General features: G+C 39.3%; 1 protein-coding gene across 6 annotated transcripts; it reads right to left on the bottom strand.

Annotated features, from left to right (window-relative positions):
- Positions 1-16,139: 16,139 nt before the first annotated feature.
- Positions 16,140-60,581, bottom strand: ELAVL2 (ELAV like RNA binding protein 2). Of its 6 annotated transcripts, none has more exons than XM_075019571.1 (7): positions 60,495-60,581; positions 57,802-58,039; positions 38,148-38,251; positions 23,321-23,474; positions 20,515-20,740; positions 16,905-16,943; positions 16,140-16,470 (listed from the first exon to the last, which is right to left on the bottom strand). In XM_075019571.1, the coding sequence occupies exons 1-7, from the start codon at positions 60,564-60,566 to the stop codon at positions 16,140-16,142; spliced, it is 1,164 nt and encodes a 387-aa protein (XP_074875672.1). In that variant the 5' UTR covers positions 60,567-60,581. The 6 variants fall into 6 exon arrangements, with proteins under 6 accessions (XP_074875672.1, XP_074875673.1, XP_074875677.1 ...); XM_075019572.1 differs by having other exon boundaries at positions 16,140-16,467; XM_075019576.1 differs by having other exon boundaries at positions 57,802-58,042; positions 60,495-60,578.
- Between the last annotated feature and the right edge of the window lie 11,508 nt (positions 60,582-72,089).

The raw sequence follows: 72,089 nt of genomic DNA, 5'->3' as shown, positions 1-72,089 counted from the left end.
TGTGGCTCATCAGGAGAGGACTTTTTGGCATTTATTCTCCTTTGCTCATTAGTTCCTACACACACACTCTGGTTAAGTGATTGGGAATGCAAACTGCTGTGATCAGAAGAGAAACAAAAGCTCTCGAATTATGCTCCTTTCAAGTGTTACTGATCATCAGTTTGTCTGATCAGTACATATCTTGAAAGAAAAGATCATAGCAGCCAAAATTAAAATGCAGTAAATTTTGAAGTAATTAGCTGTAGTACCTTTTTCTAGTGTATTGTGAAATGCTTGTACAGACCTCAAACAAGTGATATTGCTTTCCTCACCTTGATGAGAAAAGGTCACTCCTTCCAAAAACTGGAACCTGTATAAAATGCTCTATTTTACAGCACAATAAAGTTTGCTTTGTATTTTACAGAATATAATATACTCAAGTATGGTAATATCACTTTCAAGGAAAATCCATACTTTCATTTACAACATACTTTCTGTAGATATTTCTGTTATGTACAGCAAGCAGACATGTATAAACAATTATAGACTGAGCAGATAGTTTCTGCTCTTTATGCATCATCTTCCAAATGTTTCTTTAATGAAGACAAACCACTTCTTGCTGAGATTGCAGACCTTTTTAAAGTATACATTAATATTTCCAGAGCTTATTAAAACTATACCTTCTAAATTTTTAAACATTTAGCTATTACAACTGTCACAATTTCAAGGCAGAAAGGAAAGATGAATTACAACACATTACTGTGCATGTAATGATTGAGCATAGCCATGGTTTTGTAACCAACAGACTTTTAAAAAGCCAGAAGAAAATCACTCACTAGCTTCCAATTTCTGTATAAATTATTATGCATTTTAATCCAGGACATAGGAAGTTAATAATTTTGTGAACTTGTCCGCACTTTCTCCTCAATATTTTTCAGTCTCAAACCCCCAAAGGTTAATATTTTCTCCAAGATCATTCCACATACATTGTCTGTCTTCCCTTTTGAAATTATTTTAAGTATTATGTCAACAGAAATGCAAATGAGAGCTTTTCTGGGAAAACCCATCTCCCACAGAATTTAAAATATTATGCTTTAAAGAACTTTCATACTGATAAGATTTAACACATTGTCTCCATCAAGACAAATATTTTAGAATTTTAAGTTCTTTGACCAGATATCAGGATAGGAAAGCTACTGTAACTGCCCTATTTAAGAAACCAAGGGAAACCAGCCATGTTTCAACCAAATGTTTAAATTTTGCTGGTTTGCTAGTGAGTTAATGAGGTTCCTTTCCCAGACAGGGGTAAAAATGAAAGTATTAAAAGAATCAAAGGTATAACACCACCAGTTCTTTTCAAATACTTGAAGAGCATGAAGATTTTTCAACTTTGGTGTTCTTCCACTTTAGTTTACATTAAATCAGAAGAGCTAAAGAAGATACTATGGATTCACATAATATATTTCTTCAAATATAACTCAATATGAAGCAAACTATAGAACTTCAAGTATAACTTGCATGTTGCCTATGTGAATAACCTGCAAGGGAACTCAGTTTCCTATATGATATCTTGTTGCAGTTAGCTGCTGCAAAGCATAGGGTCATGAACAGTAAATAAGTTCACCTGTTTTCTGAATCACACATATGCACATTGATACCAGAGCTCAGGAGACTAAAACTAAACTATGGCTTTCTATTCTCTCTGTTTTCCAATGCTGCAGGAAGGAAAAAAACCCACCAGCTGATACTCATGTTTGTCTCATTCCAGGTGAGAAATAGCCACATCTATCAATGCAGAAAACAGTTTTCTATACAAACGTCTTTCTATACACACAAGGGAAAAAGGAGTTGCTGTGATACAACTGTTCACCTGGCCTGGTGGGCATTTAGGTTTTTTTCTGTCAAAACCGTACATCCTCCAGATGTATAGACAATAAAACCTAGGAAATTCACACAGGTCAATCTGTATTTCCCCCGATCTCCCACCCCATTTACTGAATTGGATTACGCAGTAAGACCCCAGCTGCTCAAATGAAAATTAAAAGCATAAGTTTATCTCATTTCTTTCAGTGGACCCACCAACTGCCAAAAGCACTCCCTGATGTAAACTACTCTGGAGACTCAGTGGTTTCCAAACAGAACCTAAATGCACACAACGCCTTGATGATCTCCACTGGAGCTCAGAGTATCTAACAGCTGCAAGTGACTGCTCTAGCCAATTACTCCCAGCAACAAAAAGAATAAACAATCACTACAGGAAAAAGGCTCTCTGCCAGTGAAATATTAATGCATTTTTAGGCAGCTGCTGTTTGCCGTGAATCTTGGTTCAAGTCTTCTCAAAGGTAAATCTCCTTCTGTAAGTTGCTGTTCCTCTACCTGTTTTTACAGATTAGCAAAAAGGGTAGCATGATGGAGAAAATATTTCAGAAAATCTTCAGCACTTACTTTTTCAGTCAAAGTTCATTACAGAAAACAGCTTTATGTTTTTCCTGTTTCAGGAGTATTGCTTATCTAAGACTATTTACTCTTGTAGAACACCACCTGTTCATAGAAATATTTTACAGCATACCCTAAACATGGTTAAACTTTGCATTCTCTTGTTTCCTGTAGAAGTCTTTTTGTAACTGTAACTTCTTAGGAATTGTTCTTCACTGAGCTTGTAAGCACATTTTCCATGAAATCATGGTGTGCCTCATCCCAGATGAATGCAGCTGCTTTAGTGATTCTTCAGCACAGATCAGCTCTTCAGCAGTCACTGATTAGGCATTTCAAAGCAGAGGCATCTAGCATCATGCAAACTGGTACAGCAAAGTGAAGGCACTAGCAAAGATGCTCCCTGCAGTTTTAGCAGCATAAGCCATGAAGAATAGCACACAATTATGGGCAAAATCATATATCATTGGATGTCTCCAGCTAAGTGAATACAGTGGTGTAGCCCAGCATTGAAGCAAACATGAAATCACTGTAGCCAGGCCCTTGTTCATAGACTGGACAAAGTATCTGAAGAAAGTTTAAGGTACTATGTTTAGATTTTTCATGCCACTACAATGAATCAGTTCTAATGTTAAGAGCTTTTTAAGTAGGAATTATTCCCACCAATGGAAGCAAATTCTTCAAAAGCATTTTCCTTTTGACCAACATTTACTATAGTACTGCTCAAGTTCAAATTGAACCAAATACTCTTAAGTACTGTTTCAAAGCAGCCTTTCAAAGCAGCGGCACTTACAGCTAAATCAATGATAAAATGCGATGGACCTAGCCACAGTCATGGTATAGCAGGTGTACTAAAAATAATGGTTGTAATAAGATCCTCCAGTGACTAAAACACATGAAGGTCAGGGGAAATCAGCTCTACTGCTGGAGAGGAGTCATTACAAGTCTCAGCATTTCATGTGCTCATTCCTGTTCTGTGCATATGCAAGGACTTTCATGACCCCCTTGCCCACTCCCCCCCCCAAAAAAAAAAAAGAAAAAAAGAAGCAGGAATCCACTTTCACATGCATGGAGCCTTTGTTTGTGTTTGTGGCCATGGCCATGCAATGCCACTGGGGTCAGTGCTGTGCTGTGGCATTATCTGAACTATCACGGCTGATCAGTACTACACTTTGAAGCCTGCAGGTCTTCTTGGTCTTGATCAGGAAATGGAGACAGACAGCTTTCTGAGAACAAAGTTTTCCAAAAAAACTGGAAAATCCATTTGTTTTCAAGCATAATTTCCACTAATGGCTAGGCCTCCAGTTGCTTTTACCAATCTGCCCCTGTTTCATGCAATAGGTCCATTTTCCAGTGAATCCCAGAAAGAACAAATCTGTTTGGAATAGCATATACCTGGATAAAGATTTCATTTTCTTAACCTGTTTCTTTTCATCTCCGTCCTGTTGGTTTTACACAGAATATTTGCTGCAGTGTTCCCACACTACAGAATTTAGCATCAAACTCAAATGAATGTCTCAGCTGATCACCCAGCTCATCATATAACATCTCTTGCTATGCACAAAACTACTGTTTTGACAGCATAGAACTGGAAGGCTCATTTTGCCTTTGATCTTGCAATTTCAACAAAACTGCATATAGATTCATCTGCCAGTGGTACAGCGGAAATCGGTGTGAAGTCTGGTTTTCCTCTGTGCACTGTGCACAGTGACAATGTGCAATGAAGAAATCATTGGCAGTGGAATTTACATAACAGAGTTCAAATTAAATGGTGGTTTGGTTTTCCAGAGTTTATTTTCCTTCAGTAGATAGGGTCAAAATATTTTTTCCCTTGACTATGCTGGGGAAAAGGCAATCCTTCTACCTCTAGCGAACAGAACAATAGGTAACCATTCTTACTGAAGGGCAATGAATTACTAGTATTTCCAAATACATAATACTAAACAAATTCAGCTCTACTTGATTGATGGTCTTGGGGAAAGAGAAAGCATTTTCATAGATACGGGCCTTTAAAGGCTAGTTTAACCTTAAGCATTTTTCTATATACATTTTTTCGTGAAAATCAGCTTCTTGATTTCACAATGGGCTCTATGTTTCATTAACCTCTTAGAGAAATCTTGAATACCAAGACAACACACCACCACACAGGCTAGTAGTTTCATTAATCAGAGATTTGACCTTAACCCTTCAGATACAATTTCTAACATCTTGACGGAAACACAGTAAGTGGCCTACTTTGAGGAAAAATAATCACCTAGCAGTTTCCAAAAAATTTCAATACATTTACAAACTCAATTTGAAGAGTAGAGAGGAGTACAAATAGCTACAGATCACAGTGAAAAATGACCAATATTAGAATTAGTTCTGTTCTAGAAGAAATAACGCAATTCTATCTCAGTGCCATTTTTCTCTTTTGAACTTATCAATATCACATAATTTCCTACTTTTCACAGTGAACTTCTGAAATTACCTAGGACAAAGGCACCTAAAAAAAAAAAAAAAAAAGGCTATCACAGTAAGTCGTATTAACATTTAAACATCAGTTTCCCAAAAAGCCTTTAACAGATTTCTGATGTAGCTGTCCATAAACATTTAAGGCTAGGCCTGTCTTATTGCCAAGATATGCACCAGATAGCAAATTACCACAAATGCAATAGCCCTGTGGCCAAAGAGAAGCTGTACGAGGACACACTGTGTCCTTCAACACCAGCTTGACCCTGTATATGCAGTCCTTGCACTGAAGAGACCAAGCAAACTCTGGACCATCAGCTAGAGATGCCCATGCTCCCACACTACATATGAGGTGGGGTTTTGTCTTGCCTCTACTTTGGCTCTGAGGAAATGCAGCGACGTGACAGGTTCCTTGAACAAGCCTGCCAGACCTGGCACAGGAGATACCTAACACAACATCCTACCTCTTGTACGCAAAGAACAAGAGCCCTGTTTCACTCTTCCCATATAGCTATTCTTGTATATCTTTAGCACTGTATGACAGTTTATGATTTCCTGACATGTGCTTTTAGGGAGCTGTTATAGCTGTGAACAATTTAGCATGTTTGAAACCTACTCCTGTTAAAAATTTACTGTTATTTACAAGAGCACACGTGCCAGAAGTACATCATGGGGGAAAAGCAGCATGAAGAATGCCATGCTTACATGGGAATATAAGTGCTGTTCACAAACACAGAAGTCCATGGCGGACTTGCCTACCTTATGAGGGACCCTGCCTCTCTAAGCCAAACATGTAGAAGCATCAGTGCTATCTTTGATATTTAAAACCACTTGGGTTGTTGGTCCTACACTCCTCCCAAATCTTCCTTTCAACTCTGGAGTAACAAAAAAATTGTGCTTAAATGCATAGAAAGAAAAAGATTACACTGAAGTTGTGAACAATGGAATCTTGTCTTATCTGTAAAGACCTCTGCTGGCAGGGGAATCCAGATGACCTTCCAATTCTTAAGAAAGTATCTTTCCACCCTCCCCAGCCAACGAGGTGGCTGGATCTTCTTTCTTTGGGTCTTCTCCCTACCAGCATCTTTGAACTGATGCATCTTGTCAACTGCACCTCTACATCTTGCAACAGGAGAAAAAGCATGTGCAGTCTAAAGTAAAGAAAAGAAACAATGTTAGTGTTTACACATCAAGGTAACTCACATTACCTCCTAAACCTCCCCCCTGCCATGAATTGCTCCCTCAAGTTTGGGGAGATTTATTTTTATTTTGCATATCTTCTGAGGCTGCGGTAGCTCCAGAGCACCCTATTTCTTTCAAAACTTAATTTGTAGTAGTGGGAATTTATGATTTTCTGACTGCATCAGTAATACATGCAGTAGGGTGGCACTGTAATTTTAGGACAAAAATGAATTAAGAATACAGATTTGTTTGAGCTGAATGCTGCATTTCAGTCCACACAGTAGGAAAGAGCACAGCCTCAGTGAAAAATGCTTAGCTTGCAAGCTCACATTAGCAGCCAAAAAGGGGAGAAAAACGTATCAGTGTTTAAAGTAAAATGACACCGACATATCATTCTGCTCTCGTTTTCTCCAGTCTGCAAACATCATACTGGCAATATTGATATACTAATATTAATAAATCTGAATGTGAAGCAATGCTCCTTCCATAAAGCATTATGCACAAAATATCAGGTTGAAGCTGGAAGCGACAATACATGGGCAGCTAAGGCTGAGAGATGAAAAAACCCCAAACCCCCTCCCAAACCATCTTTGCTTCATTTACTAAGAAAATCAGATTCTTAAGAGGGTTGTGTGGCTCAGCTGGTGAGCAGCTGTCTGGATTTAGAAACAACAGTTCAGAATCTGTAAGGTTTGCCAATATCTGAAGACATTTAAGGGGACTTAACAAGAAACAAGAACTTCAAGACCTTCAAAGTGAAGCACCATTCACTGTGAACATGACACACCTGCTCATCTGTAGGCAAAGGAGCCTGAACAGACAGCAAGAATTAAGCTAGGTAGATCCCAGATGATATTTCTATGGTGGCCTGGAGTTATTCAAGGTGGAGAGATGACAGTACCAACATGAAGAAAAATGTAGCTATCTTCCCAAAGCTCTGGTGTGCAAGTAGGTTCATTTAGGTAAAGAACAGCATGTCAGCAAGTCTGATGGAAGATTCACATTGGATGCCTCCAACAGGGTCCATCTCCTCTCCTCCACAGCCAGGCTGAGTTGTTTAATAAGCTGAAGTGTATCTCTTCTGGCTAAATAGGCTCCTATAAACAAACACAGAGCTGTCCACTTATCCCACTTGTTACTGTCACTTTGGTGACTTCCACTGCATAGTGTATGCGTTCCTGGAGAAACACTAAAGAAGTTCAAAGCAACTTCCTGAACCCAAAGTCTCAACTCTCAAGTTTCCACCTGTTTTGGTGGCTAAGTGAAACCAGTTTATGATAGGAACATGGCCTCTCCCAGAGCCTGACACTGCTTTCTCCCAATGTATGGACACTTGAAAAAGACTGCTTTGCCTAAAAGCAAACAAAACACCAAATGAGCTTCCTGTCCAAAACCCTGAGGGTACCTGTTACCATGATTACTGCTGGATTCTGCCGAATAGCTTTGAATTTGCAAGCTTACCCAACTCTTCAAAGCCCCTTCTGCTGAAGGAATACTTGACACATGGCAGACTCACCAGATTACAGGGTTGTTTTCTAAACAGGGTATTTGGAAAAAGCTAAAGATCAGAATTTGAGAAGGAATATTTTGTGACATCTGTCACAATACTGCCATACTATCAAAGGACCTTTCATGTTGAGGAATCATTTAAGGAGAAAACGCTGTCAAATAGTGGCAAAGATGGTCACATAATGCCTTGACAAGGTTCCCCGAAATCATATACCATGTATTCCCTGGATTAGACCTTGTAAGGCTTGTTTACAGTTCAAAGTTTATAAAAGTAAAAGATTCAGCACTAGACAATGCTGTAAGATGATCTCAGCCTTAGTACCCTGAAGTAAAACACAAACATTCTTACCTGGAATATTTTACAAAATTGATCTTCATCAGTGGAAGAAAGTACCTTCTATTTCTCAGAGACGAGCAGCAAAAAAAAGGCTTTGCAGCAGTGTCTTCAGGACCTTTATTTACATAGTTGGACAAGTATCAACTTGTGGTGGGTTGACCCTGGCTGGGTGCCAGGTGCCCACCAAAGCTGCTCCATCACTCCCCTGCTCAGATGGACAGGGGAGGGAAAATATAACAAAAGGGTCATGGGTCAAGATAAGGACAGTTTAATAAAGCAAAAGCAAAGGTCGCGTGTGCCAAAGTGAAGGAAAGCAAAAGATTTTATTCTCCACTTCCCACCCACAGGCGATGTCTGGCCACTTCCTGGGAAGCAGGGCTTCTGTATGCATAGGGCTTGCTCTGGAAGCCAAACATAAATAATGAATGCCCCCACTTCCTCCCTTTACCTAGCTTTTCTTGCTGAGCAGATGTCATATGGTGTGGAATATCCCTTTGGTCAGTTTGGGTCAGCTGTCCTGGCTGTGTCCCCTCCCAAGATCTTGCCCAGCCCCAGCCTGCCGGTGAGGGGCAAGGCAGATGTTGGAGAGACAGCCTTGATGCGGTGGGAGCTCTGCTCAGCAGCAGCCAAAGCACTGGTGTGTTATCAACACCTCTCTAGCTACCAGTACAGAGCACAGCACTATGAGGGCTGCTATGGGGAGAACTAACTCCATCTCGGTCAGACCCAATACAAAACTTTTTCCAAGAAAACGGAGTTTGCCTTTAAGTGCCTGGTATGGACCAATTCCTTCATTGTCCTGTAGAAATACTCACCTAGAGCTGCCGCTAAAGAAAAATGTCTGTGTGGGACAGAGAACAAAGTAAGTTATTTTGATACATCTAATAATTACTTAAAACTCCATCATGAGGAAGGAAATTTGGTCATCACTTCCTTGCAATTCTTCATTTCCTTTTCTAGGTAATAGCTACAGAATTTTATTGTGAACAGACGCCTAAATCAGGGGCTCTCAAAGTCTCTTCAAAGTTTTACCACGACCTGATGAAGTCCTCAAGAAATATACAACAATTCACAGGTGGCAATTCAGTCAACCAAAGAGGAAGTTAACTTCTAATTTATTTTATTAGAATTTTATTTTATTAGAAGTTAATTTCTAATTTTTTAGTTTACTTTTATTTTTTCTCCTCTCCATGCTTGGCATAGATTTCAAAGAAGCCCACTATCAACTGACAGAACTGCTGAAATTTGGTATAACAATCTGAAAGCTCCTTTTCAGGCTTCTGCTGCCTTTATTGTTTTCACATCCTTTTTTGCTTTACTTCTGCTTTTCTGGAGAAGCTATCTTAGTAGCGGGAAATTAAATACCCATTTTCCCAGAGAAAACAAGAACAAGCCAAAGGGCTAAAGAGAGTAGTCTTTGAAACAAGAGAAGTCTCGATGAGCTTCAGACATAACCTGGATTTTCAACAACTTTGTTAACTTTCTGTTTTGATGCAAACTTGACCCTTTTGGGGTTCCCTCCTCTCTTCCCCTAGTTGTTCTGAGGGATGGCCATATAAACTCCTAAGGCATCAGCTTCAGGGTTATGGCAAATATTGTTGAACTATTTAGAATGTGGAAGACCCTGTTTTCGAACAGGAAAGAAACCATAGCATCCAGGAACAAGTTCTCACTTGAAAGTAAGTTGTTAAACAGCTGTGGATCAGTTTATGTAAGTCCTGGATAGGCAAGCTAATGGAACTAATTTGAAGATTAATTTTGCCCTTTCTGGTCCTCCCTGAAGTCTGTAAAAACAGATAGCCATCTACGTTCTTGTTCTTAAGCTTTTCCTCTGTTCCTTGCACAAAGCTATTTGCATGGCTTGGATACATAATGAATGGGTTGGTTAATAAGGGATCAGAGAGGTGGGATGGGGCACAACACACATCATGTGCTGCTGTTGGGTGTTAGCACAACAAACAGGAATCTGAGGAAGCCTAAACTCACTTTACTAAATATTTCGCCTGTACAAAAAAATCCAACATCAATGGGCATCATTTATGGCAAGCATCACAGTTACTTTCAAAATTCAGATTTATAACATATCTGAGTTTGTGGCAATAAAAATGGATACTGCTGCTGTTTGCAATGAATATGCAACACACCACTTCAAGAAAGAAGCAATTCAACCAGAAAGTCTCTGGAGTCACAAATTCTCAGAAAACATGAACTGCTAAACCGGGAAGACAGGCAGCTTGAAGTGAAGGTTATAACTGAACTCTTTTGGATCCATCAGAACAGTGGCAATGTTAATCAAAAACAGAAAAAATGAAGTCTGCCACCACGCTTTTGCTTGTTGTATTTTGTATGATGGCACAAAGCACAGATAGTAGTAGGAAAGAAGTGTTTCACTTTGACCTATCTCCATCTTCCAACAGAACAGGCTGCTACTTAATACCTTTTATTTCAAAAAGTTAATGCCAAACTTTTGAGACAGGTAGACATCAAGAAGCAGTGGACTAGCTTTCAAGGTTATTTAATTTTTTATTAGAAAATAATTGTCTTTTAAAACTGGTGGCAAATAGCCCTGTATCAGCAGCCGAGTGACCTTCAGAAGATTTTATCAGCAGAACATTCAAGTAAACACTTGAAACTAAGAACATCTTTGCACTCAAAGCAACAGAAATACATGTGCTCTACTAAGCAAGGGTCCTACTGCATACATGAGAATAATTTAGTAAGAGTTGCTTCAAATTAAAGTTCAGCTCTTATGTTTTTTTAAAGTATGCAGTGTTTATAATCAATACTCTGCCAGCAGTTGTAGCAACTTTCCTTACAGTATTACAGGGTCACTAAAAATGTCATGTTGACTTAAACTCACTTATGTATAGGAATCATATGATATAGTATATAAAATAAGAAATCAGATGTTTTATTAACATTCTGCAGTTACACTTGGTTTTTAGAGTGGCCTTACAAGTATAAAAAAATTAATGTTTTCCTTGTTCCCATTTATGTCTTAGAGCAGAATGTTGTCAAAACAGAAAATAGAGTAATTACAAGGTAAGACAGTAAGGCATCAGACTTGATAGCATGAAGTTAGACAACTCTTAACCCACTGAAGTCATTCATGTTGTTCTGAAGGTACTTGATAGTTTACATTGCTTCCTCAGTTTTTGTCATCATTACTGAAAGTGTGGGCAGCACGTCAAGCTTTTCAGATTAAAACTGCTCTTTACCCCAACAGCAGACTTCCCACATTATCACAGTGAACCAGTTCCATCTCCTCCCACCAAAAGACCCAATATCTCCCCCAGCTTTGTTTTAAGCTGCTTGGTCCATATGACCTCTGATGTGCTAGCACATCGACTTGCCTAAGGCATTAGTCATCACAGCAGTAGTTTTGTAGACTGGTGCCTCTACAGTGAAGTTTAACTAGGAAAATTTCAGTGTAAAAATAGGTGCATTCTTCTTGGTTTTGAGATGCACAAATTGAAATGTTGAAGTCCAAATGCCACTGAAAATGCATACAGAAGCCCTGCTTCCCAGGAAGTGGCCAGACATCGCCTGCGGATGGGAAGTGGAGAATAAAATCTTTTGCTTTCCTTCACTTTGGCACACGTGACCTTTGCTTTTGCTTTATTAAACTGTCCTTATCTTGACCCATGACCCTTTTGTTATATTTTTCCTCCCCTGTCCATCTGAGCAGGGGAGTGATGGAGCAGCTTTGGTGGGCACCTGGCACCCAGCCAGGGTCAGCTCACCACAGCCACAACTGGGCAAAGTCCAGTGTTAAAGAAGGTGCAAGCATAGTTGGATCAACAGTGTTGACAGGGTTGAAATAGCACAATCCCAGGCTATTATTTTACTTGTGATGGAGCATCTTTCAAATTACGTTCATTTTTCAAACTGTTGTAAGTAAAAAAACCCCCGAGATCCTCACTGCTAGCCATAAAGCTATAAATTTTTTGATAGTAAGTCCTAACTAGTTGCTGCTTTTCAAGATTTAACTTAAGTCACCTATACATTTAGTCACCTTCATACAGTATGTTTGAAGTGACACTCCAAAGGGAAATAGATTTTAAACATCAGTCAGGCCTGCTCAGTAGTACGACTATCCCAGACTTACTAGTACTTGATGACCCCTGGGAGTTATGCAATATACACCACACACAACCCCAACAGACAGCTGTCCACTTGAAAAAAAGGCACCCTTTTCATTCACACTGCAAAAATGCTCTCTTGCCAAAGGAAGGCTTTTCTAGGCACAGGTGGGAAGCTCACCTGTCACAGTTGATTTAACTGCATACATCTTTTGCAGAAGAGGCCAAACAAGCCTCGAGCATGTTTCTGCAGTAACAAAGCCCTTCCACAAGGGCCCCAGCTAATGCTTATGTACCTCAATTACAGCTCACCCTCTGTCAGGGTCATGCTCCCAGCTTGTTTTATCTACCACTTAGTCCCACACAAATGTTTACAGGCACTCCTGGAACTCTAATTATTTAGGTACAAAAGGAACTAGTCCTTCTCCACCTTATTGCATGAAGCAGTTTCACATTTTCTTCCTTAGCTTTATCATAAAACTTTAATATAGTAGAAGTACTACCTCTGTATAAATTTGCATCAGGTTCCCTTACTTAGAAGCTCTAACTACCCAGAGGTGCTCAGCTATATATAATCAAATTTTTATCTTTTAGCACTGACACCTGATAATTTTTAGTGGTGTTCCTCGACTGCCTGCTTATCTGCAGCTAAACCTCAAAACATAAGCAGTTTTGATCTTAAGCTGAAGGTAATAACATAAACACATTTCCTCATTTCCATATAACATAGTTCAACCATGTCTAATTACACCGTACTCAAACTGGTGTCAGTTGAGAACTAAAACTATCCTTCCATGAAAGAGTGCAAGCTGAACACACAGGTGTCCCTGCTGGAATATATACTCCGAGTATAGTTCCTCATTTGCTGCCAAGCACTGTGTCTTGCATCCTTTCATTACTCCAGCCACCAAAGAACATAACCACATAGGAATTCATAAGTACCCACTATTTCTGTAAGTAAATATAAAGAGTCAGTTTGTTAACACTGGTTATGACTGAAATCTTGTACTATTATCTACATGTTGTTCACAGACTTACGATCTCATCATCCAAGCAAACTCAACTCCATCACCCTATAGTGATGGGAGATGCTCCACATGCTACAAGGCTTCTTATCAAAAAATCTCACAATAAGGATGTAAAAGAGAAGGTGAAAGAAAACAGTTAAAAATAAAAGCTATAATGCATAATCCACTTTTGGAATTGTGTTCTCACTGGTGGAAATTCACTCGCATTCAATTGAGCGAAGCAAATGAATTTAGGAGTATATGTACTTTAAAAGGGCAAGAGACAGTTGACTAATTTTTAAAGAATTTCTTCAAGAGTTGGGAAGGGACAAGAACAGCAAACTAAGATTAACTGAATACCCACTCAATTAATGGAGCCCAGAAATTAATGCAGTAATTAAACAGCAAATGGACATTGCAATAAAGAGTAAATCCTCCCCTCCCCTCTGTATTTACCCTAATGCACTAAGGCATTAACTTAGCTATACTGAATAGCAGTCTGCTAGAAAGACAGCAAATTAATTTTTACTGAATGTGTTTAATGACCCTCATTTATTACACCAGCCTAAGTATTGAGTGGTTCATATAAAACCAAAGTGAAAACATTCAAAACCAATTCTAACATAACAGAACCAGTACAGAGCTCCACTGCCTTACCCCCTTTTTAGCAGCTAGGATGCTAAGCTAAGTTAAAAGGAGCTCAAGAGCTCTGCAGAAACCTTTCACTCAGATTGCTTACCCATTAAAGCAGAGGACAATATGGTAAAAGAACTGCTCATGTACTGTTTTCCCTTCAACTTTGTTTATTGATGTACTGAACATGAAAAAGTACAAAGGATCCAAACACAAAAGAAAACATGTACAACCTCTTAAATACTCAACAGAATATATCTTCTATTCCAACAGATGTGAATTAAGTCATACTATACAGCTTCAAATAAATACCAGCCTTATATTTTACTAAGTGCTCTGATAAACACTGTAAAGTGAAGCCCAATTTACATGCCTTCTCATCAATGCCGTTAGTTGCTACAGTAATATAGGAAAGAAGCATGTAGCTACTGTTTTCCCCACATTGGAAAGTTTGTGACTTCTATAGTATATACAATTTTTAATGCAGAGGATTAGCTTTAACAATCTAAATGCACCTAAGAATGAGGAAGTGCTCAGGAAGCCAATTGATTTTTGAATAGCATTGAGTGGGTCAGCATGAAAACTCGCTTATTCACTTTAGCACGCGCTTCACAGGATATGTACTGTACTATACTGAAAAATTTATAACTACAATTCAAAAGAATAAGAACCAAAAGCAACTGCAAAGATAGTGTACAACTATGTTATGCATAGAACATTGCTTTTTCTAAGGGGAAGCATATGAGCATCTCAGTTTATACAAAAAGCAGGATGTAACTACATAGTTGTCAGTGCATCCTGGTGAAGGTATCAGACCCTCAGCTTTTTTTTTAAAAATTTAATTATAAGCTAGATGCTAATCAGAAAATATTCTGTATTTTTTTTCTTAAATTTCTTCAATACATGGTAAAGACTTTTTCTATTTCCCCAAATAGTGATTTAAGCATCATACAAAGTTAAATTTCAATAGCATACAGGTATTTATGGGTTTTGTATGAAAAATGTAAGGAAATTTGTTCAAAACCTATGATTATATTCTTTTTTTACCACAAACATATTTATAAACAAAAATGTAGCATCACCATAAACAGCTGAAGCTAGACTATCTACAGACAAAAATAGCAACAGATCAGATGCACTGTAAATTCAAGTCCTCAGGACAACAAAAATGAATAAGCAGACCTCAAGTAACAATGTTAATGCCATTTACAAAGAAAAAACTCATACAAAAACATTCAAAATTGAACATCACTTGGCATGTGACTTAATAAACTAAAGTCAAAATCGGCTGAAAGGTTCATAACTCGTCTTATTTACATTACACAAAGCTCAGGTGTTAGCCTTGAACATAACTTTCAAAATACCTCCAAATATACCCAACTCGGGCCTCTTCTGCTGATTTGCTGCTGTGCAAACCATGCTCAATGTCTTTTAAGACAAAACAATTCTTCAAACAATAGCAAGTACATCACTAAACACCATGAGCTCTATCTGAAGGGAATTCTTTAGGAAGAACAGATTTTTTTCCCCCATCTCTCAGTATTTTAAGTTTCCTGCTTGCTCTTATATTCTTTTTTAAAATTTTCATTTGTTTCAAAATCACAAATTACTGTGAGCCACCTATCACTTAATAACCAGGATGTTCAAAGACTCCACTGATGATTACAAAAATGAAATCAACAGCGCATCCCATTGACTCTACTTCTTAATACAAAGATCTCAAAAGTATTTCTACATCATAAATCTTTCTAAATTTTCCCCAACAATTGCAAATTTCCTGGTAAGTTTTAAAAGCTCACTAGGTGTCATATGAAGAGATTTCTCAAAGTATTCAAGTCAAAATATTTGTTCCAGGACCAGTAAAAAGTTTCTCCAAATTTTTTTTTTTTTTTTATAAAAATAGATGCTTTTTTAAACCCACATCAAAGAGGCTCTTATCTCTTTGGCAAGGTACTGCTTTACGAAAAGTTCTCCAGAATTCTTACAATAAGCTTTTAGAATGTGTTCCCATTCCCCAACGCAAATGATAGTTACAAAATAAATACTGCTTATAACTTCATAAATTAAACTTCAAATATTTTTCTTGAACAACAAAACAGCAATGCATTAATACGTAAATTAAACATAAGGCAAATCAAGAAAGAACACAAAAAAACCCAACTTAAGTATAACACAAAGCCTCAATATTTACTCATAGGCCAAAGGCAGTCATGTAAAAGGAAAAAATCTTCTTCCCTTAGCTGAAACATCTTAAAAGGTCTACCTTCTTCAAAGAAGGCAATAGAATATGCATCGTGACAGGTAAAAACCCTGTACCTCTTGTCAATATTCAAACAAAAGATATTTAAGAAGTTTTAATTCAAATATTAGCAATAAAAAATCTCACATATTCTTAGGATGCTAAGTAGACATTTTATCCCCATTTCCACACTGGCATACAACAAAGGCATTTACTAATGCATAAAGCTTCTTGTAAATTGCCTTTGTTGTATAGATTTCATGTATTAATGCACTGAGAATAACTTGTTAGGCTTTGTGCGTTTTGTTTGTTTTGAAGGAGACCTGCAATACTCTGTCCCCAAGGCGGTATCCATTCAGGCTGGCTATTGCCATAGCTGCCTCATCATAGTTTGTCATAGTCACAAATCCAAAACCTTTGCACTTGTTGGTGTTGAAATCACGGATGACCTTCACATTGGTTACTGCTCCGAAGGGTCCAAACATTTGCCAGAGGATACTCTCATCAGCATCAGGGGCCAAGTTGTAGACAAAAATGCACCATCCAGTTCCTGCATGCCCAGGGATGTTAATTCCGGCCAAACTGGTCATTCCATCAATGGTCATTGGAGGAAACCTACTGAAGAATGGGGGAAAACAAAACAGAAACAAAGTAGCTGTTCACAGAAAATCCCAGCAAAGGAATTTCAGAACAAAAAAGAAAATGACACAGGGCTTTTCACAGCATGAACATGTTGGCCAGACTAAGAAGGTAACATTGCAAGTATTCCGCCCCCCGCCCCCAACAGTACATACATTACTACACACAAGTAGGGGAAACCGTGCTAGGTCAAAAGAAGAGCATGCTATAGAACCAGTAAGGATTAGTGAGTCACTTGAAACAGGAATCTGATAAAACTACAATCAGCTTGTCTCTTTCATGCACAGTGCAACAAAATGAACAATCTCAGCTGAAGTCTCATCATGCAAAAATCCAACATAATGTCCATTTAAAAAGTAAGAGTATATAAACCACTTGATTTGGTTGTTATGAACCCAATAGTCCTTTATTACCTCTTTACTCCATAAGCCATGTTGAGCAGATTGTCCAACCTGCAAAACATTTAGCAAAGTGTTCAGTCTTCAGGCTTTCCCACCCTTTAATCTTAAGGAAACTTGGTATATTACACCCACGTCCCTTACACTGTACAGAGCCTCATGCAAAGTTAAAGCACCATCACCAGAAGAGTGGTGGCACCTTATTACACCTGATACAGTTAGCAAATACAAAATAGTTATTATTGTGTAGCATCCACAACCATAACAGTTTAGAAAATGCACCAGTACAAGTTTAGCCTAAGTCAAATACTGTTAGCATAAAGTTACAGTCAGTGACCACCTCAGTGAAGTTTTCCAGATCAACTCATTTCAGATGAAAACTTTAATGAGGCTTCTGACAGTATGCTGATGTGAATACCCAGACAGATGCAGGGTTTTGGAGCAGTAATGCATGGTAGAACATGAACTGCAAAAAAAGATTTTGCAAAAAAAGATTTTTCACTTTCCTACTCTTTTCCAGAATAAAGTGTTTTTAGAATATATATACACACATACATATTAGACTATAAGCTTTCCCCATGTGTTTCTTCCTTCACCTTCCCCCAAGCTGCTGAACTGCAGTATGTCACCACAACTCTAAACCCTTTGGAATTACCTAGCCAATACCCAGAACACACAGTGCCTACCAATCCTATTAATCTTATTCCTGAAGTCCCTTGAAGTGCTTCTCTAAGAATATTTCTACCCTAAAGAAGCCCTGGTTTCTTCCTGGCAAAGCCCAGAGATGTGAAAGGAAAGTCTTGTTAAAGGTTGACTTCAGGACTCCACAAAATATGAGCTTAGGTAAAAAAGGTACACTTGATGTAGTTATTAGCTTACAGCTACCTTACAGATCTGTACCTTATTGTGATTTCTCTCCAGTAATGAGCTATAGGATTTAAGAACCATTACTGGTATGCAGAATCCAAACTCAAGTGCCACAGTAGTGTAATCACACTTGTGCACAAAAAAAAACGAAGAAAAAATACTTGGTCTTGTTTGCAGCCAAGTAAAGGTATCAAACTACACCGCATTAAGATTCTAGAGTGAGCAGGGTTTGCAGGATGCACTGACAAGAAAGCAAGCCACCGAACCCCTAAAAGAGCAGAAAAGAGGAAACTAAAAAATGCCTGACTACTATCTATAGACTCAGTGTGGATGACAGAGGCCTACTGTCATTAACATTTGGGGGTGGAGAGGAAGGTGAAGATTTCCAGGAACACCACTGCTTACAGGTCTTTGCTGTAGAGCATTTGGCTGAGGACATCATATGGTAATGGTATCACCGTAACAGTTTTCAGTTACCTGGATGACTTAAAAGTATTGTGGAAAAATTCTCAGGGGCACTCACTGGACAATTTTTAAAGATGCTTTAAGTTATACATCCTACAGAAACTGAGGAACAATTATATATAGCTGCTTTTGAAAGTCCAGCTCAAGATTTTTCTTAACAAGAAGAAAAGCAGCATTGTAGTGATCCTATTGTTCCTTACTACTGAAGTTTACTGTTTTCAGGCCTCTGTCAACCACTAAGGGCAACTGTATCAAGTAATCCTGTCTGAAATGTCAAAAGCAAAGATTTCTTGCATGTAAAAGACACAAAAGATCTGAAGCATCGGTGCAATCTGAACTATGTAGTCAGCAATAGAGTTGGAATTCTGCGACAACAGCAAAGACCTAAAGAACCAGAAAAGATGATTTCCCTTTTCAGTTATAAAAATTTAAAATGTGGCAAGGCCGTCTCTTTTAGAGAGGAAACAGAAGCCTGAAGGCCTTCACCAAAAAATTATGAAAAGAAAAAAAAAAAAGAAAAAAAAATATCTAATTTTGTCTGCAACCCCAGTTTACCTTTTGAATAGTCAGTTCAACCTTATTCTTCCTTCCACATCGATAAAAGCAGGAAAGATTTTACTCTCCCTCCTATTCACTACAGACTTGGTACCTACTCAGTGCTTTTTGTTACCATTACACTTTTATGTGGAGCAAATCACAGTATCACTTATGGTTGTTTCAGGCACCACTTTACACTTAGTATCTCAGAAAAAAAACTTTCCAGTGAAATTTATATTTATAAAAATACAATTCCTTTTTAAACAAAAATAAATTGCAATCAAATAAAATTTGTAAGGTTGAAAGCCTAATGTTGCATGACAAGGGTAGTCTATTGAAATTACTTAACTGCAAAGAACTTCTTAGGTCCTATCCAAAGGAAAAACTCCAGAAATTGGAGAATTTTTACAAATCATGATAGATCTACCTGGAGTATCAGTTAAATACAGATGCTATCCTAGCCAGTATCAGAGCAATACCTAACACAGGCATGTATCTGTGAACAAGTGCACTCAGCAGGACTCAAGGAGTCAGCAGGCCAGACTTGCCAGAATATGCTGAATGCTCTAACACACAGGCTGTACAACAGCTCCCTCATGACCTTATTTCAAATAATGCACTTGGGTCCATCCTGCCAGCGCAACTTCTGCCTCTATGCTCTGCCTATGGAACAATGGCAAGCCTACTTTTATTCAATACTCAGCACACCATTTAGATTAATCCTTCTATTCTGTAAGACATGTTAAGAAAATCCACAAAGTAATGAATAAAATTGATTATCCCCTCCCTTAGGGCAGAAAGCCTACTCTAGTGCTGACCTTCACACCTCTCAGACACTTGCAGCACATAAGGCTGAAAAGCTGAAGAAAAGAAGAGTTCAGAAGTTCTGGCAGAATTGCAGTCAATGAACTCCGAATATTCAGCCTAAAAGCAACCTAAGGCAATGCAGAGCTTTTGAAGTTTGGTATACTCTCTTTGAAGCAAACTGCCAGCTGATATTATTTCTTGAAAATAAAATAGAAACTGTTTGCATATATTGCTGTTTAACACGTTCCAGTCACATAGCCCAGGGGCAGAGGGTGGGAAGAAACGATCAAAATCTCTGAAAAAATTCCAAGGTACTCATGAATGTAGATAATACAGTATTTGTTTCACTTTGTTCTCACCATCTGTCCTTTTCAATACACTATATACCACAGGAAACTGTATGGCTGTAGTTTCAACATGATGGGAACATACATCCACAAAAAAACACATGCAGAAAGTATTTGAATAACCTTCATTACAAAAGTTTGTAGTAAGGGAAGACAAGGATTTAGACAACTGCCTAGGAAAAAAACTGAAAGCCAGAATGGGGAGGAAAGAGAGGGTGGAGAAGAAGAGGCTGGCTGTGGCATGCCATATGGCCAAGAAGAAAACTGAATTGCCCGGGTCAGTCTTAACTGAATCAACTTGCACATTAACTGAGAATAATCTAGGAAATCAAAAATAGGCTTAAAAAGGGATTTTTTTAGTGACTGTGTAGAAGAAAAAGATGTCATCTCGGTTTAACAATAATTAAATAGGTTTATTCGATACTGAAATGCTATCAATAGGATGGAATGCATTTTTGCTTTTAGCTGTTTTGTAGGAGCATAGCTGCAGTTCAACACAGAAATCAGACAAGCAGGGAAGGGAAAGAGTGGAGGGAAACAAACAGGCCCATGGGAACATGTGGCTTCCAGCACAGCTGCACACAAGCATGCGTTTGACTTACCTGAAACGTTGAGCCTGCTGAGCTAGAGGCGCTGGATATCTTCTGTTTGGAGAATGGTACAGCTGGGAAAGGATGGCCTGATTGTTTTTTTGGCTTGGATTGTTAGCAAACTTTACAGTGATGGGCTCTGTGGCACCTGGAGGTTTCTGGCCATTCAAGCCCTTGATAGCTTCTTCTGCTTCAATTCGCTTGTCAAACCGGATAAACCCCACACCCCTTGATACTCCTGCACAGGGTGAAGGAAGCGTATAATAATTAATTCATAGACTCTGGAATATTAGATGTTAACATTTGATACAGTCAATTGCTGTGTTAATGGCCAGTTGCTGTGAACACATGATAATTTTGAGCTTATTAGAACTGAGCTTTTACTCAAAGTAGTAAGACTTCTACTGTAATTTTTTTTAATTTAATTTTATTTTTTTTAATTTAATTGGCGTAAGATACATTGTGCAGAAAGCTTAGAGGGTTGAGGGAAAACACAGTGGAGACAACAAAAACATAGTGAGCCAAAGGGTAATTCTGAAATGAAGGGGGGTGAGGGGGTGGGGTAGGGGGTGTTGTGTGTGTGCCGGATAGAGGTGAACCCAGAACACCAGCTGCACTGTAACCTCTGTTCAGTTCATACTACCCTGCAGTATCTAAATTCACAGAAATTCTGTAAATAGCTTAGTCATCTGCTCCCTAGCAGCAAGAAATGGCTTATGCTCTCCTGCACCACCCCCTGACGTTCCCCTTGGAGCAAATATATGAGACAACAAAGAACAGAGTGCAGGTTCTAGATTGCAGTAATGGGAATTATGGCCCTGTTTTAACAGTCCATGGTTACCTCTAAGTAAGATTCAGTTTCAGCACACCACCATACTTTCGTAGGTGTTACATTTGAAGGAAATTTTTCTTGAGACATAGTTTCTTCCTTGGTACAGAAAAGTCAAAGACAACATGCAAAGGGATCAGCAAGCGTTTATGGAAGGTCTTAGGAACACTGCACCTCAAAAATTTATGCTGTGGCTTAAATATAAACACACTAAGGTGTCAATACTTGAACCAATTAACATTAACGCTACTACAGCCAACAGTAGTTGCACACTTTGTTCTAATATTCCTAAATCCATTTAGAGGCCCCTTATATTTTGGTTCATGAATAAACAGACATATTCATGAATAAACAGACATATTAGATGCTTGTCCTCACTTGTGAAAGACACTAACAACAAGAAATTTATTCTGTTTATAAACAATGACGATTTAAACCATCAAAGTGACAATGAACGGGCAAAAGAAAGCTTTAAAGGGGTAAATGTCACAGCTTCAACCTTACACTTTTCACCTGCTAGTTCGTGTCACAACCTTATTATTCATACCATTTTGAGTCTACCTATTCCAAATTACTAAGAAGGAGGAGGGAAGAAACCTTAAACCTGAACAACAGCCTATGCCAGGGAACTAATGTGCACATACTAGGATTTATGAGTACTTAGAATTACTGTACACATTTAAAAATTTAATTACATTTACTTATTGCGCTAATTTGTCAAATCCCACCATTTCTATGCATGAAAACACAGGAACGTACTGAAAACAGCGATTTATTCCACAAAGACCGGAAAACTGACCTGCAAATCTGCTGCTTCTACAAGTCGCTGTTTGGCCTTTAGCTTTCGTTTCCCTGCCTCTCTGCACTCTCACCAACTCACACTATTAAAACACTCTAAGTATTATGTGTCAATATTGAGATTTCTGTTAACATAATGGAATTGCAAAGGAGTACATATGAGGTCCTCTACAGGTCAGCCAAGTGTCAAACACTAGCATGCACAATCCTTTCAAAGTAAGACCATTTGAAAACTTTATGACCTCCTACAGCTGAAAGCTGTTTGTCACCTACAATGACATGCAACTTTGAAAAGGTACAACTATAAAAAAAAATCCAAGCCAGCTTATTATTTAGGGAATGATTATGTGAGTAAATGAATTCTTCCACCCCACACCCCTAGTTTTCTGGGAAGATGAGAATTGAGAGCCCTGCTCCTTTGTATTTTGCTTTGCACACTCAGTACTTCTGTCATGTACTTGGCATTTCATTTGGTTGCTTATTTTTGGAACAGGCCTGCTGGAAGCAGGTGAGACAGCAAATTATCAAGCTCCTCAAGATCAGCCATTTGAGCCAACAAAGACACATGCATTACTGTCCAGGTCTGAAGAATAACCAGAGTGTCACTGACACCCCCTCATTGGTTAAGGTGCATACTGTAACTGCAACTAACCTGCTAGAGCTTAGTTCTTTAAGGTACTGCTAGGCACAGACCTTATCTGCTCCCAAGGAACTCAAAGTTCACATTCTTCAGTGTGCCCAAAGTTAATGAGGCAACCCTGAAAACAGTCTTAACAGCAATTACCAGCCTAGGTCTTTTGTAATCCTAGCCTCAGAGAACCAGCTGTGCATTTCTGCGTTAAGATTTTATTTTTACAAAAAAAGTGTTTAATAGCATTTCATAAGGTGCATAGGGACTATTTTCACACAGCAACTTGGAAAGGAAGATTATAGCAGCTGTAAATTTATTACAAGCCATGAAACAGGCTTCAAACCTGCACCTTCAGGGTGGAAATTACTCAAGCTGGCTCAGTACACTCCACAATCTATTTTTGTCCATGCATATTTATGAACAATTCCAGCAGAAAATTGCATTTTCTAGCCTATATACACCTTTCATACATTCTAGAAATGAGACTATTTTACAGAAAGCTAAAATATTTCTTAAACTGCCGGTCCAAAAATGAGAGGAGGTGCAAACAGGCTACTCACCAGTGACTTGGTCAACCAGAATACGAGAAGTAATTATGCGTCCATATTGGGAAAAGAGCTGTTCGAGTTCTTTCTGGGTCATTGGTTTTGGAAGTCCACTAACATATAAATTTGCATCTCTGATAGAAGCCGAGCTTGGTCGCGCATAGGAAACCTTAGGAAAAAGAAAGTAAAAAAATTAGAAATCAAACACTTTAAAAACAGTTGAAACAGGACAGTGGCACTTGTTCTGAGACATTGCAAAGTTTCTAAGGGCAGCCAGAAAAGTTAACTTGCAAAGCCAGTTAACTGTTTTTTTCGGTGCTGGCTTCTCTGAAAACACTGAAAGAATGTAACACAGACCAGGCAGGAGCAGCTGACTATATGAACTCATATATAATTTAAGTAGTACTTTCAAATAAATTCAAATAAAGGAGAAAAGTTAGGTACACACTCCAGCAAGCCTTGGTGGAGAAAAAGTGTTCTCAGTTAACTTACTATAAGATTAAAAAGACAAATTTAAGAAGACGTAAGAATGTTTTCCTTTAATTATCATTAAAAAGCATTAAAAAATACAAGGAATAAATATTTCAGTTTGATATCTAGGTCAAAAACACAGGAAGACAGTCCAAAGCACTTGGAGGTTTGCACATGTTTTTCAAGTCAATGTAGTTTTTTGTACATGCATTCAGCTTGCTATCAAATGACACACAATCATTCATGAGGTCAAGATAAACTCTACTACATCACTTTTATAAGCCTAAGAATGAATGGCAGAAGTAGGATTGCATTTCAGCTGTTCAGCAGCTCACCAATTTCTGCAACACAGAGTTCTTACAACAAAATGCCAAGTAACAGTGAGCTTCTCAGGTCCTTTTGCACAGAAGTTTTTACCTGCTGCCTGAAAGCGTCAGTCAGAAATATTTTATTAAGATTATCAGTTAGATTCTTCAGCCCTTATACTCATGCTACAAAACCAGCATCTTGAAGATTTCAGTACCTCCCACTGAAGTCTGTACAAGTGGTTTATCCTTATTACAGGGAAGATTAGAACAGTACATCCATGCTTGTGTTACAGAACACGACAAATTATATTATTTGGGGTTTTCACTGTACAAAACATAAAGGTAAAAAGAAACCTCAAGATGTGGTCAGATTTAGCTCCTTTTCTTCCCTCCCTGCAATGCAGAATCAGCCAGCTCTGGGCAGCTGGAACTTAACTCCGTAAATTTATCTTTTGCCTAATCATTTGACATTTCTTTTCCAATGCTCCCTGTCCCATTTCCATGCAGATCAGCTGACTCTTAAGACTCCTGTGGAAGCAAAACCAAAAAGGCGATTGAGATGGAGCACCCTGGAGACTAAGCAAGCAGTACCCTGAACACTGCTGTGATCATTCCAACTTCCTCCTCAGAGGCCTTGTGCAAGGTATCTTCCAAAGGTGGCTGAACAGGGCTGACCTACAAAACTTGTAGCTGTCCAAGATAACACACTATCCAACACAGAGCCCTGTGAGCCATAGTGCCTTGCTCTTCTAATGTGAGAGCCACAAAAGAGCTAAAGACCTGTGTTCAAAGTGCTTGTCTTCTGATCTCCCACACAGGCAGCTGGGAATACCCTCAGCCTTTTCTCCTAATTCACTTTTTTTTGTGAAGATGCACAAATCTAATTTTAATAGAAAAGCTGCCAGTCTCAGTTCTACAGTAGGAATGATAGAATTTCCCGGTTTCCATACAGTTTGTTTCAACTCCAGTAAAGCCACACTGAAATGCACTATATGGATAAATTACTTATGATGCTACATAATGGCCATAATCACTTTTTACTACTACAACTATGATAAAGAGGCTTCCTATGGCAGGTTACAGGAACTTAAGTCCTGAATACTCCTGGTAGACACCAAGCTGATCATGAACCAGCAGAAAGTACCCTTGTGACAAAGATGGCCAACAGCCACCTGGGCTGTGTTAGTAGAAGCATTACCAGCAGGTCAAGGGAGGTGATCCTTCCCCTCTACTCAGCCCTGATGAGATCCTTCTGGGAGGCTGCCTCCAGCTCTGGGCTGTCCAATAAAATACAGATATTTGCAACTAGAGTCAGTCCAGTTGAGGGCCACAAAAGTGGTTAAGGGACTGGAGCATCTCTAATGAAAGGAAAGGCTGAGAGAGCAGGGATTGCTCAGTCTAGAGAAAAGACAGCTCAGCAGGATCTCAGCCATAAAAATCTGATGAAGAGAGTAAAGATGGAGCCAGACTCTTCTCTGTAGTATCAAGTGACAGGATAAGAGGCTATAGGCACAAACTGAAATACAGAAAAGTTCATTTGGAAATTCCATATAGATTTTATTCTGTAAAAACACACCTTTTAATGGTAAAGGATAGTCAAGCATTAGAAGAAGTTACTCAGATTGTAGAATCTAACCCTGGTGATGTTCAAAACCCAACTGCACACAGTCCTGAGCAACCTGCTTATGAACCTGGTCTGAGCAGGGCATTGGACTAGAGGCCTCCAGAGGTGCCTCCAACCTCAGCCGTTCTGCAATCCTGCAACAAGACATAACAATTCTTAAGGAAAGTCTTTGAAATAGACTTCTACTCAAAGTCTTGAAGTAACTTGATTCAAGTGAAGGAACAAAGCCAGGACAGAGGATTCCCACTCAGCCTTTTGTATAAAACCAGTGATAGTCATTTTTCCCCTATTCCTTCAAAGAGGAATTAAAAATAGCAACCCTGTCTTCCAAAGGGGAACTCGCACTGCTTAACACATGCTGTCACAGATCAAGGATATAAACTCACTCTGAGCCCCTCAGAAGACAGAAAATCCACAAGAAATGTTTGCTAACTTAACTCCAAGTTTACTTTACACTACAGAACTGGTATCTGCCAAGATATAAAACATTATCTGAGAACCTCACTTTTCTTCTGTCAAATGAGTATGAATTCTTTCATGGTGACAGTTGATCCAGTAATGTCTATTGCCCATGCCCTAGCTGGTAAATGCTATTTGGAATAGAGTTTGACATAGCACTTAAGGCCTATACCAAATGCAATTTAAAGAAAGCTAAAGCAATAAGCTCTAACCAGTAAATACAACCATTACAAGTTCAGTTTCAGTGTCATTCCCTTTAAATTCTTGAAGTGTGTTTAAAAGGTATTTTTCACATCTAAGAACATACACCGATCACAGATTACCCTACGTGGAAAGTATCCCAGTGACTGCTCCTGTTCCTTAAATGATGTATACTGGAACCTGGGCAGATTAGTCACAGGAATAACATACATCAAACTGAAGTCAGTACTTCATTACAAATATCGAAACACTATCCCTAGCCATCTTGTTAAGCACCAGAAGTTCTGGCCAGGCAAGCAACCTGAAAGAAACACAGAACTTCAGAAACCCAATGTCATTAAGTTTGACTTTCTTTGGCAACACATTTCTAGTGATCTGTGATTACTGCAAGTCAGCATCACTGGAGAAAAACAAGGACACCACAAAATGTTACTGGTAAAAGTAAACTAATTCCCATGCAAAAGAAGCTTGCCTGGAGTATGGGATATAGAGTTTCTATTCATTATTGATGTCAAAGTCCAGCTATTTCACTTGTGATAGAGATTTAAAGCAGAGACTCTCCAGATTCATCTCCCTACCTGTATCCTGTCAAGTTTCCTCATTCAGTAATTACTTGCTGACAGTCTCTTCAAACAATATACGTATGTACTGAATTAATAGCTATGTGTCCTGGTTTCAGCTGGGATAGAGTTAACTGTCTTCCTAGTAGCTGGTGCAGTGCTGTGTTTTGAGTTCAGTATGAGAAGAATGTTGGTAATGCTGCTGTTTTCAGTTGTTGCTCAGTAGTGTTTAGACTAAAGTCAAGGATTTTTCAGCTCCTCATACCCAGCCAGCGAGAAAGCTGTAGGGGCAACAAGAAGTTGGCATGGGACACAGCCAGGACAGCTGACCCAAACTGGCCAACGGTGTATTCCATACCATGGGACGTCCCATCTAGTATAGGAACTGGGGAGTGGGGGTGGGGAATCGCGGCTCGGGGACTAACTGGGTGTCGATCGGCGGGTGGTGAGCAATTGCACTGCGCATCATTTGTACATTCCAATCCTTTTATTATTGCTGTTGTCATTTTATTAGTTTCTTCTTTTCTGTTTTATTAAACTGTTCTTATCTCAACCCACGAGTTTTACTTCTTTTCCCGTTTTTTTCCCCATCCCACTGGGTGTGGGGGGAGTGAGTGAGCGGCTGCCTGGTGCTTAGTTGCTGGCTGGGGTTAAACCATGACACTATGCTAAAATATTACTTCCACAGCTACTTCAACAGGTGAATATTTAATAGATAAACATTAAGGTTATGCAATGTCAAAGCCATTGAACACAACACAAGTCAAGAAGCAGCCAGAAAGCCTACAGTTTTAAATATTTAATGATGACACACTGTACCACACTGAACACAGCTACTCTGGAGACACCAATTTAAAAACAGTTTTACTGGAATTTTCCACTGTAGTTAGTAGGAAAGACACTTGTTTCTAGAAATGCAAACACTACACCACCAAATCCAAGTATTTTCACTGCTTTAATATTTTATTTCTTAACATCAAGATGAACTGATTTACAATTTTCAAGTCAAAGCTGTGAAAGTTAACAAGTTAAAGAAGTTGCCAAAAAGAATAAAGCGACCCAATCCCTGCAAATGAATGTTTCAGTTTCTTACTATCTGCTACTACCTTTAGACATCTCAGCACCATACTTCCATCTTTTTTATCTTATAGCTTCTTAGTATACAGGGCAAACAGTGTTTGTATTACCTGCAAGAATTTCAGGAAAAAGTGATTAAATTCTAACTACCTCTACCCAAGGTATTCTTGCAAGTCTTTAGATCTGAAATATTTAAATGTTAAAATCAGGATTTCAATAATGTTTACATTCAATAACTTCCAGTGTAAACTTTCAGCTTAGAACAGTGTCTGCCTTATGTGCAGATGAAAATGGCTTAAACCTTCCTGCAAACTAGACAGATTTATATTGGGAAGAGGAATACATTAGGGATATATAAGCCCCCTTGGCAAGCACAATAAAAGCAATGTTCTCAGAGACCATTGAGCCAGGCAAGTGTTAACTTGCACTTAAATTAGTATATGAGACAACATGAGTCAAGAACTCAATTTGATTTCTAGCAACAAGATGCTGCAGCACACAGCAGAGACCAGGTTTCAGCTGTCACTATCCAGTGATAGGTGGTTGTCTGAAACAGGAGAGTACATTGCTGTATATTTATCAAGTTTACTTTCTGTCTCCCCTCAAATGAAAGATAGTTCATTCCAAACAAAGCTTAAAGGCCACCTTTCCCAGTATACACAAGACTGTCTTGTTAAACACGTACATGCTGTGCTGAGTTTAAGTTCATGGTGCAAGCTTGCAGCAGCATTTGTTTCTGTGGGCAAAGCAAATTGGAAACACTGTAGGCTTCCCTCTGTAAAGGCAATTTAGACTTAACTCTGTGGAACTACAGAAACATACTACTCAACACCGCTTCAGTTACGTGTGTAGATTAAGCTAATAAATATAACCATATCCCATACAGACTTTACTTTTACAGCCTGCCCTGCAATAGGTAACACATTCAAAAATGGACACAGAAGTAACAGCCTTTCAGCACTACTGTTAGAAGAGGTTTTGCTATTTTAGTCCACATCTCATGAAGAGTACAGGCTCTGACAGCTACAACCAGTGACAGTCGCAGGCCTGAGGTCAGCCATGGGATCCATGTCTGTTCTGTGCCCGTGCAGCTGAGGGCATGAAGAGACCAACCTGACAGTTTGTTCCTCCACAAAACAGACACGCAATTAGAACCCGATCTGGCCATGAAGTACTAACTGGTGGTGGACCATGATGAGCTACACTTCAGAGACAAATGACTCATCAATATACTGCCCTGATATCAGAGCTTTCTCTTCAAGGACTGCACAGAACAGGCTATACTTATAAGGGACCTGTAGGGACAATAACGGTCTCATGATATTGCAGCGCAGAGTAATTATGTCAGTTGCTACATGCACTCTTAACAAAGAATCCCCTACAACCCTGGCACACAAAGAAAGCTACACTGACCAGCACAGCCTTCTCCATGTCCAAATCAACAGCCCAGCTGGAACAGTGTTGAAGCTCCAGCTCTTTTCCAAGCTTCTTAAACAAGCAGATCTATAACATGATGTTCAAAGTGATTACTGATGGGCACAGTAGTTCACATGAACGTGACTAGCCAACATAGGAGTGCCTGTATTTTAATTAGCTCTTCCTTTGAACTAGAATAATTTTATCTAGATAATATGAACTTGCCAAACAGTGGTAGGCCAAATATACCACACCACACCTACTAAGACTCACAAATATGAACTCAAGATGTTTTTTGAATTGGGGGAAAAAGTAACACAGTGAGTGATGTGTTTTTCAAAACTAAGAAATGACTGCTCTGCAGTTAACTTCCACTGAAATAAAGTGAAGTCTCCTTACAGATGTAGTCTCTTGAAGCTTTTGGTAATTGCTTATGGGAAAGTCTTACACCTTTACATATTTATCACATTCACTCCTGAGCATGTTAGTGCACCGTATGAACACAGGGTATAAAGTCTCCAGCAGCGGAAGCTTCTGCCAATTTTCAGATTAGTTACTGGACAAGAGAAGAGCAGCGCTGGTACAGTTGAGTACTGGAGCTCAGAAAGATTTTTTTACGTTCCTTCTTCTTTGACCATGTTTCTGTATTTGACTTTTGTCAGTAAGGAAACAACCACCACAGCCACTTGCATTACTTTCCTGCACCACAGCGCACGCTCACCCTGCTTTCCAGCAGGCAGCAGTTCAAAAGTCCTAGCTCCCCAACAAAGCTAGGAAACCGAGCTCAGCTTATTTGGATCACCATTAAAATTAAGGGAAGGAAAAAACCTTCAGACCCACTGTCCTGGTTTCAGCTGGGATAGAGTTAACTGTCTTCCTAGTAGCTGGTACAGTGCTATGTTTTGAGTTCAGTATGAGAAGAATGTTGGTAACATCGATGCTTTCAGTTGTTGTTCAGTAGTATTTAGACTAAAGTCAAGGATGTTTCAGCTTCTCAAGCCCAGCCAGCGAGAAAGCTGGAGGGGCAACAAGAAGTTGGCACGGGACACAGCCAGGGCACCTGACCCAAACTGGTCAACGGTGTATTCCATACCATGGGAAGTCCCATCTAGTATAGGGAGTGGGGGCAGGGAATCACCACTCAGGGACTTACTGGGTGTCGATCAGTGGGTGGTGAGCAATTCCCCTGCGCATCACTTGTACATTCCAATGCTTTTTTTATTACTGTTGTCATTTTATTAGCATTATCATTATCTTTATTAGTTTCTTCTTTTCTGTTCTATTAAACCGTTCTTATCTCAACCCACAAGTTTTACTTCTTTTCCTGATTTTCTCCCCCATCCCACTGGGTGTGGGGGGACTGAGCGAGCGACTGCGCGGTGCTTAGTTGCTGGCTGGGGTTAAACCACAACACCCACGTAGAAAGCCATACACTGCTACTTAAAGGACTTTGCATAGCATGAGGAGGGCAGAGGACAGGAAGACACATCATTGATCCTAGTAGTAACAAGCTGGTTTTTGTTGGTTTTGGTGGCTTTTTTTCACTTGCTTAGAGCTTGGCTTTTGAGCAATGCTTGCAGTCTTCCTTCAGCTCCATACAGTACTGTCGGCCCCTTCTAACATCTCCATTTCTGTGTCAGAAACGCCCTAGGCAGACTCGGAAAGGACCTTACTGCACCACTGAGGTTTTTGGCCACAAACCTGCTCAGCAGCCTTAGGGTAAGCTGCATTGGTCTAAGGATCCTCTGCCCCAGGAAAAGCAGGGAGAGACTCCTGGAAGAAACTCTAATCAGCTGCAACACAGCAGTTAGGATCCAAACAGAAAACAAGCTATGTAGTTGCTGAGGTGAGAGATTAGCACATTGTGTAGTTCAGTCTGACACGCTGTGTTATTTTCCTCAGAGTGGTTAGGCATTAATGAACAATCATGTGGCCGTAACGTGGTTTACAGGAAGTCACAGCAATATGTATTCAGAAGTGAATCCTCCTCTTAATATTACTCAGCAACATTAAAAACAAGCAGCCAGTTTAAGCTGGTTAAGTAACATGCAAAGTCTGAGGAGATTTGAATTTCAGTGAACAAATTTTACCTGGGGGTGAAAAAACATGTGTGGGGTGGGTAGGGGGTTTAAAATGGAAATGCTGTCAAAGCTTTTAACTGTAACATAGCTAAAAGATTGTATAATTAACATTTATATAACTCCTGCAGAAATTTAGGGGGAAAAAACCCCCGCCTTTGCCTTTGTTCCAAGACAAATTGTTCTTCTGCTTCAGATCTGCTAGAGCGCTTCAATTTTATCTTGAGAATACAGTCCTGAGGTATTTAATTACCCTGTCAAGACCACTAAATGGTCTGGCACCATGCCCCCTCTCTCAATCTTTGCTGATTGATAGCATCAGTAAAACTCACTAGCTTTAATTAAAACTCCAAATAGGATCCCCTTTTGCTACTCACTAGATCAATGTACCTTAGTGCTGGAAGGAAAAAAAAAAGGTAAGGAGGGTTTTTCTCACCTTCACAGCTCACTTGCCTCTGCTATTTTAATAGACTTTTTACACAACTCATATTTTGTTGCTCCCCAGGGACATTAGTTAATGAAAAAAATTACTACAAAAAAGTGACACTACCAAAATTTTCCTCTACAAGTATCAATGGTGAAGACAGGAACAATCTCAATCTTTTACCTGGTGCACCAGCTGAGAAATCAAACTAGCATGTGTTTTTTCAGCATTCTGTTATTTTCCATGAAGTGTACACAGCGTTGTCAGGTGTACCATCATAGGTGTAAGTTCATAAGGGTGGAGACCTTGAGGAGTAGATCTTGAGGAGTTAAGTAAGAGGGTAATTCCTTTAAAATGCAACTTATTGCAAATCTAAGTAATGGTTCAAGGCACCAAGCAAGATTGCATTGCATAATGCCAAGTTGTAAGGACACTGCATCAGTGGACACTAATGAAACTGTGGCACATCCCTCACCTCCAAGTCTTCCCTTGCTGTACTACACTTCTTTGGGCATTTGTACAACTGACAGTTCAGTATTCACTCTTCTGCTGAAATCATAACCAGCTCTTCTCATTACACGGCTTTCTACAGTAAGGCAGTTAACTAGGTTATGATGGCAAAGTAGGACATCTGTGCTTGTAGCCAAAGAATTTGTCAAACTTCATTCCAACAGGAAGTTAGCAGAATGTTACATGTTAAGCCCATTTTTTTTTTTTAATATATGCAAAGCTATAAAGGAGTAGGAAGAAAACCTACAGATTTAATACTTTAGATAAAATATTTCTTAAATCTCTATTCCCCTGACAGGTGATAATTACCCATGTAAACACCCTAATAGTCCAAAGAATTTAAAAGAGGAAGAAACCTCACTAAATCTGATTTTTAAGCAGCACTAGCTAGGTACAGCTAGATAATCAATACTATCTTATAAAAAAGGACAACTCCTGAGCCTCTAGCCTGGACAAACTATTTTCTTTTCCCTTTCCAATGCATATTTGGATACATGTCTATACATGTATCACCAGCATTAATAAGTAAGACCACTCTCTAACAGCTCCTGCATGCAGCAGCTCTGCCACTTCAGGCCCTCTCACACTGAAGAGCTGGGGACAGGACAGCAGGAAGCTCCTCAGCCCCAATTCACATTGTGAGGGAGGAACGAGCACCGCCTGACTGCCATGTGCAGTACCCCCTTGGCAGCTACGATCCACAGAAGACCACGTCTGTCATTCAAGCAGTCTAGCATCCACAAAGAAAAGCTGAAGAGATTTTCCTGGGCCCTTCTGCTACCCCTAATAATCTAGGTAAAAAACTGCTTCCTATGCAGTATCTTATGTAGCTGTATGCCAGTTCAAGCATAGGCTATTTGTTTGCTCACTCCTCTTTAAACAGAGAACCTTACTACACTTTTTTTAATATAGAAGCCTTTTACACCACACTGAAAGTTATTCCTATTGAGATCATCTCACAATAAATTCACCTGTATCTTTTTTTTTTAAGGGGGTTTTCCCAGGATAAAGGGGAGGGCAAGGCACTGAGGATCTCCCCTCTCCCAAGCAGAAGCCAAGCCAACAAAAACTTGCACTGAATTTTCTTACCACTATGTGCAAGTCAGTGACTCTTATATGTTGTTTGCTCCTCTGAGCTTTCCACGTTTGGGAAGAACTGATCTTTCCAGGACAACCCAAATGAAAGAAGTCATGCACAAGCAAGTAGGTACGGAAAAAAAAAAATCACACCAGGCACAGAAATCCACATTTCTACTGGCTTTTAAGTAGAACAGAGCCAAAGTACCTTCTTCCAAAAGACAAGCTACAGAAAATGTTACCTCTTCTAAGATACTTGTTTTCACACTGAAGTTGCGTAATTAAATGAAGCCCAAACTTCACAGCCTACCTGAAATACAAATAAGACTGTTTACATTGCAAATAAACCATAAGTTATGTCACAGAGGGCACCATATAATACACGTAGTATTATGTAGCAGAGTGGTGATCAGGTGTCTAACACATCTAGATATGCCTTCAATATCAACACATACCCACCCCGCAGTTTTAATATTCGGGTAAAATCAAAAGGCAACACAACTGGCACCAGGTTAGACATGACAAAGCCCTCTATGACTTCCTTTGGAGGTACAGATCTGAAGTTTGGTTAAGATACCTTGCAAATAGTTCAATAGAGGTATTCCATAAAGCATTCCACAGGATGCTGGTTTTTTTAGAAAGGTATCAGACAATAGGTTTTAATATAGCTACCCATAAAAAAAAGCTTAAGCCATCATTTTGCAAATACACCTTATTTCAAGAAAACAGTAAGTGGCACCTCCTTTTAGGGATCAGAGTAATATATCCAATGACTAACATGCTAGTACAAAAGCAGTGGATCAGAAGTATCCGTCATGGCCCTAATCTAGAATATCACACATCAGGGTCAGGACAATTCCCTCTGAGTGGGAATGTGTTCAGGTTCAGCCATGTGAGGGTCCATCACCTAAATAAGGTTCCTTCCAGTTTTACAGGCTAACAGGAAACAAACATTTTCAGTCAGTCTAGTGAAGTACTGAACATTTTTTTTAATTGAAGTATCAACTCTGGACAAATAGGAACACTGTGGTCTATGAACTCTAAGTATTCTCTGCGAAGGTACCGGCACTGAGATCTCGTAACCGACTCCCTCCACCCCAGATGTTGCCCCCAGAGACAGTAAAGGCCTCAGACATCAACTTTACCTCTGCTCAGTATTGCCTCCAGTTTGATCTGAGGAATATGTAAATTATCAAGTGCTTCACAGTAGGCTGGGCATTTCTACTCATTCACAGATAAAGGCAAACACTCCTGGCATGCCCCCTTTAAAGTCACCACCACACAGACATCTTAGTTCTTTTAAATGGAGAAGCAACTATCCAATGTACAAACGCCTTAGTCTTAAAACTTATTGGGGATCCCCCTAGCCTCTGCCCCATCTACAGTGTGGAAGGAAGTAAAACCAGCCTCTTCAAACAGCATCTTGGCAGAATCCAGTCATGAAAACTTGGCCTGAAACCAGCTTGTGTCCAAGAAGGAAGAGTACATAAGAAGGAAACAAAGCAGTTTTTCCCCTCAAGTCACACACACTAACACTGAAAGATGCTGCTGAAGTTAAACAGGGTTGAATGTGGGTAGCTAGAGTCAGAATTTTACCTGTAACATGAACAAGCAACATTTACAGACACTTTTTTCTAACTAAACAGATTTTCTTTATTTTGGTGAAGTGGTCATTTCAGCTTGTGACAACTCAAATGTTTCAGATTTTCTTTAGCTAAGAACATCTAAGGCACAAATCCCTGAAAATATACACATAGGCTTTAGTCTCACTGCAAGGGTCACTGTCTGGTATTGTTCATAACCTGCAATTCTACTTTCATGTCCTGGGAAGGAAGGAAAAGCATCAGTGTCATCACCTGTATCTGTCTACTCCATTTTCACTTTCTTCCCCAGACTTTTTTTTATAATCAATTTTTAGTTGCAGAAATACAGTGACTGTTTGCATTAATCACTTAGCAAGGTGAAAGAAGATTATGAATTCATATACTGGCAGCATAAATTAAGTCACTGGAAACCCCCTTAAGGGATCATTTTGATTTGGGAGATCTGGCTTGAGTCTCTACAACAACATCCTTTTTTACCTGGCTATATAGTCACCTGAACTTCCAACTTATCACCCTGGGCAGATGCATTTTTTATTTGTTCAAATACATTAAAGGTAAACATACAGTATACCTGCCATATTACTGGAACACAAACCCATTCCCTCTCTCACCACCATCCGAAAGACAGCTTCAAAAAACCTGGAGCACAAAATGAGTTTCCTCAATTTTTCCCCAAAGCAGAAAATGGGAGAGGCTGTCTGTGGGCAAGAAGTCTGCCAGAAGCACACAGGGAGCTTTCTGCAGCAAAGCATCTATGTCTTTCATACATTGCTATGGTGAGCCATGATTCACCTTTAAATAGCAGTATTTCAGTTTCAATTAGTGTAATCCACTTCATTAAATCTTATGAATCCAGAAGAGATAGGGCATTCTAACCATGATTACTGCCATCTTATTTTTGTCTCAGTCATCTTTAAGTGGCTCTGCATTGCTTTTTAAGTTCAAACCTTTTCAGAGGTGAGCTTCATCTTATGGCTTAAACATGATTCTAGTTAGAGGGCAGTCAGTATCAAAGTGACCTGCTAACAAACCCTGCTGTTTAATGAGGAAGAATGGGCTGTTTCAAATATGAATTGCCTTCAGGCACCAACACCTGTGAAACATGTTCAGAAGCCTGCATTCACTGATAAATTTTATTTCATTTCCTCTCTCTCAAGATTTCAGAGCCCAAGCAATTGTTCAAATGAGTATCCTCACTCTTCTGAGAATGGATTAAGACAGTAGATGAGAAAATGTAACTGTTAAGATTTCTGCTTCTAGAAATTCAAGAAACTGAATTTAGTTAACAGGAGGTACAGGACTGTGGTGGGTTGACCCTGGCTGGACACCAGGTACCTACCAAAGCCACTCTATCATTCTCCACCACCACAGCTGGACAGGGGCAAGAAAATATAATGAAGGGCTCATGGGTCAAAATAAGGATAGGAGAGATCACTCAACCAATTACTATCACAGGCAAAACAGACTCAACTTGGAGAAAATTAACCATTGCAGTGTTCAGACTATATGCCAATCAAACCAGAGTAGGATAATGAGAAATAACCCCAAATCTCAAAACACCTTCCCTTCCACCCCTCCCTTCTTCCCAGGCACAGCTTCACTCCTGGATTCTCGACGTACCCCCTGCCAGCAGCGCAGGGGAATGGGAATGGGGGTTGGGGTCAGTTCATCATACATTGTCTCTGCCACTTCATACTCTTCTACAGGAGCAGGACTCATCACAATCTTCCCCTGCTCCAGCATGGGGTCCCTCCCATGGGAGACAGTTCTTCATGAACTTCTCCAGCATGAGTCCTTCCCACAGGCTGCAGTTCTCCAGGAACTGCTCTAGCGTGGGTCCTTTCCATGGCGTGTAGTCCTTCAGGTGCACAGACTGCTCCAGCGTGGGTCCCCCGCAGGGTCATAAGTCCTGCCAGAAAACTTGCTCCACCACGGGCTCCTCTCTCCACAGATCCGCAGGTCCTGCCAGGAGCCTGCTCCACCATGGGCTTCCCAGGGGGTCACAGCCTCCTTCAGGCACCCACCTGCTCTGGCATCAGGCACTCCCCAGGGTGCAGGTGGAGATCTGCTCCACAGTGGACCTCCATGGGCTGCAGGGGGATAATCTGCTCCACCATGGACCTCCATAAGCTGCAGGGGGGTATAGCCTGCCTCACCATGGTCTTCACCACAGGCTGCAGGGGAATCTCTGCTCCAGTGCCTGGAGCATCTCCTCCCACTCCTTCTTCACGGACCTGGGGGTCTGCAGGGTTGTTTCTCTTTCGTGTTCTCACTCCTCTCTCTGGCTGCAGTTTCTGTCCCGCAGCAACTTTTTTTCCCTTTTTAAATCTGTTATCCCAGAGGCGCTACTGCTGTTGCTGATGGGCTCAGCCTTAGCCAGCGGTGGGTCCGTCTTGGAGCCAGCTGGCATTGGCTCTATCAGGCATGGGGGAAGCTTCTAGGAGCTTCTCACAGAAGCCACTCCTGTAACACCCCGGCTACCAAAACCTTACCACACAAACCCAATACAAGGAGTTACAACACAAACAAAAAGCCAGGAATCCCAAACATTAGAGACCTAGAGACTAGAGCCCTAGGAGTCCAGTAATTCATTGATAACCAAAATAGTTATTTCAGCATTTCATTTTAAGGATTTGTAAGAGAAACAAGACACTAGCAACCTAAAAAAGGGAGTAAGTTATACCATCTTCTTTGAGACAGTAAGGAGGAAGCACATAGTGCAGTGTTCAGACTATATGCAATATTGTATTTCTGCAACATTATTTCTCAGTTAAAACAATTCAAGCTCACATCTAGAATATTAGCAAGTGCATTAAAAAAATCAAAATTTTCTATACATAATCATAATATAACTCTCTAAATCTAAACAGACTACAAAGGACTAACCATCTGCTACATGAAGTCCTAGTCTATTCTACCAACATTTGCAGAATGCTTAAGTTACACTTGGAAAGGGAAAAATGAATCATGCATCTGATCAACAAGAAGTCAAAACATTTAAATCATTCTTAAAATCATAATTAAACTACATACTTTTATGGTTTTAGTTTGAAGTCTCAATCCATTCAGAGTGTTGATAGCTTTCTCGGCATCCTTGGGGTCAACGTAGTTCACAAAACCATAACCCAAGCTCTGCCCTAATTAAAGAGAGAAAGAACAGTGATCATGAGTACTGCAGTGCTACACAATGGATAACTAAGTGTTTAATACAAGCAATTTTTGGTTTTAAGAACAGCATCTGCCCCAGATAAAGTTTCAAAGGCTCCCAACACCTAGTTTTGCCACTAAGGTTGGTGTTTTTTAACTAGCTTCCTCTGTTCCTATGGATTACCCTAAGTTCAATGCAGAAACAGCTACAGTTTAACAAAATACTTAAAAATTGCTATGCAAAACAGGTTTCAGGATATAGTTATGATCTGTTAGAGACTAAAGGAAGTACGGGAGCTTCAAGGTTAAGACAACATCAAAAATTCACTACTCACTTTTGAACTTTTTAATTGAACATAGAAAGTACAGTGGCAAAATTCTGGACCAGTGCTTGAGTGTGTTTCAAATATACTTCAGTATCAGAATCTGAGGCAAATTTGAAGCTGAACATTGCTACAGACGTTATTCACACACTAAACAGAGCCTCTCAGCAACAAGGAGTTAGTTTGAAGGCTCATTATGTTCCTATATTCAAAACAACTGGTAGAAGTAACTGGTCATGAACTAAATATCATCCAAAGATGCAATATTTCATGTTCCTTTAGCACTGGTAATTCAGATGATAGATGGACATAAAACATTTTTAATTAGCTCTTAATCACTGAGCCACAGCCCATTTCTAACAGTGTATTCTCTCTAAGCACTTATTAAACACTTGAGAGTTTAGCAGTAATTAACTCCTGACAACTTCAAAACCTAAAGTATACCATTCTTAACTGGCATACCCCTTTAAAAATATTTTTAGTGTGTAAGAATGCAAATAGGTACAAAAAATTAAAATAGCAAAAGGACAACACTTAGTAATACTATCCATCATTAGCACAGACCTTTTCAGAAACACTCTCCCATACTCTTTGACCATTATTTTTAGAAACTGAAACAATAAGGTCCAAAAACCAGTCAACAAGCCAAAGGGAAACATCCAGTATATCTAATGCACAAAATGCTAATCTGAAATATTAGTTGGAGATACAACAATATAAAAGGATAAGCAGTATTACACAAAGCAGAAATGGCAAATTCATTTATTGCCAGCAAAGTTATTAAAGAACCTATGCTGTAGTAAATTCTTGTATAATATCTGTACAGCATGTATTAAATAGCACATAAAAAAATTCATGGAAAGTTTGTAATTGATTAAGACAAGAGAGGGTTTAGTAACAAGCCCGCCACTGCTGGCATTCATAATTTTGTACAAATTAGTCTACCATAGTACCAAAAGTTAGAGGACACCACCACCCTACACCGCAAAGCTACCCACATTCCTCCAAATCTCCTCCTCAAAACAGCACACAGAAGCACAAATTGGCTAGATGAAGCTGTGAACAGGTTAATATATACCAAGTTATTAACAAAAAAAATATCCAAAACCCCACTGGACAAAGCCCTGAGCAACCTGCTCTAGAGAACCCTGCTCTGAGCAAGAGGTTGGACTACACAATCTCCAGAAGTTGCCTCCAACTTCAGCAATTCTGTGTTTCTCTAACAAACAATACAGAAATATGCAGAAGCATTTCTGTATTCATTTACATCTCTACCTAGATACAGCCAAGTTCCTTATCCTAGAAGTGCCTTTTTTCCTTATTAGCTTGATTACAGTAGAGCATCTTCTATACCTGTCACCTCCATCATTCCCACTATCTGCAGAAACTCCTCCCAGCAGTGTCTCCAAAAAAGAGCAACTTAAAGAAATGTCTCCTTTTGTGCATGGCTTTTATTTTAGTCTTATCTCCTAATACAGAAACACTGATTTTTGGTGTTATTGATCTCCTAGGAAGGAACCCATTTAAATAAACCACAACCTTAAAAGATGTTAAAAATCTCAAAGAGAAGAGAGAGCTATTTCATTTAAGATGCTCCCAGTATACTACTCATTAATTCCAGGGTGCACAGAAAAAGATGTGCAGAAATTATTTCTATTACCCCTCTGTTCATGTGGTCTATTTTTCACATATAAGAACACTCAGACCACTGCAGGCAAAGAGCATACCCAGCTGTTACAAAGGGTATCATTCATGACCAGTTCTTCTGGATACATTCTGTTAGCTAACCTTCATGAATATTAGCAGACTACCCTAGGAAGCTGCACAAACAAAACCCAGTAATTTTGTCAGGATAAGCTTTAACTCATTCCTGCTGGTTTATTCTGCAATTTTGCAATTAAAAAGAGTTTTCACTGTAAGCTTGGTGAAACACTGAAGCAGGGCACCCAGAGGGGTTGTGAAGTCTCCATTCCTTGAGATCTGCAAAGTTTGACTGGACATGGTCCTGCGCAACCTGCTCAGGGAGAACCTGCCTGAGGAAGGGGAGTTGACTAGATCACGTCTAGAATTCCCTTCCTCCCTCAATGACTTTGTGAATGATTTATTTAATTCAGTTTTGTTTAATTTGGGCTATCACCTAAAGTTCAAAAGTGTTCAGATCTGACATTCCAAAGGCCTTACGTATTTCAAAAGGTTAACATAAGGTAAAACTTCTTAAAGGGATTGAAATTTTGCCTGAAGATTAGTGGATCAATTACACATTATCAGTAATTCAGAGTTAAAAAAATCACTTTCTTCATAGAAGCACATACGAAAGATGAATCTTGGTTCCTAACAAGCAATACAAATAACTGGAAGTTGAACCTGGTTTCTGGAATCAGATGCTTGATGGACCACTCTTAAGTCTTCCTGCTTGCGTTAAAGCTGCTTGTTTAAGAGGTTTGCCAGTTCACATACAGATGGCTAAGTTTTAGAAAATCCAGACGAGCAATTCACAAAATGCAGTAGAAGCAGCTATTTCAAACAATGCACCAGATACCCCAATTATTGCAAAACATGGTGGTACTTCTCACTTTTGGGAAAGTGCCAATTGGGTTACAAGAACTTCAGAAGCTCAGTTCTTCATGAGTGTTTCACTGATGTACAGGACATCAGTCCAAACTTGTTGCTTATTCAAGCTTATTCACTGCTGCTGAACAAATGAGAAGTCCCATCTGATTGCAGATTTCAGATTGAGAAAGAGCAGCATGCCCACTGCACACAAATTTCACTCAAAATTAGAGATCTGGCCAGTGTAATTCAAACAAGCTCTCCTGCGTAGCTTTTTCCATCTCCTCAATGTCTAAACTTTTTGCGTTCAAGACAAACCAAGTAGAAGCTAGATGCACTCAAAAAAAAGAAATCAGCCACCACTTAACGTATCTAAAGAGAACTTCATTATTTAATAATGACTAATTTGTATTGCCTGAAGCCAAGGATGAAATGGAACACTGACAGAACACAGCTCTGGACCCTTCCATCTGTGCCTCTTCTACACCAAACTCCATTTGCCAAGACAGAAATCTCCTGCAGAACACATGCTTGTTTCCAAGTCTAGTAACACACTTAAAGTAGGTTATGTGTCTGAATCCACAACAGGGTGGTGGAAGAAAGAAGGTAAATCTATAGCTGTCCACAAGTTAAATAATCCTTAGATTATAAAGAATCAGCTTAGTCTCCAACTGTTTTAAGACAGGGTGAGCTCCATCTGGCTTTTGCCTTGCTTTGTTTTTCCAACTCGTGCTCCATGATATTATGGTCTGAAAAACCTCTAACACCTCTCCAGGTTAACTGTCCTGGTGCTCTGTCTACTATTATGTGTTTAAGTATTCTGAATATCCAGTTTAGCCTTTCCTAGATCTTCAAAATTATGGCGTACTCAGCATCAACACAGACAAGATATTATCTGTGCACATCAGCTATTTATTCACTAACAGACTTATAAACAGTATTAAATTTAGCTTATCCTAAAGAAAGGAGTGACTTGAGTTTCTTATTTTTGTGAGTTATTACTCATGCCAGTAAGTAGAAAACATTCACCACCTTCAAGGTGAATACTCTGCTCATTTGCAGAAGTGAGCAATACTTCAGAAGTTGAATGCTCAAACTACCAGTTGAGCTTCTCAATAGTTCTTGTAGCCATTTCACAGCACTGTTTAAAGCTATTTCTGTACACTTTCTACTAGATTTTATGCTTGGGACACTACAAATATTAGACAATGTGGTATAGAATAAAACAACAGTTAGCTAAACGATTGGTGGAAGAAGAAATCACCAGAAGTAGGAAAAGTCAAAATGATTAAGTGCTCTGGAAGGAAAGAGGAAATGAATACAGGAAAAGCAGTTTAACTTGAATTCTGCTTCAACAAAATCTGATAAAAAACCAAAACCTGCATAGCAGAAGTGCATCTCAAGCCTGTAAGACAGCAAAGGACTTAAAGCAAAGGTTATGATTTGGAAGTTCATATTCATTAATTACACTTTATGTAACTGACACTTGCAACAAAGTCAAGTTCAAGCGTAAGTGGCAAAAGCATCCTTTTAGGCAGGCACCTCTTTGAACCTAGGTATGCTACACCCACCACTAAGTGGGTCAATGACAAATGTTCAACCTCTAAGTATGTGGCCTATGAGAAAACATGAACTGGAAAGCACTATGCTACTCACTTTAATAAGGGAAACTGTTCCATTTATGTTTCAAGTTTATGAGCTTCATAAATATCACTTGACCACCACATATGATGATGCAAATTAAAGTAATTTACTAGATAATGCCAAGTTACTTTTTGGCATTGCAGTCAATATACAGAATGGATTTTGAGAGGAGAGAGGTAAAAAGTGATTAGAATTAAATTGTTTGAAATTAGTCTTTGAAAGGACTGCTCAAGAGACTGAGTGGAGATCCACGTGCACGTTAGAAAAGTGTGGACAAAGTAATTTAACATTAAATAAGTAAAGAACATATTGATTCAGTATTTAGGAAAAAAAAGTAGACAGACTTCACAGGCACCAGTCAACAAAAGAACAAAAAAGTTAAGTTGCAAGAGGGAAATAAACAAGTAGGAAAGTATAGCCACAGTCACAGTGCTCCTGAATTTACTACTCTGCCTTGAAAAATGTCACTTTTTTTGCTTTAAAAAACACACAGGCTCTTACTCACAATACTTATCAGAGGAGGAATCACAAATAAACTAGTTCTATCATGCCCTAGTTGTTTCTCAAGTGTTTACTTGTTTACTATAAACAAAGCCTATTTAAATACTGCACACAGCAGTAAGAGCCCAAAGAAAATCCACTGCTATACAACATTCAGAGAAAGTTCCAAATGGATGCTATCCACAGCAGAAGTGGTCATACAAAGTCATTGTGACACCTGCTGTCCATTCTTAATGTTATGCTTTTAAAAGCAGCAGCAATATTCCTTAAAGGAGAACAGAGCCCTTTATTAATAGAATTGATAAAGCAACAGTATTTTCCTCCTTCTGACAACAAAAACATTCAACTTCCTGAATAGGAATAATCTTACCCTAGAACTCTACTTGTGAAAGGTTATTTCCTTGGTTATTTCCAGCACCTGCTTCAACATTTTTAAGTAGACAGATTACAGGAGAGTCCTGTTGCAACAACTGAATTTTAAAAGTAAAAATCACAATGAAGACTTAGGTTGGAATACTGGAGATGTGACACAAGAGAAGAAATGACAAAAAGATCGAGAAACTTAACTGGTTGTTTAGCCAAGTCTAGTTTTTCCTTAAGATAACTCAGAAGGATTGTGGGATAAAAAAATGCATCACTACACTGTACTGTACACTTCCATGAGACACAGCTGTTTACACCACCTAAAAGAGGTTACTACTGAATTACTGAACACTCAAAAGCAATTACAAGCCAGCTTACTTCACCTATCACCATTAAGTACTTATGCAAAGCTCTCTCCTGAACTTGGGGAGGAATAACCTATCTAGAAACAAGGCAATTTTTCTAATTGCCCCATTACTGACCAAATTATTTGTAAGGGAGAGAGACACGAGAGTTGGTGACATGAAAGAAAGAAGAAAAAATAAGTACTGAAGCTCTCTGAACACAGATTCATCTTTCTACCTAGAAAAGTCCTCTGCTAGAGAAGCATTCATGCATGAAACACTTGGTTGCATGAAACAGCCTAGGTGTCCTGAGGCATCCCCCAGTTCAGTGTTGGGAGACTAGCCAGTGAGACCTGTCGCATAAGACTAGAGATTACTCTAGATAGGACAATTATCAAGTAAGAGTGTGGAGCAATAGGTCACCTATTTTCCTGCTGGTTGCTGTGGCCTAAAGGTTTCACTTGAAGTCCACTTCCACAGTAAATACAGCTCATCTCCCACATTTGAATGGGGAACCTGACCTCACTTGTTTCTTTAGGCAACTGCTGCCATTCTCAGTTGCACACATGCCTCTCTACTTTGTTGTCAATTTACAGATCATATATTCTTATTATGAAGCACAATACTTTTCCTAGATTCAAATGAAGTGTTTGCACTCTGAAAGCTGGTGGTGTCTCCTCACTATTGTCTATCTACTGACAGACAGTTTTAACAGCTTGACTGCTAGTGATCACCCATCCAAGGCAGCAATTTATGCCTCAACTGAACTGAGGGCAGCACCTGTAAATAGTAATGAACAGTTAAAGACAAGTGCAGGATAGCATAACAAAGGTTTTACTCTCCCTAGATAATATATACACAATTACCATCTCTTAGTAGTTTGTTCTCAAATAATTTTTACTGTGTCTTCTGAGTTTCCTGTTTCTCTGGGAAATCCAGGGCTTATTTCCAAACAGTAATTCAACTACAGTGGATCATAAGAAAAACTGAAAGGCGTTCCAAACTAAATTATCTACCCCCCCCCCAAGCCTGTTTTCTTCTTTCCAACAAACCTGCATTGAGATTCTACTGTTATGTTAAGGAATTACATAAACAGCTGAACCAGGCCATTTAGCCCAACCACACCAGACTAGCAATTAAGATGTGTTACAGCCTCTCCTCTGAACCTCCCTGGGAAGTGGCTTCCCTGACAACCCCTCTTGCAAGAAAGAGTATACTCGCCAACATTCATCTCCTTTCTTTTTCTCTTTGGAAACAGCTACAACAGCCACAGGCAGTGGCTTGTCTTCTAAAGCTTTAATATACCTGCCACATAACAACTAAATTCCTCCACGCTGCACTTCCAAAAAGAAGGACAGAAGAGACAAGAGCTTCCTTGAAGGCCAAGTTAAAGAGGTCCTCTCCCTTTGACTACTATACCCATAAACCTGGAAAACCAGTGAAAGTAAATAAAAAGTGGGACTACAACATGTAACAAGAGAAAACTTCTCTAACTAGACCGATATGCAGTAATGTCTCTGTGCAGCTGCTCCCTCCTGCAGTGGCCAAAGGACGATAGTCTATTTTATAACAGAGTGCAGAATTGCTGTAAAATGCTTCTGTTATGTTTTCAACCTACAAGCTACCACTCAGTTTCAGAAGGAACATCCCCTAAAGCCTGTAGGCACCTCAGAACCAAGAAGAAATATTACTTCAGACACAAGTGCCAAAGGCAGCATTTTCAACAGCTCTTACTCATGCTACTGGGCTGTATGCATAGTAAGAGAGAGTTCAGTCATCTGAACTACGTGGTCCTGTTAACAAGAGTTTGCCTGAAAGTGCTCAAGTGTCATTTACAATCTGTTACACCCAACAACAAAGGCTTGAAAGGTAGACAAGTATGAGCTTTAACTTAATAGATGTTACCTTTCAAAAGCTACTTCTGAAATACGGTGAGAGCTGTATCACATAGGAAAAGCTCCTGTGAGGTTACTAATGTACAGTGATTTCGTGCTGCATTTTCAGTAGTCTTGCAACATCTTATCACTCCTGAAGAACACATATTGTTTTCTGCATAAAATCATGATTACAGAGAGCAGCTGATTAGTATGGTAGTTTGATTTCATGACTGATTAAAGCATGCTGGTAATTTACTAGGTCTTCTCTGAATGTTTTGGGGCAGAAACACCCAGTTTGATGCCAGAAACTTCTGGCCAATAACAAGCCTACTTATCTTCTGCTCTTGAACTCTCCTGTCTAGTTGTCTACTGAGTCTGTGTCCTCATGATTCTCCTCTCTAAACAGCTACTGCTGAAGATCATTTTCCTACATACACAACTGTGAGAAGCCTGCCTTCCCAGACAAAATCCAGAGCCAATACTGTAGAACTATCTTTGCTTGAGCACACAGCTGGTTTTTTTTTTTTTCAGCACTGCTCTGCTAGTATACACTGGTATTATTACCAGATGACCAGCAGATGCTGAAAAACCAGCAGCTTCAGTACTAGAAGATGCATTTCTTCCTGGGGTCAACTACTTGCATTACTTCAGCACGGTCTCCCTACTTGCATGAACCAGAACGCTTGCCTTTTAATAATGCAGCAAGAGGCCTTTGAAAGCTTGGCACACCCACCACACGAGGGAGTCCTTGGCTGCTTGTTTCCTGCCAGAGCACTCGAACACCCAATGCAAAGGCTTGAGCAAGCTACCTTTTGGAAGTAATGTTGATAAATCACCACAGTACCCAGCTAATCCTGCACCTTGTCTGGGATTCTTAAAACATTCCTGTAAGGTCTGCAGACCAAACAGAATAGACAAATCAACAGTTTCAGGTAATTGCTTTTTCCACAAAAAAAATAATTAGAGCCAAACCAAATACTATAATCGGTTGAGCTCTCAAAGCCTTTTCAGTATGCATTCAGCATCTTAAAAGGTAAGACTGAATGCATTATATGAAACAAATTGGTTCATTTTAAGGAGCAAGCAGAGATAAGTTTGTAGGTTCCACCTCCTCTCCTCCACTTACTGATCTCCATAACAGGTAAAAGTAATATAAGGAAAGTAGCAGCACTAGTTGAGTGCTATCAATGCTAATTCTTAGAAGAAAAAGAACCCCAAACTATCATTCAATTTCAAATTATCATCCTGATACACATATTACATAAAAAGGAAGAAACCCCAGAACACCACTTAGATGTGGTTAATAATCCATCTGAAAACTAATACACACCACTAAGCTATAAAACTAGTTTCATGGTCTAGCACAAAAATTTACCACAAGCACACACTAATCATACTCTGGAAAATTAAAGATCTGAGTAGCAAATAACACATTTTCACACATTTACCTTCCACAGAGGGCAATCAAAAAAATGTGAAGATAAGCAGGCATTTAAAAAAATAGGATTTTTCTACAATACAGTCATTTGATTTCAGTATAGTGACATTTCAGGCTATTTCAACTTCTGTAAAAAAAGATCTTATTGCAAAGTAATGAATTAAAGGAATATAACCAGCAAGAACTATAATATCACACAGAAGAAACGCTAAAAAAGCCTATGTTCCAGAAAAATTACATGCTATTTGCATCAATATATGACAGTGAAGAACATACTTCTGAGGTAAGTAATAAAGCCTCGGAATTGAAACTCAGTGTCTGCAAGTCTACAGAAAAAAAACCAAGAATCCTGGCAGATGGAGGACCTCGATTTTTTCTAATTCAACTTCAGCTATGTATGCTGCCTTCAGTGCTTTACTGCTTGAAGACCTGTGGGCCAGTCCTTGATAAGAGAATAGTCCATTTTCTAGTGAATATTAATATATTTTCTACCACCAGCTGCAGAATTGTTCATTTTACAAACACTATTTCCAATAAACTAAGCAAAACTTTGTTTAAAGATCCACTAAAGTACTGTAAGACAAGTCAAGCTTCATATCTTTGTGAACAGGGCCAAGACAAGTTCACAGTTACTTGATGTCGGGCTTTATTCTGCCTTTCATCACTCCTGAAGTTGCACACACTGGTGCAATAATGCTGTTAAAAGAAATGCATGTAGGCTTGTAATGTTGTCATGTACAAAGGCTCTCATTTGAATTCACCTCATGGACCTGTGTAATTTTTCACAAGTCTCCTAAAGTTTCAGAGGGGAGATGTGTTCCCTGACCAGCACACAAAAGCAGAAGTGGCACTGCATAAAAGACACAGCATTAAGATCAACCTAAAAACTGCATGTAGTCACAGCCTGTGACGTCCTGAAGGCAAGTCAGTGTGGCCATGGGAAAGATCAACAGCACTTCTGGCCTGTAGTCCCATTTCAGGATCGTGAAAAGTTTGATAGTTCCAGATATAAGAATAAGAAAACCTTACTCAAACTTTCATTTGTCTGGATTTGCAATTCAACACATTGGAATGCTCCACAATAAGCTGCAGTGATCCCCTTGAGAGACAGTGCCTGCAGAGCACTGGTGTGCCAACATAGGGGGATCATTCAGCTGGTACCAGCTCTTTTTCAAAAAAGTTAATGCATCTTCCCAAATCACCACTGTCAACTGTGTCTAATTTAGGCCAACAAGACTACCACAGTATTATTTTGACACTGAATAAGGCTAGAAGCACATACCCAGACATGCAGTTCACTTAACTGTAGAATGTACCTGTAACTACCCCCATAGCTATGGTCTCTCTAACAAGAAGGGCTAAAGGAATAAAAACAGAATACCATCAGTGTTGCTTTCTTCCAATTTACTTTTAACATAAATTATTGTTAAAGTGTCACACTCTTTTGAAGTTTGTATTGAGGCTTGAACTGCATTTTAAAAGCAGCTTCAGCAAAATGAGGAAAACTGCATGAGCCACTAAGCAATCCCCAATTAATTGCAGTTTGCTCATAGTTCCAGTAGATGGATTCTATTTACTGAACACTCATAACTCACACCACTGAGCTAGCAAGCTAGGCAGCTTGCGAGAAAACACCTGTAAACCATGACTACTAGACTCCAATACATGATACTTTCATGCCTCTTTCTGCCAAACCCAGTTTCTCAGTTATTGCTCTGAATCTGGAAAAATGGAAGTTGAAGACTGAATGAAAAGGAACAAACGCTGATCAAAGAATTTGACAGTTTATCTTGCCATACAGTAAGTTTATGTCTGTAATTAAATAGCTATTAACAGAGCTGGAAGTTATCCTAAAAATAAGAATTTTTCAGAAAGAGAAACTGAAGTTTCATCTCAGCCAAGTTCAACTGTACCCTTTTACTAATGTAATGCCATCCTCTTGCCTTACATCTTGCATGGTTCTTATGTGAGGAACATCATCATCTACTACTTCATCAACACAAGCTTGTTGATATCAAATACAAAAATAAGGGTGCAGCTCTGCTTTTTCCCCACAGCAGGCAAGAGAAAGTCAAGGGTAGGGGGTACTGTGGATGCTAATGTTTACATGAACCTGATTAAAGATGTTCATTAAGTCAGAAGAGACTTTAACAGGGTTACTAACAGACACACCATGTCCAAATAGGAAATCTCAACCCCCAAAACCACAGTTGGAAGCAGAGTGCATGGGAAGGTGTATGCTTTTGCACAAGCAAAAGTAACAGGACATTTGCTTATGGACACTACAGCAGGTTGAACACCGATAGTCTTGACTGTTATGGCTTCTCGTGTTCAAACATAACTAGTAATAACCATGAACTGCTTGAAATAATGGCTGACTTAAGGAGCATGCTTTCTTACAAATAAGCTTGTCATATTACAGGTAGAAGCTCTTTACTATGCCAAGGTGAAAGTATACCACAGAATTTGCTAAATCACTTTTTTGAATGTTGGATTTACCCTGAAATTCTTACCACTACTAGTAGTAACATGTTCTATGCAGCTGAGAAGTTTTTTCTTTTGCAGTTGTTTTGTTCCTTGTCAAGAATACAGCCAGCAGCATTAAATATTCTGCCCTATTGTATCACCTAGTCACCTTAAATAAGCAGGTGGATAAAGCATCCTGTTCTACTGCTGGGGTGTTTACAAGCATGCAGTAATCTGTGCATCCAAATAAAAAACTAGCATAACTTGAACATAAATGCTTTTCCAAAACTTCCCATTAACACATACTATTGTTGGAGGGGGTTTTTGGTTTTTTGGACTATCTGCTACTAAATATCAGTTTTGAAAGACATCCTGAAATGTTCTGTGATCAAAAGGTTGAAAACTATTTTTACCCCTAAGGCCCATTTTGCAAAAATTAACTTACAGTATTGCTTTCAGTCGTGTGGGTTTTTTTCTGGTCTTTACTGATGACTGAAAAACAGTTAACAAAGTCATAAATTGTTGTCAAAAGACAAACCCTTTCCCTAGAGTTAAGTGTTAACTGTCAAGTCAAAAATACGTCCTTGAAAGCATGTCAAAGGGGAGTATCCTTCTTTTGGTTTTAATAGCTGTGATTAACAAACAAGAACTACTAATCTGCAATACTGAGTAGTAGAAAACAAGCCATTTCTCACTGCAGTTGTCAAGTACACACAAGAAAAGGATATGCTGAGAAAAGCCGCCATTTTCATTACTTGAAACTGAAATATGTCTCCACAAAGTAATTCTTAAGAACACAGCAAAACTTTTCCAGAAGCAAGATTTCTTTTATTCATAATCAATGCATCTTGCTATAGATGCAAGAGTTCACAACCATTGTGCAGCAACATTAGGCTTCAAAGGCCTTTCAAAAAGGGCTGTGGCTTAACCTGCATGAAGCCATAGGTACCAGAAAGACCAGGAGAAAAAAAGCAACTTATGTTCCATAGCTCCAGAAACTCAGAAGACAGAAAAGAATTCAGATTACGAGTCTCCTTCTGTTTTAGTCAGTTCTACCAAATGTCTCAAATAAGAAAAAGTAAAAAGCAAAGTACCTGAAACAACTGGTCAACAGTGTGGAAAGCTTGAAGATAACATGGCTGTGCCTTTGATAACTCTGGGTGTTGACAGATTTACAAGCTGGTTTTGTGTCAGTTATTTTCCCTTTCCATATAGATTAAAGTATTAAGTCACTAAAACCAGAGGCTTGCAGATTTTTCTTCTGTTGCCTTCTACAACTTTCTGCCTACTTCTACTCACACTTGGCATACTGCAGGAAGACAAAAATGTCCATAGAGAATAGTATAATAAATCCTTTTCTGCAGTTATGCACAAAAACCCATGTCAGCCTGGCAAATTTGTATTGCAAGAACTGCCAGTTGAACTGTACCATGACAAAAGGAAAGAAAATGTAGAAATAAAGTGCCTTCATATAGCAAGATAAGTATAAATACAGGAAGCTAAAGAAAGTTCCTCACACATATTTAAGGTCTTGCTTCCATAATACAATATACTAGCTGCTTCAATACATAATGGACCAGCCAGTTAGGACTATGCGCAGCTTGGTCTTACTACTTACCACTCTGCTTGTGGTGGCTAAGAGGAAGTACGCACTTTCTGTGGTGACACCTAGGTCCTTATAATCCACCTGACATCCTTGGAGTGATAGGGCTTCAGGGTGTGCAGGTCAGTAACACTACTACCCAAACTGAGGTAGACCGCAGTGAACCACACCTTGATTATTATAAATACTTTGCACTAATCTCACAGCACAGTTACCCTGAAAGGCAGTGACGCCTATAAAAACTTCAGATTACTCGAGGTCTTGACACACACTAGTTTCCACTAGAATTAACACTTATTCAAACAGCTGGCCTAGAATCACTAGAACATAACAGCAATATATACCTACAAGCACCTATGAAAGAGTAAGCAGTGATAAGATGTACAAACAGGCAGCCTGGGAACTCCCAAGTGGAGGTGGAGAGCACCACCTCTGCTAAAAGCACACAAGATACCCCACATCACTAGAGGACCAGCACTAATTTGCAAGACCCAATGCTTTCACAGGCATGTTGTAAGTTACTGCAGTCACTGACAACAGTGAATTTTAATTTGTCTGCAGAAAAGCAAAAGAGCAAAGAAGCAGAGAATTGCATTAATCCCCACCAAAAAGCACAGTGCTTGCTGAAAAGCAGTGATTTAATGAAGATGATGTTCTGATTCACTACATTCAGAGAGGTCCCCAAGCATATTTAGCCTTATAAAGAGTTCCAGTTTTAAAACATCAAGTCCTTGCTTATGCTGTATATTAAGATCAGCTCCTTAATTCAGGTTTAATATATGGATGAATAAACTGTTCAACCATTTTAAAAATAGCTTGTTTCCACAGTGTCAGTAACAACTGACTAACTAGGCAACCTAACTGAATCCCTGAAACAGACAATGAAGGTTTAGTCAAACAGGTTTTTTTTCTACCTTTTTATTTGTAAAACCAAATCCTATAGACTTCTGAAAGGTCAAAACAGTGTCACACCTGCAAAAGAGTGAAAAGCAAGTGGAATTGCAAAGACAATCAAGTGCTATCTTGAGTAACATAAGATGAAACAAGTTTCTTCACCTCCACCTGCGTACATGACTCACTTTCAGGAGACATGCAACATGCAGTAAATTATGCAGTTTACTATGAAAAAGCACAGTAAATGCCATTAAGTCCTTTCCAAAAAAATTAAATAGCAATATGCAGAATCAGAGAAGAGCAACTACAGGATACAATATTAACAGGCATAAGACAAGTCTCCATTAATAGTGCTCTAGATCCACACATAATAACTCCTTCAGGATTATTCCTGCAGTCCAGACAATAGTACTCCAACCACCAGCTAAGTAGACCAACACTCTGCTGCTGCACTTTCTTCCAACAAGCACACAAAGTTCAAAATTACTTTGTTACCTTTGTGCTATTACACACTGAGTCCCTAGGCCATACCAGAGACTCCGTTTTAACAGCTACAGAGTCCAAAATATGGACTATCTTGAAAATTTAAAAGCTGATGTTAAGAACATCCCTCCTTTTCACACCCACCCCCAGAAAATCTATGCTTCAAGGTCTTCAGCAAGTTGCTCCAGAGAAGAGATCAGTCACCGTATATAAATATAAATGTGCCTCCAACCCTATTGGGTTTTTATTCTTGATTTCACCTTTTAGTCAAGTTCTGCACAAGGCATCCTGCTGGCAAGATACAGTTTGCCAGGCAACACCTTTTGTCCACATCCCTGCCGAAATCAGAAATTGTCAGGCTGCCGACCTCATTCCTTATCTCAGCACACCACAAAGCAGCAGCTAGCAAGAACTCCTGCCTCTCACAGACTCAGCGCACCACAAAAGAGCAGCCAGCTTCAGCTAGCTCCTCCTTTACCTGCCAAATTACTCTACTCTCCCACCCTAAGTGCAGACAAAACCTTGCAGAAACATCTGATGGATTAGAGTGGTATAGGACTGAAAACATCAAGCACATTAGGAGGAAAGACTGAGAAGGAAAAAGAGCTGGGGAGTTTCACAGAAGTAGCAAACCTCTTCTGGAAACTGGCAAAGTTATAGTGGTCTGTTCATTCATGTGGTCCCCCTTCCCTTCCACTCAATGCAAAAAGCATTACTGCAACTGCTAGAACAGCCATTTAGAAAGAGGGCTTCAAACCACTCACATGAAATTAGTAAGTGAGCTCCAGGGTGCCTCCCTTCCCTCCAATACGTTTTCCAGAGGGAGGGAGGCCCTCAAGCTCAACTCATCTCAATCCTAAAGTGTGCAGACAGATTCAAGGAACTGGGGCACTGCTATAATGCAGTCTTAAATGCACTCCAGTGTTGCAGGTGTGACTGCAGACTGAGTATTAAATATAATGGGATGGGAGTCAATTTGCTTCAAATCCATAGGATGCTCTGACAAGTATTTGGGTCAAGATGGCAGCAGCCATCCTTGATGCCTCTGAATTTCAACACATGGTATTGGTGACCCAATACATAGCAGGCTTCTTCATGCCTTAGAATTTGCTAGTGGATCACATCAGTGGGGTATGGTCTGGAACTCTGACACTGCCTGCTAATATGGACACATAGGTTAGAATTTCTTGTTTTCTAACTCAAAAAATATTTCACTGGTGAGAAATGGTTCACCTGCATATTTCATTTCATTCACCAATTCAGATACTACCAGATTTCTTAGTGTTCCTATACTGGAGCTGTCTCATCTGCTTGGCAAACAGCTCTCAATTCCAGCTTGTCATAATTGAAGAAGTTTCACCTCACGAAGACAGAGGATTCATCCATACCAAGATGGACCAATCTGAATTAGACAGTCAAAGGCAGACCAAAGCTTTGCCCCTTATCAATTCTCATTTGCAGTTTAGCCTGTATGAAAGTATATTTCAACTTCTACACTTCCCTAAACTTCTCATCAATTAGAGGTATTCACCAAGTATCTAGTACTCATGACATTTCGTTTAAGATGAAAAAAATTAGTTTTAACACAGGAATTAAATGAATATAATTCTGAAATTCATGCCAGATGTCTTCCTTCACAGAAACCTGGTAACAATCCCTGTTCTGAATTGTAGAAAGAAAAGGAAAATTTGCTTTTCAAGAACTCTAGAAAACCTGAAAGTGAGCAAGAACAGGACTAGAACTAGAGCATTCTCTCCCCAGCATCTGCAAACACAAGGTAATCTTGCTCCAGGCTACTTAGATCAGAAGTACTGCTCCCAATGCAGTTATAAGGTCAGACACCACATTCTCAAATCTCATTTAAACTAAAACCTTTTGGAACAAGACTGATGCAATGTTTTTGCTGGCAGCTGTATGTATGCCTCAAAGCTGAGGAGGTGCTCTCTGATAAAGCAGAAACACCAACTCTATCTCTAATAGTTCCAACCCTGGACTTCTCACCTAAGAATGTAATTTAAATTCAGGATCCTTCTTAGGCATCACTTTATGCTAGACAGAAGACATCACAACTTCAAACCAGAGGTTGGCAACTAAGTCCTGCTCCATTCTATTCCCAGGCAAGGAGTCTTTTGACATGAAGTAGCAGCAATGTAAGCTTCCAGCATATAAAACATCTAAACCAGCATGTAAGGGTGTGGGCAATTTGTACATCCATCATTGACCTTGGGGCTCACTTCCCTGTGCCTGCAGCAGCCTCTTAGTTGGGAGAAGCATGTAATCCTTAGGCAACTTTAATAAGGAATGCTAAATATATGAACTCAGATATCCAAGACAGAGATAAACACTTCGAATAGCCATCCCACTAACTGATCAAGTACCAGTTATATCTTTCCACTCCCACAACAAAAGGTCAGGAAACAGCTATATAAAGGACCTTTTGTTTCAAAGCACAGAAGTCCTTACCTATAGAGAAGACAGGCTTGTTTTCTATATCAACCAGCCTTCAGCTGAAGACAGCAAGGTGTGGCACCAGCCCAGTCTTGTTTCTTTGGCATCCCCAAGCACATTCAGCATTCTTAAGAGTGAAGAGCAGAGATTGCTTTGAGGTTTGGTCAGCTCAGGAGTGAAAGCAGTGGTTTCAGTAGCCAAGGCTACCATGCTGAAGCAGGGTACTGTATAGATTTAACTGTTCGACTACCTAATGTCTTAACAGCAAGCCACCTACTACAGGAAGAAATGCTGGTCATTCAGATCCAAAGGGGAGGCAAAGCAACCTTCATTCAACAGCACAGAAGTCACCCAAAGACTGCAAGAAGGAAGCCAAAGGATCATTGTTGGGCTTTAAGCAGCCTCTTAGCTTGACTTATTTTGGGCCACTCAATAGTCCCTACACCTCAGGGAGGGTAAGTTGTCAGCAATCACAAACTGAAGTGAGCAACAGCCATGAAGGAAAGCACGGCCTAGTGAATTCACCGAGACAGAGGTATACGTTCTGGCAGTCACCTTTTAAAAGTCATACTCTTCAGGCAGGGTTCCCTTGTTTTGGGGGAATTTGCTTCAAATTAACAAACTTCATGGAGAATAGTCAGTAGAAAAGATCAGGATTTTAAAAAAATCCCATTCTTGCAGTCTCAGAAGTACAGCATCACCTCTCTAGGCCTGAGTATGGCCATTTCCCTTTAGTTTCTTCTTGCAAGGTACCTGAAATCAAGCATAAAATTGACAGATGCTGTATAGAGCTGAACTGCAGGAAGTCTAAGCAGGGCTTGAGAATCCACCTTGAGACTAGGCACACAGAAGTGTAGTTTGACAACGAAACTATTGAGTGACCAATGCCAAAAACATCCCTTGATATGTAACAGCTTATTCTCACTTTGTGCACAAATAAAAAACTTATCAGATATGGTCACAAATGCTGTCTCCAGCATGCAGAGAATGATGACACAAAAAGCATCCTCAAAAAAGATCGTGATTATTCAGTGTCATATCAGTATTTTCACTAATTGTGTATTAGCAGAATGCAGGTATGAGCACTGGCAACTGAAGTTTTTTGTGTTATTCAAAAAAGGTACAAGGCTCTGGCTGAAGCCAGTCTTACTGCAGCAGACTAGATGATCAAATTCAGGAGTTACTCTGCTCACCCTCAGCAGGTACAGATGTAGATGAACCAAACACTTGGGAAATATTCCCCTTAGCATCTTTTTGCTGCCAGATTCTTGTTTAAGTATCATCCTTGTACTGATGACACAGTAGTGTCTGTGTCAATGTGGGAAAAGGTGGCATAACTTCTTCATGGCATGCTAGAGGAGCCAATATGTCATCAGGACAAAGACAAGTCCTGGGGTTGGTGCCAAGCTGCCTGAAGGTTTTTAGGCCTTGTCCTCCACTGTTCATGTACACAGTTGGGGAACATCTCTCCAGCATACCCAAGCCATCAACACAAATGTGTAACAGGGGCTGAAGCCACACACACAATCTGCATCAGCTAAAGCTTTTATCTTCCCACCATTGCTGCTCAGGGAACACCAAGTCACAAAGTTTTTATTTAGCATGAGAAAAATGTCCATGTTCTGCCACTACCTTTCAGTAATAGGAAAGTATTGGCTTCCAACCCTTAAACCAAAGTATAGGGAACATGCAGCCTTCAAGAGTTGTAGTTTTAAACACACAGAAGCTAACTAGCACATTCAGAAGTTGCAACCAAAAACATAAGTTAAAGATGTGTTCTTGAAAGCCAGACATTTAAGGACTTTGCAAAAAAGCCATGAAATAAAGTACCAAAGTCAACATTTCTGAACAAAACTAATGCAATGTTGACATAAGCAGTACATCAATGTTTTCTGAGAGCTTAAAGTTGAAACATGGAGTTGACAAACTGAACCTTGCCAACTATACTTTCATTCTTGTTTTAAAGTGCAGGCATCCATCTGGTAGTTCTTTCAAAGTTAAACAACTGGTCTACATACATGCAACCTGTGCACCAGCTGCTGCTGAAATAAAGTACTGATAGAATACATCACAGTGCAGTTCATACTTGCACTCTCAGACAGCGCATGTTGATACAATTGTGCATTCCAAAGAAATTGCTCAAGTGCTGCAATGCAAAAGCAGCTTTACCTACAAAGTAAGGTAGTCTGCCCTTTTCCCAAGGTACAAGTTTAATTACCTGCATTCCTGAAAAAAGAAGTTTTGCATCAGCTAGGGCTAATGAAGTCATGACTCCAACGGAGTTGAATAAGAACTCAAGTAAACCTTGTATAAACATCTGTTTTTCCACATCTGAATCTTCTTTCAAAAGACTCCAAAGCTCACAATATTTAAATGCCCTGTTAGGTTTTATAGCACTCATACAAACCTGGATGAAATGCAAATATGAACACTTAGTTTTGGGGTGTAGAATCTATATAACAATGAACTTAAGTTCCTTCTGACTAGCAATATCAGCATTGGTTTCTTCTGCCTTTATTCCATGGTTTAAGAGAATTGCAAAACACCATCTGACAGCTCACTGCTTGGAATATGAAAAGATGCAGAAAATCCCCAAACAAACATACCTGTTATTTTGTCCCTGACAAGCTTGCAGGATTCAATCTCACCAATACTGCCAAAGAGACTCTTCAGTTCCTCTTGGGTCATGTTCTGTGGAAGGTAGTTGACGATTAAATTGGTCTTGCTGTCTTCTGTGTTCCCAGAATCAACTGGTGATGAGCAATTGTTTATGGTGGTTGAACCATGGGCTGTGTTATTGCAAGGTGGTCCATTAGACAGTTGTGTTTCCATGGCAGCAATTACCTGCTGAAAAACACAGAAAACAAGAACCATCAAAGTTCCTATTTCACCATCTATAAGGAGAGTCTAGACAAGAATCTACAAGACCTGTCAATATGCAGAAAAGGTATTGCCAGGGCCATACACTGCCTCTATATGCAAAAAAAACCCCACCAATACAGAAGGATTTTAACTGTTAGTCAAGGCAATACCTTAAAAAACTTACAGGCAAATTAAGTTGTCACTAAAATCTTCTAGGACCTCTCTCAAGGAAGTCAAAGCTCAAAGCTTAGTTTCCATTCTCCCCAATTCCCTTGATTTAAGCCTTTCTAGTATAGACGTTACCAAGCAGAATTGGCCTCTTGCAAGGGGAATCAGTTCTATCAACTTACAACTGATAACTGAAATGATATGAAATGTACCTTTTAAAGTGATAGTGTGTGATTATTTTCAAAAAGATGTGGGTGTTAACTGTATCCTGAGCCTATTTCTCATAAGCAATAGCAGAAAGCAAGATTAGTGATTTAAGGAGATACTCAGAGATACATGAGTGTGCTGGAATGGAAAACAATCTCTTCCTTGATAACCTCTAGGTCAACCTTCTGTCACTCCAGGTTGGATGTAGGTTTCTAAATGCTTTTATTTGATTAAACTGACAATTTCTGTTCTCACTTCTTCCCTCCCCAGCACCCTGAAAACAGTCAAATTTGGTATTTTAATTTAATTTACTCTTAGACATCAAAATAAGGGAGTGATCACCATTCCAGGAACTATTGTTTCACCCCTAACTGACTGTATGATTAGCAGATACAGCAGCAATCACTTGGAGAAGTGTCAGTACTTGCCCACAAGCTATCACATGTACAAAAGGTTCTCTGCCATCTCAGTCACTGAATTGTAACAGCTGGTAAATACAGCGGATTTTTAATGGCAGACTAATAGTATACAAGACTTGGGCAGCCTACCCTGTTTGAGACCAACTATGCAGGACAACCTCCAACAGAAAATTCTATAAATTAATTCTCCAGTAATAAACATTTCAACTGAGAAGCAATACTCAAGAAGTTTCATTTTAAAAAATCCAGCAATCACTGAAATCCAACCTCATACTCAAATTTCTAGGAGGAGTTCTCACACAAAAAAGCCTACTGTAAAACCCCAGTGTAATGTCAGGACCTCTGGAGGTTATCTGTCCTGTTCAAAGCAGCACATGCGATCAATGCCTACCCAAACAGCTGATTAGTTCAACTGTACTCAAGGAGTGCAAATTTGAATTTCCTAAAAACACAAGGAGTAAGTTGAGTGTCTTAAACTACAATTCAAACATTCCTGGGAAGACATTTCTATGTTCTGCATACAGAATTATCTTCCAAGAGTTTTCTTCAGTTCAACACAAAAAAGGGAAGATGCATCTATTAACAACATTTAATATAAAAATGCGATCTAGTTTTCCTGAGGAGCTACAACTGGAACAACATTTTCTTCCCTTGTGACAAACTCTAAGGGGTAACCTGCCCCTGCCACTGTGATGAAACAAGTCTGCTAAAGAGATGAGAAAGTAGGTGATCCCAATTGAGATAAACTACTTTTCAAAACACTAGTATATCTGGCAGACCTAGTAGCCACAAATGCTGTGCTCTGACTGAGGCTCTCTAGGATTGCTTTCTTCCCCCCCTTTCTTTTTTCTCAAATTTAAAGTGCGCACTGATCAAAATTAGCAGGATTTAGCAAGGACAACAAACAATCCTTGCTTAATTGCACATTTATTTTCATGTTCAGGTGGCAATAATGAGATCCTAAGCCAACATTCAAGTGAACAGCTGCAGTAGCCTGTGTGCTGAAATTACAGCATTTCTCAGCTATAGAACCATCTGCTCTGAATAAAGTGATACTAATATGTTTTACAAATAATGCATATTCCACTGATAGGTTGAATACAACTGTTCATAAAATATAAAGTAGGTCTTCAGCAGTTACTAAATATTTTCCACCCAGAAAAATAGTTTGAGATAAATTTACAGTTTTCAAACAATTTCTTAGAATAAGACTTGTAAATATACTTTTAAAGTAGTAATAAAAAATACACAGTATACAGGTTTTTAAAGTTACTGCAGTTTAGTATTCAGACCATACCAAAACCATTTTAGTACAATACTACTCTTCAATTATCCACCGGGCTTTTTGAATTAGTACTATAATTGACATTAGAAAGACAAGCCACTGCAGTTAATTTCTACAGGAGATGACCATATTATGGAAAAAGTTGTCATGGTACACCGGTGTGCTCCAGGCTCTCACTGAATAGGGACACAACCTACAGCCTGTAACAAAACGTAGAGGAGAGTTAACATAGAGGAGAGTTAAGGTAGAGGAGAGGAGAGTTAACATTCCAAATGTGACATTAAAGAGTTTGGTATGGCCTCAGCACTATAAACATGTAAAAAAGTAGCCTACAGAATTTAAGAAAAATCCCACAGACCCCAGTCCAAGGCTCTGCTGCCCACGAACCACTTCTAAGCAGAGAAGCCACATCACACAGTCTGACTGCCATGTTAGTTTGGAGTTGCCGTCTGCAATATGGACACAAAAAGTACCGTACGTTAGATTAGCAAGATAATGCAACAAATCAGTTTGTACAAATTTACAGTAATTGCATTTATATTCCCAGCACGTCCATGCAGTGTGGCTTAACTGGATTTGAGGCAATTCCAATCTAATATTTCCAAATTCCATCCTAAAGTTATTTTTCTTATGGGAAATAAGATGCTTATTTTAAGGAGATTTAAAAGATAATGCAGTCTAGTTCCCCCTGCATCTATGCTGGAAACTACCTCCAGAACCACACCATGCCTAAAAGGAACTATACCACCAAACAAATTTTTAAATCTTCAAGACTTAAGTAAAAGGAAAGAAAATGCAGTGAGTTGATTTTCCATTAGCACGTAAGATGACCATGCACCACTGAAAAACAGCTCCCCTTACACGCCTTTCCCAACACAAAAAAAATACACAAGACAACAAACTACTTCGCTAGAATCCAGTCTGTTCTTAAAATCCTAGGGTTTAAAAATCAAGTAAATGAAATCTTGCACAGATAGATCAGTAAATTTCCTTGCAATAACTGTTTAGGAGTACCACTGGACATACAAGTAGCAGTAGACTTAAGGATTTCTTAAGTGGAATAACTGGAGCAAAATACGCAAGAGTTCCTCATAAGGGTATTTTTGTCCCCAAGCACATTGGTGCTCGTTTTAAAATATAACATCATTGCAAACCCAGTTGGATTTGAATTGAGTAGTGCTAGGACACCACAAAAGCTAATGGGCCATTCGTAGATGACTACAAGTGGTCCAGATGTTAAATGTAATCGCAATACTAACAAATAGAAGACTCTTGACTGTTGCCACAGCTTGAGACTAGTATAAATGCAAGAGACCCTTCTTGCCTCTGGTTAGCAGATTAGGCAAGTCTAAACTTGATAAAAAAACCCAAGGACTCAGATTTTGGAAGGCTGCTGCATCCAGGGTTTATGAACATATACTTCAAAACAACTTTTCCTATTTTAAAACTGTGTAAGTTAGTCTTCGTTTCAATTTGCTACCAAAGTCCATATGGTTAGCTGACTTCATGCCTGGTCTTTATTTCTAACTGAGATTGTTAAAGACCTTTAATCACCTCTTTTTATGCACAATACTGAGGCTTTGGTATCAGCTGAAAGCTTGGAAGCCAACGTCTCTGGTCTCCACCCAAAACCAATACTAACAACCGCACTTCTGAAGCTCTCCATTTTATACAGGCAAGTATGTTTGATAAACTGCTTATTACATGAACAAAAGCTTAAAGTCTCAACTGACTTCTTTTAAGTCCAGACAAGCTTTATTAAGGAGACTGCATTAAAGTAGCAGTCTACACAGCTCTGACCTAAAGAGGCTCTAGTGATGTGCGTAAGACTTGGATCTCTATGGCTCTCAGCAAAGCAGCATGACCAACACAGCATTTGCTTCCTGTGAGCCATGGGCTGCATAGGACAGCCTACTTGTGTGCACAGGACTTCATTGTACTCGCTACATAGACATCAACATGCCCTCGAGCATCACAGCACTTCTCAAAAAAGCAAAGAGCACCTCTCATTTGAAGTGCTTCCAGTTTGCATAACACATCTATCTTCACTGAAGTGCTCCGCAAGGTACTTGCAGCAATGTAAAAGTCAGCTCTCTGCAGCACCATTATGTCTCAAAACCAAAGTTTGCTCTACCAATTCTTTTACCATTTTTATTACTTTCAAAGCTGTACAGAATGCTCTTTCACATCTCAGAGAACTAGAGTTCTTACCCTTTTATTTACACTTCTACCTGACCTGAAAGAAATAAAGGATGTAGCTAATTATACCAAAGGAAAAAAGTAGTTTAAAAACCATTTTCCAGCCTAAACACTGTACTTTAACATTAAACTGGCATATTAATATAGAATTCAAACTGTGAATAGTATCAAAAAAAGTTGTAAAATACTCAACTACTTAGTAAAATACTGAACTACTTACTGAAGAATCACTAGTACCATTGAAAAAGCCAATACAGTTTGACTATTAGCCTCAGAGACAGTATTAAACTTCAGATTATTAAAACAGCTCAGCAGTTACTGCACTCAAAACGTAAGAAATCCATAAATTCAGGAAACAAGGCTCTATGCCTATTAAAGAAATGTAAGTTTGTATTAAAATACATTCAGATTAAGAGAACAATTACGTGAAGTTGGAAAAGGAAATCTGCTCTTTCTTTACAGACCTGAAAGAAAGCAAAACTGAAGACAGTTGTTCAGTTCAGCAAACTGAGTGGTTCCATTTGTTAATATGCAGTACATGGGAGCCATCTACCTTTCAATAAACTTACTTTTAATTCACCAAGCACAGTTAAGATTTTAAATCCAAACACTCTTAAACACTGTTTGTGGCATTAAGTGAATCCCAGTTTCTAATTAGCAGCAGTTCAAATCATGAGTAAGGTTTGCCTAGCAGAGAAGCAAGTAGGCTTTTCTTTTTTTTAAGGGCCAAATACATCAAAAGTTAAAAAGCCATATAGTTTATGCGATTAGTTCTGGTTGCCATAGAACAATTTCCATTGTATCAACAGTAGATTTTTATACAAGAGCTTTAGAAAATAAAGCAAAGCGAGAAAGATGAAGACCAGCAAAACAACAGTCACAGTGGTCTCCTATTTTCTCTAAAAAACAGGTATTTTTCAACTGCCCATGCTCAGCTAAAAATGGAAGCTCAGGCTGGATCCTGGCAATGTTGAGGCAGAACAAAGGTGAGATGACAAAACAGAAAAGACTTCAACCACTGTTACTACCTCAGGTGCACATGCTAGGGAGAAATCTTTAGTGCATCACACTTCTGGCCAAAGCCTTTCTACCACCTGTTTTGATTCATACCTGTGCATCCCTGTCATTGAGGGGAAAAAAAACCCCAACTGTTTCACATAGGTTTTATATACAGAATTTACCTCTATTTATAGACACCACACTAAAAATCACTACACAGATGCCTGCCCTGGTTAAGCTATATAATTCTAAATGGTATTATTACATAAAGGTGATTACAGAAAAATCAGCACCCTGAATGCAATGCTTCAGCACCCTGAATGCACAGTATGCAATGCTTCTGGAAACACTCAGCATTCCTACAAAACACCCAAGAACCTATGGGATGCTCTAGACTATGCCATGCTAATGCTGCTAGTGTATGAGGAAAGAAGCCAGCATAAAGATTTGCAAGCAGTTCTGAAAAAATAAACACATGTACAACAAGGTGAGGACATTGCTCGACAATGGAGTAATCCAGAGACCATGCAGGAGCTCTTCTGTCTGACTGCAGTTACTGACTAATTATTACCTTGTCAGCTGGAGTAAAGAGAGGGAAATGTACAGCGTAATTTAAGTTAGAAACCATACTAGAAATAGCAACTCTAATAGTCTTCTGTAAAGAGAACAAGTACCTGCATTATGTTAAGTGATCAGTTCAAGTAAGATTCCAATAAAGTAAAACCATTTTTATGTTCCTAATTATTCAGGTCCATTTAGACATGTAACCAACTCTCCCAACATAACTTACTCCATCAGCAAGACAGCATCAACATGCAGCATTAATTAGCTTATGCATAGGATGAAAGAACACAAAATTATACTCTTCCTCCTCTTCACTGCCCTCTTTCATTTAAAAAAGTTTAAAATCAGATGAAGGAAAATTATTACTTTTGTCATATTTGAAATCCTAACTGTCAAGTTGGGCCTGTCTGAACACAGCCGATATTGTTGATGTTCAGCAAGAGTTCCACCAAAACTACCACTGGATCATACAGACAGCTGTTCAGGCCTCAAACAAGTTGTGAACAATTCCAGACTTTATCAATACTTTAAATGAGACCATTGTTTAAAGGAAATAATATGCTCAGAGTTTTTGATATGCTCAGAGTTTTCAACAGCACCCTACCATTCACGAAATCCTGCCAACTACAGTTTTTGATCTTACTCCCTTAAAACACTTGTGCATACTGTCCCAGTGTCATGTGCTAGCTCCCAGCCAAGTGCTCTCCAAGGCAATACAATTCTGTCAAAATGCCTACGTATCCTGCAAGAAGTAACAGTATCTTACTGCAGACATTTTCCTTCAGCCTTACTCTCAGTAGGCTCAAGAGGACTGCAGATGTGTAACAGAAGAAAACAGATTCAATGGGGTGAAAGGGTACAACTTGAGGACTCTTCAAATACAACATCTTGATAGCTTGAAGGGTTTCAAAGTCAACATCCACTTCTAAACATACACTGCATGCTCCACTTGAACTAGCTAGGATGCTTACTTCCAATTTTGCAGCATATATCTCACTATTCCAGTTGGGCTGTGTAAAACTTTTCCCTTTTCACATTGCCGTTACATCCTTCTGCCCCAGTGGCAATTTCAAAAGCCTAAGTTTTACCAAGCACCATGAAAAGGAAGCAAACCAAGTTAGTCTGACTCTGAAGAGATGCCCAAATTTAAAAACAAAAGTTAGAAAAACAGCTTCTTCCTAATCAAGAAAGCATGCGTTAGCTTCAAGGCCACCTACTGCTCCTTTTACTCTCCCATTCCTCTCCCTGAAGGAGAACATAGCTAAAAGGTTTTGTCCTTCATGCATCCAACTTTCCTCAGTGCAATGGAGGGCCCAGCAATGGATGACAGGACTCATCTTCCAGGCTGAAGACAAGGTCAGAGGAGCACTTCTGCTCCGCTGATCTTTCATGGCAGCACTCCTCTTGCTCACAACTTCCTGGCAAACTGGAGAAATGGCTGGGCCCAAAAGCCAGTAGTACCACAGACACTCCAACAGAGGCATGTGCCAGCAGACCCACTGGGCCATATCTTGAGAACATGGTATCTCCATCACAGCCCTACCCTTCAAGCCGCAGGATGAATCCTCTCGATCTCCTCCCTTCAGGGGAGGTTTTTGGTCTCTGACAGTGAACTTTGATCTCAAGTGTAGAGTAGGCAAGGAAGAAGTTGCATGACTGAATATCGCTCCCCCTTAAACCCTCACATACGCAGCTAGTTAGCTAAGCAATCAACATCCTCTATCCCATACAAAGAGGGAAAAAAGCAAGCAGCTGAAAGTCAAAGAGCAGCAGCCTCCACACCTCTCCCTTCCGCCACGCCTGTTTTTACAAGTCCTTTCGAAGTGGTGTCAGGCTGGGACAGCAACAGAAAGCCTGCACACTCATATGCCTCCACTAGCCCAGACCAGTGGCCTAACAGACAGCCATGCCACAAGTTGGAGACAGCATCCTTCTTTTAGTTCTGAAACTGATGACAAGCAAAGCTTGTGCGCAACATGAAAAAGTATTCAAACCAAACTAAAGCATGCGCCATTACATACACATAGAATCAAGTCATTTTTGCACAGGAAAAATTAATCCTTCCATTAAACCTTCTGGGGAAGAAGGTATCTTCAATAAGACAAGAGCTGAACTAGCAACACAGGGCAAAAGGCACGGGAGTTTGCCATGAACTCAGCATTACAGCAGATATGATGGCAAACAATCTGAACAGTCCAAGACACAATGTTGTCCAAAATTGCTTCAGTGACCCAGGGTCACATCTTACAGATGCTAAACACTACTGAAATAGTACATACCTGCCTTTCCTCATTGCTGAAAGGCTTCAAAGTAGCACGTAAGGCAAAATATACTGATTTATGGCACCAACTGACTTGACCTGCACAATTTTTTTTCCCCACAGCTGGGCATGAGGGCTCAGAAGAGCAAAAGGAACAGTTTAAACCAAAACGCTTCCAGTCAGCATTTTCTGCCCTCTTCAGTCAAGAGCAGCTCAGACTTCACTTACAGCCTTATGAAGCTTCCACTACTTCACTTCTTAAAAAAGATTTAATATCACCCAGAAAGAGTAAAGATATCAACAAGCCATTCTTGTTCAACAACTCATAATGAACTAATACGAAAAAAATATGGCTGAAGAGTTTACTCTGAACACCTATTACAGATAAAGACTAACTATTCAGTCTCTAAGTAGCATTCTTAATGGTCTGAAGTTAATAATCACATGTTTTAGAAAAAACAAGCTTAGACAGCTATGACTCCTGGCCACCTGCCTCACCAGGAGTAGGAAGTCACTGCAGTTCCATGAATGCAGCAAAAAAGGCTTCCAGTAGCAGATGAAGAGAACTTCATTTCTTAATCCTGCTATACCATGAGTAATGAATAATTCAACACAGATACAACATGACAGATCCATATGCTGTACTAAGATGACTTATGTGCAGAAATCTTTATTTCTATAATCCAACTAAAAATGCAGAGAGATGGATACTTAAGTTTTCCTATTTTAAAATAATCTTGCTCTTTCAGTCAGCACAAGAATCTTACCCAAGCCTTAAGGCTTCTAATCTCTGTGGACAGGAATCCCTGCACAAACATAAATTCAAAAACAGAGGAACACAGCAGACAAGATGCCAGAACCCTTTGTTAAATCTAAGAATTGTATACATCATAATTAATACTGATAATCATATCTTCCTATCATTCTGTCCAGAACATATTAAGTCTCTAGGGCCATTTGGCTTCCACACACTCTACCTCTTCCCTAAACTTTTGTTCATGGAAAGCTGTATCTAGTTTGTCTTCCATCTGCAGTGTTTTCCAGTACTCCAATTTCCACTAAACTAAATATCCCTAAATTGACTTAAGATAACCTTGTTCCTTACATGGGCTAACCTACATGTTTATATTTGGTTCTCATGCTATATTATTTCATGTATTATTCTATGCCAGGTGTTATACCTAAATCTACTAAAACTTCAACCTAATATAGTTATGCAGCAGACATTTCTATGTCTAACCCACTAAACATTGTATATACATATTACTGAAATCTAGACCTTATAACAGCAGGTTCCAGGGTAGGTAATTTTCTTTCCAATTACTTTTGAAAAGCTGACTTCACTGTCTTAGGAGATTTATCACTGCATCAAAAAACTGAAGTAATACACCATTTCCAAGTAAAACTAATTATATGCCTAATTCAATAGTGAGAGAAACAGTAGTCACAGAAGTACACCACTGCAACAGAGCTCCCAGATACTCAGAATCATATCTTTCCCAATTATTCTATTCTCCTGTGCACATCTTCAAACTTTAATATCAAAGGAAAATCAAGAGAATTTTTCACAAAAAAGTTGAGAAGTCTCAAGATAGCATGACAGCAAGAACAAAGCCAGTCCAACAGCACACAGCTCTGAATAAACTCACACTACCTTCCTGCCCTGTATACCAAGCACTAGAAAGTCCACTATGCCTCCAAAACCTCCCTGTAACACACACTATAGGACAAAAAAGAGCCTAGACAGAGAAATCAGACACACAGCAGCAACCAAACATTTACTTTGAGAACATTAACAGGTGGAAAATATGATGCTGATGCTATCTCACTTAAGATACTCTTGCTTCCTATATGGACTAACCTGACTACTTTTATTACCATTTCACTACAGCAATGCACCAACTCTGAGGCATGGGAGAAGGGTGCTGGGTAAAAGCAGCTACCCAAGTATGAGACCAGGAAGTTAAGACCTTGCTTATCTCTAGCACCCTTTATAGCAGACCTGTCAAATCACATTATTTGCCATGGCACCCAAAGGCTGACCTCTCAAGTGCTGAAGAATACCTCAAAATAAACCTGATGAACTTCATGCTGTGACATCCCTCTGACATGGAGAGAAGAATCTGTGTTCAGAAGTTTTTGTCTTTGTTTCATAACAAATTACTTCCAAAACAGCAACAAATCCACTTTCACAAGGTGAACATTATGGTTGGGGAAGGAAGGAGATGTCTTGCTAACAAAGGCATCAGTAAATTAATAAAGGCTGTTGAGAAACAGTATGCATCTTCCCTCCTGGCATTTTTAACTTGCCTAAAAGATGACAGTGGTTTGTACTGAACCTCTTAAACTACAGGGTACTTATACATGCACTTCACCAGCATCAAGTCAAGAATGTGTTTTACTACAGCAGAAAAAAAAATTAAATCAAAAGTAAGCACTGGAGACATGCTAACAGGTCAAACACTTCAGTGCTATGGAGAAGTCTGAACAAACTGCTGTTGTCAGTATTAAAGACCTTGCTAGTATCAGATATGGGTTCTCGCTGTCCTGTATGATCACAGATTCCCACTAAAAACATACAGGAGTCCCAAACAGTCAAAAAGGCAGAAGTTACACTGCTTTAGTAAGTTTTTCTCTGAACTTCCACAGACCCCATTTTCAAAAAAGTGCCATCCAGATTACAATGGAACAGATTCTTCAACAAGTTATAACAGAGGCAGCTCCGAGTTTGAAAAAGGGTTTCATTACATGTCAGCGCAGTCTAGCTCTAAAAGAAAGCCTATCAGGAAGAAAAATGTTTACTCCACACTATTCATTTGGACAGGCTGTTCACTTAAGCTCTGCTGCCCCCATTTTAAATGTGGGCATTTAAAAGAGCAGCAGAACTAACAACATAAGACAATCATCCACTTCTGGAAACGAACTCATAGTCAGGATGGCCAAAATTTGAAAGGAGTCAGCTTATACAAAGTACTATATTGTCTCACATCCAGAAGGATTTTTTCCTTCTTCACACTGTAGGTAACTACTGAAAGACATTACATTTTCCTAGTAGTGCCATCATCCCACCTCCTCTCCTGCAACCAAAAAGACAACAAAATATACTGGAACTATCTTCCACCTGTTTCCTAATACACACACCAGCACCTCTAAATCCTGAAGCCCTGATATCAATGACCCACACGTCTCTGCCTGAAAGATCAAAACTGTATTTCATTGTTCCATTATATATGTACAACATTAAAGAACAAGAACATAGGGTTGTTAGATTATTTTAAACCACCTCGGATGTCAAAAAGGATGTTCATCTACTTATTTGACTTCTGCAGGCATGTTATACCATTCTACATTAAATGGACCTTTCAGTCAATAATCAACTTTTAACCTTCAGAAGTTTATTCATTGCTCTGTAAAGTTTTTTAGGGAAAGGGGTAGAAAAGTAGGTTCGAGTACACTTCTTAACAGCAGCAGTAAGGAAAAAGGAATTTAAGAGTTTCTTACTGCAAATCCCGCATGAATACTGTACAAAATGCAAGGTCCCTACAAGTTACCTGCAAGTCAGTTCTGCAAGGCAGTGCCTCGGCCAAAAGATCTGTTAAGTGCTCAGCCTATGCATGATGAGTAATGCAAAAGTTTTACTGCTCTTTTACTCAAGGCAGAGAGAACACATCAGGACTAGTTGCCTAAGGCTAGCAGTAGCTTCATGTGCAGTAAACTTGTTAACCTACAGAAACAAAAAATCCTTAAAAGAACATTGGTTTGAGACTCAGGACTGCAGAAGTTCAGTTAACCATACCAAAGCTCTGGAGCCTGATGTTGCAAAGACTTAAAAAGCCAGTGCATGGTAAGGCTGCAAAAGTTAAAGTCACAATCCTACAAGTCATTTTAGATGAAGTCCATGCCATCAGGAGACACAGGGACAGACAAAAGGAGGGCGAGATCAGGATACCGCAGAAGGAAACATGAAGAGCAGCATCCTGACACTGAGGACCTGCAGTCAAGCATCATTTGACTGATGATGACCAAAGCTTGTAGTACAGTAACTATTTCCAATTTGCAAAAAGTAGACTATTGGTAACTCATCTCCCAAACCTACCGCAACCTGCCAGCAGAAAAATACCAGATAGGTTACATATACTAATTATAACCTGTGCCACACAAGTGTATGCAACATTAGATATTGCCTTCTTTACTGCACATCTTGAAAGAACACGGAACAGCTCTGTAAGGATTATTCTGTTTGTATACAACAGCTTAGTGGAAAATGGACTTAGCATAGGCAAGTATCAAATGTTCTCTTACTTCCCTGAGCAGTTTGTGAACTCCCTACAAGCAGCAAAATCAACTACTGACATCGGGTCTGGCAGGCACATCTCTGAATAACCTCCACTGAAGCTACAAATTCTCAGTAGGTTGCTAGAAGGTTAAACAACTGTAACAGGCTTGAAACAGATACAAGTCAGGTGTTAAGATTAAAATTTGTTCTATTTTTCACTGGTGTAAGATCAAAGTTTTTTACATTTTGTTTTTAACTGAGATCTAAAACAGACTGAGTAGAAAAAAGATCTAACACAGAATACTGCCATATCCACCCCTACTAGATTCAGAGAAAGTAACTCCCTTTCCTTCTAGAACTGTGGACAATAACAGCAGCTCTCATTCAAAGCCATGACAACTTCATCTAGTTGAAGAAAGAGCTAAAAATGTTTAGGCACAGAAAATGCTTAGGCACAGAAAATGCTTAAACACAGAAAGGTTCTCAAGTAGCTGGGGCTGTCCTCACAATAAAGACATCCCATATGGTAACTATTTTTAGACTGTTAAGTATCAGAGGTTAGAGAAATCACATGGGTGCCTCCAAACTACCAGCTCCTCAACTGATTTTTATCCTCTGCATAAAGAGGCAAGTTGGGATAATTTTTAGAACATAGCTCAAACTCAAAAACTGTGTTCCATAACATTTAAGCTTCAATAACTAAACATTCTTTCCAGTAAGTACCTGAAAGGAAAGCAAGCCTGTAACTTTTGACAAAAATACCTAGAGTATTCAGAGCAGATCAGCTGAGTTATATTTAAGCTGGTTCTAATTCACTGCAGCTGCATCTAATGAACCACAAAGAAAAGCTTATTACTACAATAAAAGCAACACAGCTCAGAGCTCAGTGGCTGAACACTCTCCAAGTTTCCAGCATCCTTCAGTTGGCTGTACTCAGCATCAGCTACTGAATGATCTCTATACCATAGCTAAGCATGTAAAACCAACACAGACAACAACCTGCCCCATTTGTAAACTCTTAGATACATTATCAAGGGCATATCAGACAGGGTATGCTACCTGGTATGTTCAGATAGTTGCTGGAAGAAAATGTCTGCATTCCTCAATCCTTTAAGTACTCACCTGTTTTAAACATTGATTTACAGAAGTCCTCCTTGTAAAGAGATAACTCATACACAGACTTCAACACAAGAGCTTGTAATCAGCTACACTGAAGTCAGGTGAACAATCCAAGCTGCCTGCAGGATTTTCAAGCTCATTTTGCAACAGGTGACTATGGGTGATCTAAGAATATCAGGTCTTGATGCAACTTGGACAAATTTTGGTTAATAACAGATCCATACATTGGTTCAACACCAAAAAACACATTTAGGTGTTCCCACACAAAACTATGTAAAACTTTTCGTTAAAAAAGCATAAGTGTACAGTACACACTAAGTCTCAGTGACAGTTACCAAACTCAAACTCAAGATTTTGGAATACTGTCAGTTCTCTCCACCAAAACAAGCTCCTCTCAAACCTGAGCTTGAGAAGTTTATTTGTAACAACTGGGAGTCATCAACAGGCCTTTGATATACTAGTATGCTTTTATGAAGGTCATTGTTGAAGGTCAAGGTTGCATCAGGAAGCTCACCATACCTCCTCCAAAATTTTAC

The sequence above is a fragment of the Buteo buteo genome, chromosome Z (assembly GCF_964188355.1).
Source record: "Buteo buteo chromosome Z, bButBut1.hap1.1, whole genome shotgun sequence".
In the NCBI taxonomy this organism is placed as follows: domain Eukaryota; kingdom Metazoa; phylum Chordata; class Aves; order Accipitriformes; family Accipitridae; genus Buteo; species Buteo buteo.
Note: the sequence above shows the minus strand (reverse complement) of the source record. Positions and strands in the feature narration are given on the sequence as shown.

Coding starts and splice junctions, on each gene's coding strand:
- ELAVL2 (XM_075019576.1), bottom strand. CDS start 60,566: ATGGCAGTCAGACTGTGTGATGTGGCTTCTCTGCTTAGAAGTGGTTCG. Junction 38,252..57,801: donor TGTCAGGGACAAAATAACAG/GTATGTTTGTTT, acceptor CTCTTTAATTAG/GGCAGAGCTTGGGTTATGGT. Junction 20,741..23,320: donor TCTGGTTGACCAAGTCACTG/GTGAGTAGCCTG, acceptor CACCCTGTGCAG/GAGTATCAAGGGGTGTGGGG.